At 34.4% G+C, this 60948-nt stretch overlaps 1 pseudogene; it reads left to right on the top strand.

Moving 5' to 3' along the window:
- The first annotated feature begins 429 nt into the window (after positions 1-429).
- Positions 430-36018, top strand: LOC101699602 (U1 small nuclear ribonucleoprotein A pseudogene; annotated as a pseudogene).
- Positions 36019-60948: the final 24930 nt, after the last annotated feature.

Raw genomic sequence — 60948 nt, 5'->3', positions numbered from 1 at the left:
AGATGAAAACTTTCTGATATTTATACAGGGATTACATTTTATATTTACAATGTTGTCCATATCATATGCCATTTTATAAGATAATGCAAATATGATTTAAAAATTATAAATTTTTATGATAATTCACTATTAATGGCTATATTCATTTCTCATTAATACAACAGTAACTACCATGTTCGTATATTCTAATAATTATAGATTTTCTTGCTTTAGAAATTTTATCAGTATAAAGTTACTAAGTATCATCATGTTTTATAAAATGCATTTTATTATAAAAGTATAGCATAATGCAACAAAATATACAATTATGATTCTACGTCTCAGGCACCACACTAAATCCTAATTTGTTTCAAGAAATGTGGATGTGTTTAACTGATTAAAAGTGGGATATGCAAATATCTGGAAGAAAAAAAAATCTAAATTTGAAGCATGAAGACATCCTCAGGATACATCTTACAGCGAAGCACCATGTTGATGGGTCTCTCTGTGGATTTGGCAGTAAGCAAGCTTCTTTCCTCCCTTTCAGTACCTTTTCTGTTTCACTGAATGAGTTCATTTGACTACTCTCACATCCCACAAATAAAGACTTCCAAACTCTTTTTCCCTGTCTGAATTCTCTTTACTGAATTATGCTATCATTACTTTATTTTTTTCCTTAAATTTTTTTATTGGTACATTTTAGGTATACAGTACATTTACATTCATCCTTGGGATCTTGTACCTTTACATGATGTATCTTGGTTTTTATTTTTTCCCCCTTACCTTGCCCTCCCTTCACCCCCTCCACCCTGCCTTATTTACAAAGACTTTGTTTCCATTTTTTTCATTTCTCATAATTTTTTCTTTCCCTTCCTTCCTTTCCCCTACCCCTCCCACTTCCCCTAGCCCTTTGGACCTTTTCTTCCTATTTCAGATTATCAATTATTCATTCTAATCATTGCTGCATTTTAGGTATACAATAAAATGACATTCATCATTGGAAATTTGCACCTTTACATAGACTCTCTTGGTTCTTATTTTTCCCCCTTCCCCTGCCCTCCCTTCAACCCCTCCATCTCACATTCCACAAACAAAGACTTCAAAACTTTTTTCTCTTTTTTTCTGTCTGAATTCTCTTTACTGAATTATGCTATCATTACTTTAACTACAAGGTCATATATAAGGTGTCCATAGCTAGATTTCTAACCCTAGTTTTATCCTGAAAATCAACTTATTCATGATTATTTTACCATTTGAATTAACTACCCAGGTGTTTCTTGATATATTAACCTAAATCTTTTAGGAATTCATTATTTCTGTTTCCAAGTCCTATAATTTTACACTGTTCAGCATCACCTATTCTAAATCCTTGAAGTTTATGTTTGTTTTCTGCTTTCTCACAATTAACAGGTTATCAAGCCTTATGAAATTCATTTTTTAAATAAAAGAAAAATTAAACTACACACATATCATGTTACATAATTATGAAAATATACAACCATTGTTATTTTCCTGATCATCTGGTGATGTCTTCACTGGCGCATAGTTCCTACTTTCTTCCTTTGTTTTAAGAGAAATATTTATTATGTAACCTCCCCATATCCCTAACTCCTGTGCATTCTCAGGTTTGCCAGACTTAACATTCATGAAGCCTCCTTATTCTCAGCCCTAAAACACAAGACTCCGTTTGTCTTAATTGCATAATTAAAACCCCAGGAAACCTCCAAATTTACATAATCCATTTCATAGACTTCTTGACAATTTCTTTAGAAAGTCCTTCATTTAGCTTCATTTGATAACTCAGTGTCAATAGCTAACATTTAAAAAATTCTACTCCTTGTGTAAATTTTGCTTAAAATTACCTATTAAAATAAAATTTAGTGAGTTTTGAGCACATACAGTTTTGTTACAACTAACAGTATCAATTTATAGATTATTTGTATCACTGCAAGATTCCACATAGAAATTCCTAATAAGTCCCTTCTTCTCTGCCACCCTAACCCACCATTGTGAACACAAGTCTGTTGTATGGTACTATTACACTGCCTTTTTGGGTTTGCATAAAATAAAATCATACCGTATATGATTTTGTATCTGATTTTCTTCACTCAAAATAATTTATTTAAAATTCATACATAATATTGCCTGTCAATTTTTCTCTATATTTATTTCAATTATTTTCTATAATTAACAAGCATTCAATTATTTCTATATGCATTCACTTTTGCTGGACATTTGGATTATTTCAAGTATTTGGCTGCTGAGAATAAAGTTGTGATGAACATTCTTGTATAAGTCTTCCACTAGTCAAGGTAGTGTCTGCTGAGTTTCTCTAGTGGAGCTTTAGTATTTTTCTTTTTCTAATTGAAAAGAAATCTTATGGAAGATACATTGAGCCTGCTCATATTTCATTTCTCTCCAATCTTCAGCCACTGATTTTTACCAAACTGCTAAAATTACTATTGTATGCTTAATTACATGTTGTACAATGTATTCCTTCTTCATTTATCAATAAAAATATTTCTATGAGAAAATCTATCCTTTGTATACTTATAAATTCAATGAGGTGTTAATTTGAATTTTAGCTTGCGGATATTAATTTTATATAATCATGAAATATTATAACTAATTTTTGCACAAATATTTTTGTTTCACCATTGGCAAGTCTTCACTTTGGTTCCCATGTCCTCTTAAAATCCCCATAAAATTTTCAAGAACCTTATTTTTCTGGCACTCTACTGTACTCTAGATTTTATTTTACTCAATCCTAGAAATCAGCTATTTGTCTAAAGAAAGTCCTTATGTTTGAGAGTAGAATTATCCAGTCTTCTATTGCAGAAACCAAAGATTACATTCATTGCTACTGAAGTGTCACTGCTTCCTGGCCCCGTCACCAGACAGAGCTATGTTATATATGTGTAGATGTGTGTGTGTGTGTGTGTGTGTGTGTGTATAAGATGTATGTTTTAGCTAGGGTTCATTAGAGGAATAGAGTGTGTACATTATATATGTTACTTATCATGTATGAAGGGTTTAATATAGACACATTAGTTGTCTGAGGACTAAGGGATGGTGGAATACAAAATGGCCTTTTGTACACTAGAGGGTCAGAGGTTCCAGTCAAAGTCAAAGTCAAAGGCCTGGAGCTCACTGCAGAGTCCAGTGGAAGTTCATGTCAGAAAGTTGAAGGGTCTATTTTGGAAGGATGAAGAGTTTGCACTGGAAGCCTGAAGGAACTGGAGATGAATATCCGAAGGTGATGGTGCAGATTGGAGCTCCTCCAAAGAAGCAAAGGGGAGTATTTCCTTGTTCTTTCCCTTTTTGCTCTATCCAAGCTACAAGCTTACTTGTTGGTGCCACCCACATCCAGAGTGGGCCTTCCCTGCTCAGTTTGCAGCCTACTTTCAGTCTTCCACAGACTCACCCAGAATTGTTCTCTACTAATCTGCTAGGTGGCTCATAATCCATTCAAGCTGACATCACAATTAAGTGTCACAATCCATCTCTTGTCAACTTTAAAATTAGACACATTTCCTTAAACCATACTTAGTCTCCAAATGCAATAGCAAGCACATAATTATGCTTAACATAACACAAGTATCCTGTGTACAGGTGGAAATGCACTAATCTCTCCCCAGAATAGAAGACAAAGTTTTTCTTTGTGTGAGAATTACACTTTTCCTTACATTTCAAAAATTAAACATAATATAGATTTAACAATACTTGAGAACTGATATTTGGTCTCTTTCCTGGAAATCAGCAGTTTCTCCTTTTGGTTGAGAATAGCAATTTCCAGTATTTCATTACAGAAATCAAGATTTAATTATATTCATTGCCACTGAAGTGTCATTGCTTGGAACTAGACAGTGTTACATGTGTATACATAAATGTGTGTATAAAATATATGTATGTATATGTAACTCATGAATGCTCATAAGATTGTGCTTATTTTTGTCTATCTGCCTCCCTTAATAGAAAAACTACAATTTCACACTGATTTTATAATTCTAATAATACCATAGGTTCATTGTATTTTTTCCCCTGTTCTTGATTGTAACACTTTCTTTGGTAGTATGGAACTTTACACTCAGTACCTACAATATATTTTCTTATTCTGTAAACTTAATAGATATAGTAACAGGATTGTTTTCTTATGTTCCTGTGAGAAAAAGATTTATTACATTCCATAAAATTCTCATCTTTATTCACATTATATTTAGACAAAATACTATTTTCTGAAGTTACATAGGTCAGTTCTTTTGTTCCTCATCTCCTCGAGTATGGTTGTTTATTTATTTATGATTCAGTTGCCTTCACTTGTTATTGTGTGTATTCCTTTTGGTTTCATTCACATCCTGGTGATTTTCATTACTTATGGTTCACTCAATCCAAGCTATGAAAAAGTTATGTCCAAAGAAACATTGATATTTTTCCTTTCCTTAACATTTCCAACTTTTGTTTATCCATTTCACATCTACTTCCTTATAGGTAACTATCAAATTATATAGGTTGTTGTTATATTTTTTTGTAGGTGCATTTTACTCTCTTATGTGAATGTAGCATATGTTCTTTGAGATTCTCCTACTTACAAGCATTTTGGTTGTTTCCAGTATTTTAGTTATCAACTATGTTAAAATGAATAAACTGATGCACATGTTCTTATGCATTCCCTTAGGTATGCTTTTCAAGTAGTGTTAGTAGTGAAACTGTACAGTCAAAAATAGGCACGTTTAGAGTTTATTGTGTGTATTGATAAATTCTTCACAGTGGTTGCAGTGTGTTTCCACATGCTTTGTATCAGAGGGATTATTTTCCTCCCAATTTTGCCAACACAATTTGCTGTCATGCTTTTTATTTTTTCTTGTCTGGTAGATGAAAAATGATATTTCAATATTGTTTTAATTTATATCTAATAGTGAGTTTGAATATTTTTATGTGCTTCATGTACACATAAATGTGTAGAGAAAAATTAATTTCTGTTCTTCACCTTTCATTAGGTTCATGACTGGGATCCCTATAATAAAAGATAGATTAACAAAAGAAAATGTATATGATTTTACTTAATATGTCTTATGTGACTTAGGAGACTTCAGATATGAAGACCCAAAGAAACAATGAAATCTGCATATATTTATGGACAATTATATGGAAATATGATTAGAGGACAAAATAGTGTGATCTAATTGCAATGTGATGGGGGGTGGAAATTAGCAGGCTTGTTTCTTTTGATTCTTCTTGCTGTCTCTATGTGACTTTCTTCACTCCAAGGACAGAGCAACACATCTGTCACATGAAAGGCTGCAGGAAAGAGGGCAGGGAGACAGCCTACTTTCCCTAAAGTACTTTAGGGAAGAAGAGTAAGGAATGAGAGTGGCCTTCTTAATTCTGCTGTTTCCTCAGTTCTGAAAGTGCTATAATCTGAGATAGCATTTCGTGTACCCCATCAATAGTTCATTCATATTTTTTGCTGTTCTAATAGAAGATGGTAGCAATTTGAGGGAAAATACAAAAACAGTTCTATATATTGCACTCTACACACCAATAAATTGCAAATTGGTTGAGGACCTAAATATAAAAATATGAGACCATACAGATGCCAGAAGAAAGTAAATTTCTTGGTTGCCTCAGAACAGAGGTAGGCTTCCTAATTATGATTTTAAATTCAGAGGAAATAATCAAACAATTGAAAAATTTGCTTTGTAAGAATATAGACACAGAGCATAGCAGATAGCACTGTGAAAAAGTCAAAAGATAACTGATAAACTGAGAGAAGGATTTACAAAATATATTATATACTTTTGTGGGGTTTCTGTTTGTTCTGAAGGTGGGGAGGCTTGCAAGTCCAATTTTATGGATCACTTTTGCCTTAAAGGAAATGAAAAGTTTCCTTTTATGTTTACTACCCACTTGCCATACACTTTTCTGCCTTTGTGTCCATTCCCCTGGAAGCTATATATTTTAAACATTGCTTATTTACATGCTGCCTGTTGCTTTAAATTATGCCTGTCCTTTTAAATTGTAGTCACTTCTTTAAGTCCTGCTGACTTATTTTTTAAGCCACCCATATTCTGTTAGTCCCTCTCAATAGTCTATGTCTGATCTTCCTGAAAATTTTTCCAGCAATTTTATGTGGGTGCTAGGGTTAATCTTTCAGGGTGGCATGCCAAATCACCTTCAACCCCTCCACTAGCTTTGACATTTTCTTTCTCACATATTCTCTTACTGTAGTTTGCTCTTTACATTTCTTGGGTATGGTCAACTCAGTAGTGTGAGAGATTTCATGCTGGAGTTGGTGATTTTTCTATTTTTACTCACAGTTTTTTTTTTTCTCCCTTAGATATTCTTACTTACAAGTATGTGACAGGCATGATTTTGTGAATTTACTTCTCCTTTCTTTTCTCATTTTTGGAGAGAAAATTGAAGAATATAAATACCAACACTGCTGTCTTTGTCCTCAGCTACATCTATACCTCATGATTTGTTATTGTTTTCCAAACATTATTAATTTTACATTACTAAATGTGAGATGTCATTATAGTCCTTTAAATCATGGGGAATTTTGTTCTTTTACAGTTATTTGAGATATGTTTTTCCTTTGTAAATTTGGTTTTCTGCTGGGTTTGAATCAGTGCTGAGCAGTTATCAGTCTAAGGTTCATTTATCATCTCAGCAAGATGAGACTCTCTGAGACTTTCACAGGATGCAGGTGTATAACAAGGTCTTTTCATCCTCTGTCAACTCAGATCTCTGACTTCTTAACCGTGAGACTGAGTTTCTATCACTCTTGGGAAGTAATACATCCAATTTACATCCAGGAAGTAAAAATGGCAAATTCACTGTTCACTTTGCTTGTTACCATCTTCTGGGATCAAAGCTCTATGCTGTCTGTTGCCTCATATTAAAAAGAGCTGTTATGTTATGTTGTCTAGCTATTTTATGATGTGGTGATAATTTTTATACAATCAAAAGTTCAGTAACTTCTTGATTCTTACCATAATGTTTATTTTGATGATATACTTTATTATTTGAAGTTTATGACAATGGTAAACATTACTGTGAAAAAATATAAAAGAAAGTCATACATCTCTAATTCATAACTGTGTTTTGTATTCTGTCCAAGTGGGGTAATTACAATATATCCAGTTCTTTTCCAAATTGTGCAAGATAATATTTATTCAAGAAAGTTGCCTAAACTTTGTTCTATATTATTTTACAAAACAAATAATTTTTCTTCCCTTGCCTTAATTTGAAAATGGGTAAGTATACACTTAAAAATTGATCAAAAGTTGTTATAACATTTTTACATTCAAAATATTAAGTATGTAAAATAATCCAAGAAACACTGAAGCAGATGTTTTTCTTTTGGTCAATAATTGATTTAATAATTATATCTGAACAATATGGTATTAGGATATACTAAATATTCAAAATATAGAATATAAAGCACATATATTTTAGAATATACAAAATAAAGCATACCTTACCTGCCCAAAAAAGATCACAATATGAAATAGCATGTTCATGACGACAGATGCAACATCTAGGTTGCATAATTTAAAATATACAAAGTAAAAGCAGGGTAACATTTTGACAAAATTATTAAGTTAGTTTCATTTCTTTTTTTATTAAATTCTTTTATTGGTACATTGTAGGTATACAACACAATTACATTTAGCATTGGGAATTGTACCTTTACATAATGCATCTTGGTTCTTATTTTTTCCCCATTCCTAGCCCTCCCTTCATGCCCTCCACCCTTCCCTATTTACAAAGACTTTATTACCATTTTTTCCATTTCTCATGATTTTTTCCTTTCCCTTCTTTCCTTTCCCCTGCCCCTCCCACTACCCCTACCCCTTTGGACCATTTCTTCCTATTTTACATTATCGATTATTCATTCGAATAATTGGTACATTTTAGGTATACAACATAATGAAATTCATCATTGGAAATTTGCACCTTTACATAGTGTCTCTTGGTTCTTATTTTTCACCCTTGCCCAACACTCCCTTCAACTCCTCCAGTCGTCCCTATTTATGAAGATTTTGTTCCTATTTTTCCATTTTCTCATATTAATCCCATTCCCTTCTATCCTTTCCCCTAGCCCTCCCACTTCCTTCCCCTTTGCCCCTTTTCTTCCTATTTCACATGACCTATTATACATTTAGTCCTTATTTACACTTTCAGTTTCTCACACCAGAGAAACTATTCGGTATTTACACGTGTGCCCTATTTATTTCACTTATGAGTATTCCCCCAATGGGCATCCACTTAGCTATAAATGTCTTTAATTTCTCACTTTTTATGGCTGAGTAGAACTCCATTTTATAAAAAAAACACATTTTCTTTATCCAGTCTCCAGTTGATGGGCATTTGGGCTGTTTCTAAGTTTTAGCTATTACAAACTGTGCTGCTATGAACATGGGTGCACATATATCACTGTGGTATGATTCTTTTAATTCTTTGGGAAACATCCCCACCAGTGGAATAGCGGGGTCAAATGGGACTTCCAGTCCTAGCTCTTTGAGGTATCTCCATACTGATTTCCACAGTGCTTCCACCAGTCTACACTCCCACCAGCAGTGGAGCAGGGTTCCTCTTTCCCCACAGCCCTGCCAGCATTTGTTATTGGTTGATTTCATGATAGCAGCCATTCTTTCTGGAGTGGAGTGGAATCTCAGTGTTGTTTTCATTTGCATCTCTTGAATGACAAGTGATGTTGAGCATTTTTTCATGTAGTTATTTGCTATTTCTACTTCTTTGTCTGAGAAATGTCTGTTCATTTCAGATGCCCATTTTCGGATTGGGTCTTTATATTTGGGAGGCCTGATCTTTTTAAGTTCTTTATAGATTCGAGATAGTAGACCTTTGTCTGAGGAAGAGCAGGTGAAGATTTTTTCCCACATTGTGGGTTGTCTCTTCACACTGCTGGTGGTTTCTCTTGCTGTGCAGAAGCTTTTTAATGAGAAGAGATCTCATTTGTTGATTGTTCATGCTAGTACATGGGCAACTGAGGTTTTGTTCATAAAATCTTTTCCTACACCGATGTCTTCAAGGGTACTACCTAACCTCTGTTCCAACTGGTTCAGAGTTTCTATTTTCATATTTAGATCTTTAATCCATTTTGATTTTAGTTTAGTGCATGGTGAGAGATACAGGTGTAGTTTTAATCTTTGGCAAGTTGAAGCCCAATTTTTCCAGCACCATTTGTTAAAGAGGCTATCTTTCCTCCAGGGAGGGTGTTTGGCTCCTTTGTCGAAGATGAGATGGCTGAGTGTGTCTGGAGTTGTTTCTGCATCTTCTAATCTGTTCCACTGGCCCTCAAGTCTGTTTCTTTGCCAGTACCATGCTGTTTTTGTCACAGTAGCTTTGTAGTATAGTTGCAGGTTGGGGATTGTGATACCTCCTGCCATGTCTCTGTAACCTAGAATTGCTTTTGCTATTCTGGGTCTCTTCTTGCTCCAAATGCATTTTTGGATTGTTTTCTCGAGGTCTATGAAATATGCTGCTCGGATCTCAACTGGAATTGCATTAAATCTATATAGCAGTTTTGGAAGTATGGCCATTTTCACTATATTAATCCTTCCTACCTAGAAGCAGGGGATGTCTGCCCATTTTCTGATATCATCTTCAATCTCTCTTTTCAGAGTGCCATAGTTTTCAGAGAAGAGGTCTTTGATTTCTTTCATTAGGATGATTCCTAGGTATTTCCGTCTTTTGGATGCTATTGTGAAAGGAATTATTTGCCCTATTTCTCTCTCAGTGAGTCTGTCATTGGTGTAGAGGAAAGTTATTGATTTTTGTGTGTTGACCTTGTAACCAGCTACTTGACTGAATTTGGTTATTAAGTATAGAAGACTATTGGTGTAGTTCTTGGGGTCTTCTATATAGAGTATCATATCATCTGCAAATAATGACAATTTGACTTCTTCATTTCCTATCTTTATACCTTTTATTTCTTTCTCTTGTCTAATTGCAATGGCTAATGTTTCCAGAACTATATTGAACAATAGTGGTGATAGTGGACATCCTTGTCTTGTTCCTGATTTGAGTGTGAAGGATTTCAGTTTTTGACCATTTAGTATGATATTGGCTGTTGGGTTTTCATAGATGGCTTCTATCAGTTTGAGGTAGAGACCATCTATTCCAATTTTTTGTAGGGTTTTTATCATAAATGCATGTTGGATTTTGTCAAATGCTTTTTCTGCATCTATGGAGATAATCATATGGATTTTGTCCTTGGCTCTATTGATATAGTGTATTCCATTGATTGATTTGAGGATATTGAACCATCCCTGCATCCCTGGGATGAATCCCACTTGATCAGGGTGTATGATCTTCTTGATGATCTTCTGCATTCTGTTTGCCAGTATCTTCTTAAGGATTTTTGCATGTATGTTGATTAGTGAGATTGGCCTATAGTTCTCTTTTTCAGTTGGGTCTTTCTCTGCTTTGAGGATCAAGATGATGCTTGCTTCTAGGAATGAATTTGGGAGTATTGCTTGCCTTTCAATTTCATTGAAGAGTTTAAACAGTAGTGGGAGCAGTTCCTCTCTAAATGTCTTGTAGAACTCAGCAGTGAAGCCATCAGGGCCCAGGCTTTTCTTAGGTGATAAGTTTTTAATTACATTTTCAATTTCATTGTTGATATTGGGTTGTTCAGAATTTTTAGGTCTTCTTTGTTCAACTTTGGTAATTCATATGTATCTAGGAATCTGTCCATTTCTTCTGTGTTGTCCATCTTATTGGCATATAGGTTCTGGAAGCAGGTATTGATGATCCTCTGGATTTCTGCTGGGTCTCTTGTCATTTCATCCTTTTCATTCCTAATTGCATGGATTTGGGCCTTTTCTTTCCTTTTTCTGACAAGGTTGGCTAAAGGTTTGTCAATTTTGTTGATTCTTTCAAAGAACCAACTCTTGGCTTCATTGATTTTTTTGTACCCTTCTCTTAGTTTCCATTGCATTGATTTCTCCTCTGATCTTTATAATTTCCTCCCTTGTATGAGCTTTGGGGTTGTCCTGCTCTTCTTTTTCTAGAAGCTTGAGGTTCAGCATCAGGTTGTTTAATTGGGCTTGTTCTGTTTTCCTAATATGCATATTCACTGCTATGAATTTCCCTCATAAGACTGCTTTCATTGTGTCCCATAGATTCCAATATGTTGTATTGTCATTGTCATTTAATTGAAGGAACTGTCTGATTTCTTCTTTAATTTCCTCTGTGACCCATTGGTTATTCAGAAGTGCATTGTTCAATTTCCATGTGTTTATGAAATGTTTTGAGTTTCTTTTGCTATGGATCTCCAGTTTCATCGCACTATGATCTGATAATATACAGGGGATAACTTCAATTCCTTTGCACTTACTTAAACATGTTCTATGTGTGAGTATGTGGTCTATTTTGGAGAATGACCCATTTGCAGCTGAGAAGAATGTGTATTCTGATTTTTTGGGGTGGAAGACTCTGTAAACATCTGTTAAGTTCATTTGTTCAAGAGTTTGATTGAGTTCTAGTATTTCATTACTTATTTTTAGTCTACTTTATTTATCTATTTGTGACAGTTGGGTGTTGAGGTCCCCACTACAATTGTATTAGTGCATATATGACTTTTCATGTCCGTTAGTATTTGTTTTATATTGTTGAGTGCACTAGTGTTTGGTGCATAGATATTTATGATTGTCATCTCTTCCTCTTGCATTCTTCCCTTTACAAGGATGTAGTGTTCTTCTTCATCTCTCTTAATCAGTGTTGGTTTGAAATCTACTTGATCTGCCAAGAGGATAGCTACTTCTGCTTTTTTTCAGGTTTCTGTCACATGCAGTATTGTTTTCCACCCTTTCACTTTCAGTCTATGAGTTTCCTTTTGAATGAAGTGTGTTTCTTGTATGCAGCATGTTGTTGGATTTTGCTTCTTGACCCATTCTGCCAGTCTATTTCTTTTGATTGGTGAATTGAGACCATTAACATTGATGGTTATAACTGAAACATATTGACTTGTCATTGCCATGACTTTTTCTTTTTGTTGGGTTCTCCCCCTTTACATTTAATTTTTTGTCATGCCAGATGGCTTCATTCTACTTTGCTTCCTGGGGTTGTGATCCTCAATGTCTGTTCCTAGTATATTGTGTAAAATTCTTTGGAGTGATGGTTTGGTATTCATGAAGGTCCTAAGGTGCACTTTTCCAGGAAAGTATCTTATTTCTCCATCCATTTTGACAGATAGTTTTGCAGGGTACATCAATCTGGGTTGGAGGCTGTTTTCTTTTAGGTCTTGGAATATGTCACTCCAAGCTCTTCTTGCCTTGATGGTTTGTGTTGAGAAGTCTGCTCTGATTCTGATGGGCTTTCCTTTGTATGTGATTTGTTTCTTTTCTCTGACTGCTTGGAGAACTTTGTTCTTCTGTTGTGTTTCTGGAATCTTAACAGTTATATGCCTATTTGTAGATTTTTTTTGATCAAGGCTATTTGGAGTCCTATATGCCTCACTTATCTGTATGTCAAGCTCTTTTCCCCTGCTTGGGAAGTTTTCTGCCATTATTTCTGTGAAGAGGTTTTTTATGTCATCTCCACTCTCTCCTGTTTCTTCTTTGAGCCCAATCAGTCTTATGTTATTCTTTTTTGCATCATCTAGCAGCTTCTGGATTGATTTCTCATGTTCCCTTAGAATTTTGAAGCAATTTTCTTTTCCTGCTCACTAATTGCAATCTCATCTTCTATATCTGAAATTCTGTCCTCACATTGGCTCATTCTGCTGTGTAGACTTTCAGTGGAGTTTTTCATGTCCTGGAAATCTATTTGCATCTGTTTTATGGATTCCATTTGTTTCTTCTGTTGGGATTCCATCATGTTCCTCAGCTCCTCTCTAGATTTATTAATCATGTCTTGCACTAGGGGCACAATTTCTCCTGTTATCTGCAAAATTATTTCTGATTTCATTTTTTCCAGATCCCCTTTTGTTGCCAGTTCAGTCGGTCCAGGTGGTTGAGTATCAGAGTGTTCCATCCCATTTCCGTTTGGGGTTGCTGTAGGTGATCTGGAAGTCTGGTTTTGAGACTTATTTACATGTTTTTTCATTTCAACTGGGGCGGTTGGCTGTTATAGCCTGCACGGATTACCTCCTGTGAGCTGGGTGAGGTGGGATAGGGCCACGAGCAGCGGTAGGGATGGTGACCCAAAAGCCCTTTCCTGTGGGCTGGGAGCAGCCGGAGGTATTGTCACTGGGTAACCCCTTCCTCTGGACCAGGAGCCGTGGGACAGTGGCTCAGAAGGCCCTTCCTCTGGGCCAGGAGCAGTGGGATGACGGCTCAGAAGCCCCTACCTCTGGGCCGGGAACAGTGGGACTCAGTACCTTGGTCTGGTGGTCTGGTGTCCTCTGCGTCTTTGTAGTGTGGAACCAGGTGGCTGCCTGTCTGCAGCGGGGTTATTCGGTGTCTTCCGCTCAACTCAGGACCTCGTTAGGGCATGTACAGACCTGCCTGTCTGCAGTGGGCTGATTCGGCCTGTTCTGTGCGACTCAGGATCTTGGTAGGGCATGGGCAGACCTGCCTGTCTGCAGGGGGGTGATTAGGTGTCTTCTGCATGACTCAGGACCTTGGTAGGGCGTGCACAGACCTGCCTGTCTGCAGCGGGCTGATTCAGCGTGTGTTCTGACTGGGGACCTCGGTAAGGTTTGGGCAGACCTCCCTGTCTGCAGCGGGATGATTAGGCGTCTTCCGCGGGACTCAGGACCTCGGTAGGGCGTGCACAGACCTGCCTGTCTCTATTAAGTTAGTTGCAAAAATGCATGTTTGATGAAATACCTGTGAATGTATCTCTAAGTTCTCTTTATCAATAATTTTAGTTTATTTTCTAATATGAACTAATTTACTATTAACTTTGAGGTCCTAGTTATCTAATTCCTCTACTAACCTAAAAATTAGTTCAGGAAAGTAAAGCTTGTAAAATAAGCATGATGATACTTAGGCTGTACACACACACACACACACACACACACACACACACGCACACAAATGACTTGTGATTCTAGCTCTAAATTCTTGACAAGTTTTCTTCTAACCAATAGTTATTACTTCTACAATGTCCACTAGGGATGTTTATGTGTATTCATACTCTGGGAAGCATATATGTTATCAGCTAGTGTTTATGATTGCTCAGCTATGGTCTACTTATGAAGTGAATAAGATGACTGCTTCTAATGTTTCTGAAGTTTCTGACCCTTTGGCATGTCTTTCAAATATTTCAAGATGAAGTAAATTCTATTCTGCAGGAATTTGCCCTCTAAGAAACACCCCTACTTCTATATCTACTATGCATTTATTAACCACCAAGTACATGAGGTTTCTTGACGTGATCGCAAAATATAAGGCAATGTTATTATTTTGGTCTTTTACACTTTATACAATCTCTTCCTAATGGTTGTAATGTCAGTTACCTTTATTTGTCTTTTCAATTTAGAAAAAACTTGATTAATAAAAATTTATATAAAATATTTTATAAAATTTCAAGTGCTATGATAATACAATAATTCATTAATACACATACATTTTAGCATCTATATCATACATATAAAAACCTAAGCTCCAAACTGAATATTTTCCAATAATCTGAAAAATCATTTACATACTTTTTCATTCTTTCTGTCTCTATAGAATTTCAAAGCAATATTTTTTTTTTGGTACTGGGGATCAAACTCAAGACCTTGTGCTTGCAAGGCAAGCACTGGAACAACTGAGCTAAATCCCCGGCCCCAAAAGCAATATTTATTATAATCACTAATAAAAAGTTATCTGGAAATTCTCTAAACATAATGATGTACTAAATAACGTACTTCTAAATACCTTAGAGGTAAAAAGGAAAAAAGAAAGAGGAATTATAAGGATTTTTATACAGAAAAAATGTTAAACAAATCATGTAAAATGGTAAATGATATGCCCAAAGCATTGAATAAAGAGAATTTGTAGATTCAATAAAGAGGATATCAAATCAATGATATCAGCATGCACATTATAGAAAATAAAGAGGGCATTGTAAGCAAACAAACATATAACACAGTAGACCACAGAGCAATTAAGCAGAACACAAACAAAATGCAACAGGGGGAAACCAATGGATCTGGAGGCTGTCTACATGAAAGAGTTGAAGAGATCAGTAAAACTATAGCAAAAGAATAAACATTTTTAAAAGAGATGACACAGCTTAGTAGTATGAAAAATTAGAAAAGAAATATCAGTGTGGATTTTATAAAAATTAATGGAATAACAAATATTATTAATAACTTCATGCCAATAAATGTGATGATCCTGACATAATTCAAAAATTATTTGAATGTCATAAACACCTAAAGATCATTCAAGAGGAAATGGGTAACCAGAATATTCTTATACCTGTTAAAGTAATTAAATTTATAATTAAAATCTTCCCCACATGAAAAGCTAAATTGATTCATGAAGGAATTATATGTAAGCAATAAAGGACATATATATAAAACTGAATTTGAAAGAGAAGAGGTAATTTTGCACATCAAGCCCAAAAGAATCATATTCTAGTAAATAGCTGAGATCCCAGGTAATTAAGCAATTAATACAAAATATAAGCATAACCATGTACAACTCTAAGTATCTTTTTATGATAAAGCGATCTAATATCCATATTTTATTTTGCAATTTCTAATAAGAATGGTTTGCTATGCCATAAGGAAAATTCTAAGGATATACTGCCCTATCATACTAAATTTATTTATTTATTTTGGTTATTTGAGACAGGGTAACATTATATAGTTTAGGGTGGTCTTGAACCCACTATGTAGCCCAGGTTGGCCTTGAACTCACAGCAGTTCTCCTGCCTCAGCCAGTGGAATGCTGGGATTACAAGTGTGCCATCATGCCCGGGTAATACTAACTTTAACAGCATTTAAAATGACTGTACATTCTCTTATTTTTATAATTTTTCCAAAATATATAAATTGAATACACTGAAAAAATGCATGATCTATACCTTGTAGATTTTTAATTTTCCACTTCATTACCAATTCTTTTTCAACATCATTTTCAACAGTATTTTATTTGCTGACCAATGAATTATCTTTAGATTTTAACGTTTGCCCACACATATACACATGCTCACCCAGACATGCTCTTTCTGATTCATATTAAAATGACCTGGAAAGAAAGAAGTTTTTTTTTTTGTTTTTTTGGTTTTTTTTCATTTTTAAAGCACTATTGCTACTGAATGATCCTGTTTTCTGCTAGGATATTTATTTATTTAAATGATTAGTATTCTGCTTGTGTTGGGAAAGAAGAGAGAAAGGAAGAAAGAAGAAAGATTTCACAAGAAAAATGCAAACATGAAAACCATTGGAAAAGTTAAATCTACACAGCAAAATTAAAAGTATAAATGAAAATATATTTTAAAATAGTGAAATGCAATTTTTGAAATAGAAATATACATTCAAAATTATTGATGAGATAGTGTGAAGCTATTGTTGAAGTAATAAAAGATCGATTGAAATTAACAAGAATGAAGCAGGAAAAATGAAAAATAAAGGAACATGAAGTGATATAAAATGAGCTAGCAAAGATATTATTGGAATCTTGAAACAGAAAAGCAAACATTATGCAGAAAGCTATAAAAATAATGGATGGAATTTTTTCCAAATTTAATTCAAATGAATAATCAATACATTGTGAGCTTGGAAAATCATACTTAAACACATGATAGTCAAATCATTGTGGTTTAGGGCAGCTTGATGGAATGATTCTAACACAAACCTATTGAAAATAGTCCACTGTGGGAAACAGGTATTACAATGCGGAGGGGAGCAGAGGGCACCAACCTCGTGAAGCGAGGGATCAGAGAGCTTGTCCTATAGGCATAAGCTGTTGCATATGGGTCCCAAATGTGAGGTTGGTTGCCCATGAGGTTCCCAGAATCCCTCAGGACTACACCCAGGTGCCTGTAGCTAAGGAGGTGTGGAAAGAACTCTGAGGTTCCACCACTCTTTCCCTGCCAAGAGAAGCATGCTAGTAGTCACAAGCAAAGCAGTGTGTCTGGCTGTAGCCATGCACCCTGGATATACACCCTTAAGAAGGTCCAGAGAGAAATTTTCCCTGGTGCTGGCTATATTCTGTGTTTTCTTTCTCCTACAAGCACCTTAGGTGAGAGGAGTTTCACCTGATAAAGCCACAACCTGTTTCCATTTGATATCTGGCAAGGAGGAATTGTGAGAAGAAAGTCCCTGGGCATTGCCCTGCACCTCGGGTACACAGCCTAAGGAGGCTGAAAAAGAAACTTTGCCCTATACCAGCTACATTCCCCCTCTTGCCCAATCCTGAGTACAAAATTAAAAAATGAATTTTGGCTATCTCCAGATGCAGTCTACACCAATTTGATCAAAGGCAGGCACGAAAAATGAAAGAATCTGAAGAAATCAGGAGTTCAGGAAGGTGAGTGGAAGGGGTATGAGAATAGAAGAAGGGAAGATGGACATAATCAATGCATGATGTATTTATGGAAATGTCACTGTAAATCTCATAAATATGTGCAATTAATGTGTATTAATAATAATAAATGCTACACATATTATATCACAAAAATTGTTGTATATCATAACAGCGTTTTTCATAACAGGAAAAATCTTAGATTCTATCCAGATATTCAGCAACAGAAGGTACAATTAGTTTTCAGCAATAAAATGGAATTAACATCAGAATAAAGAAAAAAAATGAAGTGTTTTAAAAGTAAAATAGATGGATAAAGAAAATGTGGTATATACACAAAATGGAGTATTATTCAGCCAGAAAAAGAATAAAATTTTATAACTTGAAGAATAATAGATGGACTGGAGATCATCATGTTGCGTTAAATAAGTCAGACTCAGAAAGACAAATATTGTAGGGTCCCTGTAACATGTGAAACCTAAAAAAGATGACAAGAAAGTAGAAGGAAGACTGTCATTAGTTAAGAGGAAGGGAAAGAGGGTATAAAGGTAGGTAATGGGGGTATGAATAGGAATAGGATCAAAACTGTACACATTGAAACCCTTCTCAAAAATATGCAACTAGAAGGGAAAGTGGGGCAAGGGAAGTGATGAGGAGAATCATTAATGTATGCTATGTACAAATCTGACAAAATGAAAGCCATTAATCTGAATAGCCAATATGCACTGATAAAAGTGTGGGAAAAGTAAATGTGGCTATACTCTTTAAAATAGAGTACTTCCTTTGTATATTAATTTGATAATTTAAAATGCATAGCAATCCTTTTTCTCTCCTTTTCTTCCAGACTGATTCATCATCATCTTCTTCCCACCTGGTGTCTAGGTTAAGAGGGGAGAGTACCACATTAAACAGTTTCAGGTGAAGACAACACTCTCTTTGATTATGTGAATATTATTTCAGCAAAAATAGAGAATATAGCTAAATTAAAATAGTACATTTTTATTTCAAGAGACAAAAAGATAAAAGAGTTTTGACATCACATTGATACATTTAATTTTATAAAATAATTTGGCATTTCTAATAATTTCTTTTTTAAAAAAAATTTGCACCAGGGATCGAACTCGGGTCCTTGTGCTTTCGAGACAGGCAGGGTAACCACTGAGCTAAATCCCTGGCCCTTAATTCTTTTAAAAATAATGGCTTTGAAATAACTTTAGCTCTGAATTTCTAATCAATTACTCTGAGTTTGTTAATTTTTAAGAATTTTCCTATCATATGTATGTACTTGTAACTCTCCCACCTCCCAATTTAAAATCATATATGTTTAAGCCAGTTTCTCAAAGCTACATGTGAATATGTACAAACCTCTCTTTAATATCTGCCTATCTATCTATTCACACTCACCACTCCCCACAGCCATGAAAACGAATGTGTGTGTGTGTGTGTGTGTATATATATATATATATATATATTCACCTTTACATAAATTTTGAAAATGCCAATTTAATGTTATCTGTTTAAAATAGATCAGGATTTGGTAGCTGAAGGAAAATATAAACTTGTGTGAGGCTAATTCTAGTAAAGAAAACCTGGATGAAACTTACAAACTATGTTAAATATAGACAAGACATTGGTAAGTAGAGGATTGTGAGTGAAACAGAGAGGAATGGTAGCACCAAGGGCACAGATTATTCATAAGGCATCAAGTATGCAGGATGTTCCAGAGGCACTGAAAAACGGGGTACATTAAATATACATGAGACACATGAAGCACTCATTATTCATGCGGTCTTAATTGTCACCCATTGTTGACATCCATTTAGCCCTGACAGTTCTTTGCCCACGAAACTCATATAAAATGTAAGCTTTGCAGCAAGAAAATTTGCAAGCTATAGCTATTGCCAGGCACACTTGTCTGTCTGTCTCACAGAGCAAGAATGTGTCCTTTGCCCAGGGCACTTCCTGCCAGGTGGCCCCTCTGCTTTATTTTCAACTCTTACTCCGGCACCCACATCATCATAGAAGGGCACAAACAGGATAAATGAACTTTGTGGACCATGAATTCAGATATTTTGTTCTTCCTGATGCATTTATACACTGTCACAAATGTGTTAACTTGACCCATTCTTTCCCTTTGCTTCATATTGCGTATATAACGTATATCATAAACCATGTGATTTGAATATTTTAATCTGTTCTATGTGTCTGTCTGTTCTGTGGCCACTGGGAAAGTTTTTTCTCTTTTTTCTTTTTTTGGAGTGTACTTGGAGTTTACCTTTTCATTGAAGTCCTTTCCCACACAGCAAGGGTACCAAGCCCTACTGGTCTGATTAAATACTGTGTTTTAAATTACTTCATTGACAGAGAACCAGTATTATCCATAAGTAAATATATACTCAGTTATTAGCTCTTTACCTTCAAAAATAATTACCTTTTTACCCAACTCTTTACTTTGTTTAATTATCAAATAAAAATAATTTGTTAGCATAGGTAAGCATTGATATACATATCTATAGTATGTAAGCAAAAATCAACTATGTTTGGGAGTTAAAGACATATACACACTACCTGAAAAACAATAGCTGGTACAGTTGGTCACCCTGTCAAGTAAGCGAATTATTTATTTATTTATTTATTTATTTATTTATTTGCTTGTTTGTTTTTTGAGACAGGTTCTCACTATTTAGTTTAGGCTGGCTTCAAATTCACTATGTGCCCAGGCTGTCCTTGAATTCATGGCAATCCTCCTGCCTCAGTCTCCCAAGTGCTGGGATTACAGGTGTTTGCTACCATGCCCAGAAAATAAGTGAATTTGTGAATATAGGAACTGATCATAGTTAAGACTCATTTCTTGATATGAATTAATTATGATTGTTTTCAAATAATCATTGGATGTTGAGGAAAATTTCAAGTGTTAGCATTGTTGAATTTGGAATAGAAAGACCTTCCTAACTCAGAACAACTCCATTCTGAGTCTTTTTCCCTATGTTGGATCAGTTCCTGCTGATACATCAGCATTTTTTTCTGAGGCCCAATTTTGAGAGACCATTGGGCTATTCGTTAGGAAGTCAGGTGTTTACAGGTTAAACCAACCAGCCAACATGTTAAATCTATCTTCAACAATACAAAAACACTGGTTATTGTAACTGTCTTTGAGAAGTTCAGATTAAACTAAAATTAAAGGTAGTTTCTAATTTATCAAAAATGCAAACATGTTTGAAATAATTGAAAAGCCCATTAAAAATGCTGTATGGTTTAAGCACGACTGTCATGAAATGTTGCTTTCAAACATGTTTTCGACCCTTTTTGTAACATGTATTTGTTACTGTTTTATGGTGTTGCTTGAATATTCCATACTGCCTGAGGCAAAATTATCTATTTCCACGTTTTCTTCAAAATTTTCTTTGAGTGGTAAAAAACATTTCCCACAGCTAACAAACTGAAAATAGTTGAGAATATAAAAATGTCATTAAACAGCTGAATAACAACTGTTACTTAGTGATGATTTTAAGAAACAGAGCAATATATTACTTACAGTAATAATTTAGTTTTGACTTAGACCATGTCTTAGTTATTTTCTCCTTTCTGGGAAAAAATAGCCAACACTCATAAGTTGAAAGAGGAAAGATTTAATTTAGTTCACAGTTTATACAGGTTTCGGTCCATAGTTGGCAGGGTAGCATGAATGGCATTGCAGAGGAGAAACAGTTTATGGTGTGGCAGGCAGAAGGTAGCAAGCCTTCCTTCTTTCCCTTTTTATTCCATCCAAGCTATAATTCTATATTTGTTGGTCCCACCCATGCCCAGGGTGGGGGTCTTCCCTCCTCAGTAAATTCATTAGCATCCCCAGAATTATGCTAACACAATCAATGACAAATAACTAATGATTAAACTAATCTAGTATCATATATCCATGACCCACCCACCTCCCTCGAGTGCATGAGGCTTTGGGGGAACATCTATATATAAGCCAGAACAGTGCACTAAAAGAAAATATTTTTTCCATCATATTTCATCCTTTTATATTTTGGAATCTATGGTAATCTTAAATTGTTTGTAACATTTCAAATTTATATGTATATGTGTATATAATGATGTCAGCCACAAATTAAAATAAACTCAATTCAAATAATTGAAGTATAGGGAATTTCACATAATCTACGTAAAGATTTATTGTTGAAGTAGTTTTCTATTTTTTATCTATACATAAAATTTTTAGGTATGATTTACATATAATTTGTCTTCACGATTCAATTGCAATGAACAATATCCATCCATGTAGCTGACTATCCACCCATTTATTCAGCCTTCTTCATACTGTACAGGCAGGAAAATGGTCCCCCTTTCATCTTCCTAAATTCTTTGATTGGATGGCAAATTAAATTGACATAAAACAGATTGATAGGAGAAAGATCATTGTAACTGCACACTCATTTCCATGGGAGTCCACAGAAACAATACTCAAGGAAGGGCAGGACAATAGATGCATACATAACTTTGAGTTACAGAAAAGTTCAGGAGATTTAGGCTTCTGTCTAGTAGAGCTAAATTATGGGAGCATTAGGAGAGGAGACATATGATAAATACAATATAACAAATTCTCATATAAGAAGTTGACTGAAAGCAGCTCACTTTCCGATACAGGTATCATTTACTAATGAAAATTTCCTTTATAGGAGTAAAATTTTATTTTACAAAAATGTAGATTTTCAGAGCTATTCCTCTGTCTTCAGTTTCTCAAATAACTTGCTCAGAATATGTCAAAGAAGGTTATTTTAGGGTGGAAGATTCTGATCTACTAAAATCGAATTTTGGAGTGGCACATTCTGATCCTTGTCCAGGACCAGAACAGGATGCCCTAAATTATGGTACTTTGGTGCTGAGTGTACCTGAGCTGAAGAAGAGTGGAAGGGACTTAGAAACTAGATCTCTCTCATTTTCTTCTCTCCTCCCATCTCCCACCCAATTTTCATTTCCCAAATTTGCCATAGAAACTAGAATTACTCTTCTCCAAGCTGAATCATAAAAACTGGAAACATTTTTCCCCAAAACAAGCCATAAAACCTAGAAATCTCATTCTCTCCCTTTTCCCCGGAAGACTCTCTTTGCACAGGTTTCCTCCCAAAATCTGCAGAAAAAATGCTACTCTAGGAAACGAGAAGAATGAGAGCAGACCTGCTTTGCTGTGTTTCCTTCCTCGCCTATTATGTTATACCCATTTATCCAGTAACATTTCTACATGGCTGCACATTCTTCATTGAACCCAACCATAAATACAGACTGTTTCCCCTGTGTCTTCATTTGTAAATGCTCCACATCATACGAAATTTGATTAAATAAATTTATTGGGTTTTTTTTGTTGTTGTTAGCCTGGCTTTTGTTATAGGACTGTCAACCTTGACCCTTGTGATGCTCTAGGAAAAGTATACTTTTTCCCCCAATAGTTCAATTCTAACTATTTCTTTAGTATAAAAATAATTTTGATCACAATTGGATATCCCAGCCAATTGATGACTAATACAATATTTCAATTACAGCCTCCCATTAAAATATATCATATAGAAATTACTCTAAATATTTGTGCAATACATAGTCACAACTTTTTCGTAAATTTAAGGCAAACAAAACCACATGCTACCCCCTTAAAATTGATATTTCCATAATTATCCATCAAAATTTTGCCGTTTTAGCTTCTTTTGTTAAAAATAAGTTTGAAAAGGTAATGAAAATTTGGATTCTGAGAGTTAGGTTTAATTTTAAAAGCTTTTGAACTTCATGTGTGTATACTTTTCAAAAATTTAAATTTCATTCTTTTGGCTCAATTGAAATGTAAATATATGGTGATAAAAATAATTATGGATACATCTGTACATTTAAATTTGATGTCTTTTGTTATCTTTTTTCTGAGTTCCATGTGACTCCTTAGAGCTATTATGTCTACAATGACCACAGTCTACAAGGAATTTACATTTTCCTATTCATCTCCAAATCCTCAGACAAGTGACCAAAGTAGAAAGATTGCCTTTATTTTTCAGATCTTGTTTGTGTTAAATATTGTAACTTGTTCTTTTACTTAGGGTAAGGGTGTTGCAGTGGTCCAGGCCATAGTCGATGGTAACTTTGATCAGGATCATGCTACAGGGAAGTGATCAGATCCTGGTTATATTTTGAAAGCACAGTCAACAGGATTTCTTGATGTGCTGGATACGATGCGTGGGAGAAGCACCAAGATACCTCCAAAGTCTTTGGTCTGAGCAAATGAAAAATTGGGTTGCCTATCAAACATCATATAAAAGGTTATACTTGCAGTATGTTTGGGATTTGAGAGGATCAAGAGGGCAGACTTGCATAAGTTGTGTATTGTTAGATATCTGAGTAGATTTCAGACAACTAAATTTTCAAGTGTGAAGTTAGAAACCTCTGTGGAAGAAATATAGATCTTGGATCATCCAGGTTTTAAATATATTAAAGCCAGGAGCCTGGATGAGAGCACCACATGAGTGAGTCTAAATAGACAAAATAATCATGGATTGAGACCTGGGGGACTTCAATATTGATAATTTAATTTTATTATCCAAATCCCAGTTATTTTTATTTCTTTAATATGTTCAAAATATGCAATCTAGTAATAAATATATTTAAAAATTATAGGCACAGTTTCATCAACTGTTTTTGATATCTAGATTAAATTTATGGATGGCTTTCAGCAGAAAGAAAACAAATTAATGCAATTATTCTCATAATATTTCCTATTTTTACAAAGGCCTTTGGCAATTTTTCCTCAGTAATATTTTCCTAACAAAATAAGGCTCTTAAATTATATTTCCAAAGGTCCAAACTGTATGATATGAATGGAAAAAGTGAGCACATTAAATTAAAGATACATAATTTTGTTTAGTAATGAGGCAGAGTAAATGCATTTTAGTCAAGTGAATTCTGTGTTGACTGATGCATTTAATATTCGTGTTAATTACTGACATTCTCATAATTGTCATTTTCAAGAAATTTTTAGTTGGATCAAATGTTAAGAGGGAAAAGAATCTATTGACATAAATACAGAGTCTGCTTAATATCATTTTTTCCTAGATAATATTTGTGACATTTTCCATTACATGTATGCTTTACAAAGCTTAATTGGAAATTTCTGGTTTTCATTTGTGTTTACATGAAATTTTATGATTATTTATGTGTGATTAGAATTCAACATCTAAGCAGTGGAATTTCATAATATATCTTTTACAACATTCTATGTTAGATTTAAGCTAATGATTTATGTCAATGTATTAAATATAAATTGTAAAGTTGGTTAAAGGTAAAATTTTTTGTTTCCAATATTCTATAGCACATGATTACATTTATCTTAATGATGTATACAGAAGTATGAATATATATATATATCCTTTCCCAGGTGCAACCTCTCCCCCATAGAGGTAACTGATATTTGATTTTTGTTTTTGTTTATTTCCTTGCTTTCCTGACTGCTTTTTTTAATTCCAATAAATATTTTTGAACTCTGTATTTGACTTTGTGTCAAAATTTGTACCAATTATCCATAAATGGAAAACAGGTCATGCCCATGTTCTGTTTGTTAAAAATCCTATTCTGTCATTTTTGTATAATCTGTTTTAGGTTTTTCAAGCCAGTCTTCTTTTTTTCTTTTTATGCAAATTAGTAAAATGCAAACCATTCAGCATTTGAAAAATCACAAGTTCTGCCAAGAGTTCAGTAAAAAGTCATTGCAATGTGGATAGAAAATATTTCTTCTTTCCTTGTAGCCCAGGGAAACTGGACAATTTTTGACATGTGTAAATCCATTTTTACAATACTAAATACAAATAAATCTTACAAATGTAGATCTGTAAAGGTAATCTACAACCTTTAAAAACTTTATAATTATTTTTAATGATAATATCAGTGATCATTATAATGTTTTGATTTATAAATCATACAGAGTCCTATTAAGGAATCCAGGAAAGCTTAAAGGAAATGTAAATTATAGCAAGATGTACCATTGAGACATGTATAAAACTTTTTGGCCGCCAACAGATGGAAGTTGATACCATCTGGGGCCTAAAAAAAGTAAGAGAGGGAGAGACATTGGAGGGGGTGCTGCTATAAGTGGAATATACAGTGATACCTTTGGTAGTGGAGTTCTGTCACAATCAACCTGAATCTTGAAGGGAAAGAAGCCATGGTATTAAATATACTAACTTCACTGTCCTCCCATCTTCCTATTATGTGTCAGTGCTTCTGAAGTTTGGAGCCTAATCCATGTCAGAGAATAATGTAGCCTATTCACATGAACCATGTAGTTGTTCAGTTTACCAGAGAAAGAGACAAAAGGAAAAAGAGACCATCTGAGAAATTTGATCATATTATTGACTAAAGACATAAATATTTGTTAATTTACCACATTAAATTATAATAATTTAGCCAAATTCACAAGTTCTTTAGGTACATCTCTACATTCTATGTTACCACAGGCAGTAGTTTTAACATTTTTTCTGTCACTATATAATATAGGTTGCCACATTTTCAGCTTGATATAGCAGTTTCTTTTGCACTTTTCCAAGCTTGAAAAACAGCTTCCTCACTGGTTTTCCAAACATCAACACCAAAAACCAAAATTAATATTATATTTTTTAGGATTTTGGTACAGCATCATCTATGAGTTGTAACACCTACAAGTGACAATTCACATGTCAGATTTTATTATAACATAAAAATCTAAAACAAAACATCTTATAAACTATTGCTTTAATAAACGTATTGCTTAAAAAAAAAGTTATTGTATTCACTTCATGATGCTTTTAGTAACTAGTAGTTCTCCATTCTTGTAATTGCTGGTAGGTCTCCAGATTTGAGGTAGTTGAAAAGATTTTTAATGGGTACATTCATATATCTATGGACACTTGGGAGATTAGCTAGGTCATGTAAGTAAGATGCCTTTCTTGACATTCCTGGAAGTTAGTAAATTGTGATAGACAGTGTCTTTGTTCTCTTCTACATGACCTCTCATGTTATAGTACAATATCATGGTTTAAATTGTAACAAGCAAAAGTGAGCTTTGATGTCCTAGTGTTTTCAAGTCTCTTCACATTTTCTGCCATCCTATTGTTACAATCAGGTCATAGAGTCTAGTCTAACTTAAAAGCATAGAGAAGTAAACTCCACTTCTGGGTGGCGCATAAGCCCCTTCCCACTTTGTACATGTCATTAGAACTAGAAATACATGTGTTATTTTAAGTCAATGAAATTTATCTCTTATTACTATAACATAAACTATCCTAGTCTATCCTATTTTATCCTATTCTATCCTGACTGGTAGGGATAGCTGTGCTGTCAGGGGAAGTCAGTTGGACATGACCAAAATCTAAAAGACAGTGCAGTGTTGGCCAATTAAAAAAACTGATGAAAACTGAGAAAGAAAACAGGCCTTTACAAATGGACTTTTGGGTGACTGTCATGCAAACCATAGTAGAAAGATAATGTTCCATGCCATGTAATAACAAAGCATTCAGTGAGATTCCAAGCAAATCTAACTTTGAAGAAAGATTTTATGATTCATTAACTTTCAGCCACTAGGGAAAATATAGGAGAAATAAATTGTAATCATGAGTATTGGTCATTATTGATTACATTTTACCAGGTATTACATAAAAATGATTAGCCTGAAAAATAATTAGACCATTTTCAGGCTGAAAGAAAATAGTTGTGAAGGAATTTGTACAAATTGGAATTTCAACTTGGAAGTCAACTGCTGTTGGATTTTTAAGTGGGATGTAAAATCTAAAACATGAGTTACAAAAGGTCTTTGAAACTTAAAGCAACCATTAGATATAGGGTGTGGCTAACTTTCTTATAAGTTTGCATGCTAACTGATTGTGCCACTGGAGCACCCATGGCTACTTTTCTTATTGCTAAAAGATTTTACCAGATTAAGATGATTGAAGAGAACAAAACAAAATAATGGTATATTAGTAATAATGGTGTACAAAAAGTTAGTGCATAAAATGTCTTAGAATCCAAATCAAAGATGTAGCTTTTTCAATGCTAAGAAAGAGGCACTTGAAAAAAATGCAAGAAGTAGTACATCTAGACTGTTTTTCAAAAACAACTGACACATGAAATTGATGAGATTAAAACAGATATAAATACAATTTATGATTCAGCTAAGCAAGCTGATATGACTCAGAAAAAATTTTGTAACTTTGAAAATATATGGTGCTTGGGCACCCAAAATACTGCAACTAGAAAGGGGATTGTTAAGATCTTCCCCAGCATAAAGAATATGAGACTAAAGAAAAGGCCTTTGTGTTTGCTGGGTTTGGCTGCCAGAACATAATGCATAACATTATAAATCAGGTGGCTTCAATCACAGAAATCCATTTTCCTTACAGTTTAGGAAAGTAGAAGTACCACATCAAAATAGTGCCAGCCAATATACCTTCTAATAAGACCTTACTCCTTGGCCAGCCTTTGCTATGTCCTCATCTGGTCTGCCTTTTGTACATGCCCAGAGAGAAAGAGAGAGAGAAAGAAAATGTTATCTCTGCTATCTCTCCTTACAAAGTGACTGATCTTATTAGAACAGGGCTCAGTTTTACAATCTTATTTAACTTCACTTCCTTAGAGTCCTACTATGGTTTCACTATGGTTTGTCCTCTCCAAAACTCATGTTGGTATTTAATCCTCATACTGTGATATTTAGAGGGTGGAAACTTAATCTGACTTTCGTGTTTTGAAATGGGGTCTTAGGGATATGAGTAGGATAAGGTCATCAGTTGTGGCCTCTATGATCAATTCCTGGTAGCTTAATAACAAAAGGAATCATGACCAGAGGACTAACACAGGTGCTCGTCATCTCTCACAATATGACACCTCTGGGCTACTAGTTGGAAGACATGATAGTTTGCTGTGATATCGAACTGAACAAGAAATGCTTAGTGGTTTTGTTTGGCACAGTTCTGAGTGTGTCTGGAGGACTGATTCACTGAAAAGGAAAGACCCATCATGGGTGTGGGTGGCCCAAACAAATAGGCTTATAGCCTTGAAGGAATAAAAAGGAAAAGAAGAAAGAAGCCTTGTTTCTGTTCCTTTGAAGGAGCTCTGGTCCACACCAGCACCCTTTGAGGTCAGTCTCTAGGCTTGCAGTGCAGAATCTTCAGCATTCCCATGCAGACCCTTTCACTTCCCTGTATGGACTCCCAGGAGACTGCACTAAGTGAAAATATATGAGTGAAAATAAATATAATATAAAATAAAGTAAATAAACATCTAGCAAAATATATAATCTGGTAATTTATATAAGAATATATATATATGAAAACATGATGTTCAATCTCAGGTGTAATCTGGTAAATTATATTTGAAAAAACAATATATTTTAAAATTTATGTTATTAGTGAGATTTGTCAAAATTAATGGTGGCAAGAGCATGAGCATCTTAACTGAGCCTACTATAATCTAACACTTTAGATGTAGTAGTCAAAAAAAACCCTCCACTCACAGTAAGTTAATGTCATTAGAATTGCATTTTGTAGTTTATTTTTTAAAGCTGACAAGTTTTTTAAAAGCTGAAAAGATGTAACACAAGGAAATGGGAAAGGAAGTAAAGTGGCAGAACATTCAGAAGTTACTGGCTTCCCAGGACACTGGAGCAAGCTCAGAAGGTCTTCTCATTGGCAAAGTTTTGATCTATTAGTTGCTGCTTATCTGGGTCTGTAGGTGGGTTGAGCTCATGGGGTGATGGGTAGGAAGGTTAGGGGTAAATGCTATTTATAATCATGGAATTATTTCCATGTTTTAGGAAGAAGTCTGATCATATCAGAGCATACTAGTTTTATTTTAGCTTAATATTTAACTTTGAAAAGAGCAATGATCTTTGTAACAGAAATAATGCAGTATGTGTGAAAGTTATATGTAACTCTGTTTATATCTTGAAATCACACACACACACACGCCACACACACAAACATCTGTCATATACAGTGTTTATTTTCATGTAACTTTATATAGCCAGGCATATGAACACACATAATTGTCTATGACGTTATATGTAACACTGATAATAGTAAATAAATCTATGCAGCAAGGGAATATGGAAGACACTTTTAATTTTAAGCTAATTCATCATTACAAGCCTTCTCATTTTATAAAGAGAATACAAACATTTTTGCATTGCATTTATTATTGAAAACAAAAATCTATGTTGCCTACATTCTAGCAAGCATGTTCTCTCTCACCCTGGGGCAAGGGATATTGATGAGGAAAATTCATAATTTAAATTGGAGCGAAGTGAATAAGTTTTACTTTTGTATTTTATTAATAGGACTAGTTACATGATTTCACAGGCTACATAAGGAAAGTAGAAATGGATGAACATAAATTTGATGCAAAATGACTGCTTTTGTCACTTGTCAATGTCACTTCATTCCTGTTTTTTTTGTTTTCAACACAGATAGTGGTTTGGTAGCTCATCAAACACAATGAACATCCGTTCTCTCAAGTGTGGAGAATCCTGTGGAGATTGAAGTCCACTTTGCTGACAAATATTTTGTGCACATTTTAGATATTGTCTTAGTATAACATATTTTTCAGGACATCTATGTCTAGTTTATATTTTTATCCTCTTGTATCATTAAGATTTAATAGTCCAGCATGCAATATATAAACAGAAATTAGAACAAGCAAACAGATATTGCAGCCTTATTAAGACAGATTGCTTTTGTGCTTGTGGCTATTATCATTATTATTTTCTAATTTATTTTAAGAGATTTGCTATATATAATATAATAATATATAATATTATATAATATATAACATACGTTTGAAATAAAAATATGAAATATTAATTTGTAAATAATGCATTAATTTTCAAATTGACCAATAATATAAGCTGTGGTATTCTTGAAGACACCTAAACTTTCTGTGCATTAAATTCCTTGCTTTCTTGTCCATAAAATGAAATCAAGTGTCAAGCAAGAAGGGAAAAATTTTTCTTGAGAACATCTAGGGTTTTATTGGAGAGGAAATTGAAGAACTTAGAGATCCCTTCTATACCTGAGGGAATGGAAGTTCTTACAGATGAGTTCTCATAATTTCACAAGGAGACCCAAAGACTGTGGAGAAGAACCCCTTCCCAGACTCTTGTCTGTAAATTGGTTTAATAACTTTCTCTTACAGAAATAAATTTAACTCTTGTTTGTCAAAATAGTGTTATGATAAAATAAAAATGTTATCATAAAATATGATAGTGTAAACAGTGTTCAATAAATATTTCAGATCATTTCTTCTAGATACAGGATTATTACCTCACTGCCTCTGAAGTTAGCTGTGCTTCCATGAATAAACATGACTGAAAATGTGTTATTTGAACATTTTCTTCTCATACTATTGAGCCCAAGGACAGAAATATAAATTCCTTCCCACCTCAGCAAATATGGAAGCCCAAAGACAGAGCTAAGTTAGCCTGAAAGAGTGGAGGCCTCAGCAGACCCATGCAAAAACTCTACACTCAGTAATATATTAATGTCCAGTTGAAAGCTACTGAAGATATAAAGTTGTTTTGACATACCATAGTCTCTCTTGCCTGAAACAGGTTTGCTTTCTTTGTGTTTCTTGCCTTAGAAAATGAAGGATTGCATATACAATATTAGGCATAGCGCATATCAAGCATGGAGTAAAATCAGAGTCATGTGTCACTTTAGGTAATTTGGATTAGTATGTAGGGATAGAGACCCATAGGCAGCTAGAGATGTGGGACCTTCCCACCCTCGAGCTCCCCCGCCCCCCTCCAGCCCGCTGTAGGAGTTCTGATAGCTGGCAGAATCAGCTTAACCACCCGTGAAAAGCTGACAGTATGGAGTTGCACCTCCTCTTCACGCTGTATCCCACAAAGCTTGGTTTGCTTAGATCAAAAGAAAAAAGAACCTTGGCCCTAAGTTGTAAAAGTTCCCCAAAAAGACTCTTCCCTGTTGTCCCTAGTAACGAACTAAATTAATCATTAACCAATCAAGTAGGGGCGCCTTCAGCCCAGAGGCAGGATAGGCCTCAACTACTAGAAAACCAGCATCTTGAGCCCCCCTTCAATGGTGGCTCCGTTTTGGGCACCCCTGCCTATATCTCTGAGAGAAGGCAACTGTACTATTGCATGCTTGCTGAATAAAAGTACAACTTTTGCTTCTGTGCTTTCAGTCTCTGATTCTTCCACAATCTTGTGCGTCATTGGGAGAGTCAGGCCAGGACTGCGGGAAAGTTATAATGAATATTTTGTTCAAGTCTTAATGTGAATAAACTTTCATTTAACTAATTTTTAAGTGAAGCTTTTGATTAATATTTTGATTTTGATTTTGATATGATTTCCATCTGATCTCAGATTGAAATTCTTTAGCAGTAACCTATTTGTTCTAAGTAGAAGTATGTCTTAAAAACTACTGACTCCTTAGAGGTAACTTATCTACAAATTAAAATATCTAATCACATTTTAAAAAATATGGATGCATCATTTACTTCAGTTCTCAGTAAATCAACAATAAATCTCTAAGAATAGAAAATGGTTAGCAAAAGTGGATTGAGTTAGGAAAAATAAAAATAAATGATGAAAGTCTATTGTTTGTATTTAGAGATAATTTGTTTATTCATTAATATTATGTTTTTATTTTTCCTTTAAAATTTGATTATATAAGTTTAAGAAACTTAGAATGGAGAAAAAAAATCACAAAAAATTTTAGTAATAGACTAAATCCAGTAACAGTAGAATAACAGAATATTGTGGGAAATGGAAGGAATTTAATAATGAATAATAATAACCCCTATTTCTGAAGAAATATGGAAGCTTTTAATTTGCTCAATGATGTGATTCTCCAAGGAATTAAATTTAACCTTTTCCTGAAATGTAAACTCTGTTCTTATTTGTTTATCAATTTGTTCTACACATACATGAAATATGTAATGCATTATAAAACTTAGATTAGTTGCCCAATAGGTTCAACTATGTAATATTAGAATAATAAGACTATTTAGACTCAAAATATATAGCACTGAAGACCACTTGGATTTTCACACCATATGTAAAATATTTATTGAAAGTGCTAACTGGAAATATATACATTTTTAAAATTCTAGGAAAAGAAAGATGAGAAAGTCTAAAATCGTCTTTACTCCTCTATAACATATAAAATATTATAAACAGCTCATTCAAATAGGTTATAATATGTCCCCCCCCCCTCCTCTTTTTATGATATCAATACTTTTTCAATCTTGAAAATCAATGGAAGCTGCTTTTTTTTTGGGGGGGGGGGTACTGGGGATTGAACTTAAATCCTTGTGCTTGTGAGGCAGGTGGCGCTTGTGAGGCAGGTGGCGGAACCACTGAACTAAATCCCCAGCCCCTAATGGAAGCTGCTTTTACAGAAAAAGTTATTAGTACTTTTATAAAGTGTTCCACTCTAAAATATCCAACAAATCAACCACAACAAACTCCTTATTTGACTTGTATTCTTGTTACCATTCTTTATAAATGAATATAAAATTCAACTTATATCCCCTTCAAGAAAGCTTATAAAGTATTTATAAAGTTTTAATTTGAAATAACTTGATAAAATGCAAAATTATTGAAGACATATTTTTCTCTTTTTCAGTTTAAATAAAAATGTATATGTATTTTTGTAAGCCTGGTATCTCACCCTGATAATTTGATTTCAAAGCTTTAAGTGTACACTGATATTAGAAAAAAACTTTTATCATTTGTACATATAATTGGTCATTTGGAGTAGAATATTCTTTAAACTTAAATGAATCCAGACACTCAAGAATTGTTTGTGTGATTTAGAAAAGCCATGAAGCAAAAACTTAGATTTTTAAATTAATTTTATTGGTACGTTTAAGGTATACAATATAATGACACAGACTTTTAAAAGGGCTAAAATACTCATCATCCACGGCAGCTTTCCTCATCCTGAAATTATTTTGAAGCTATAGTTGCAAGTTAAGGAAGAAAGAAAGATCTGAAAATACTTGTAGTTTTTGGTAATATCTCATCTGATTTGGAGGACTGTGTTCATTTGCAAATAAGAACATTCATTCAAAAATCTCCATAAGAATTTCAATTATTTACTTAAATTATTTAAACACCAAGTGCTTAAATCCAATCCACACAAGTTTAAATTATTTAAATTAAAAATTATTATATATCTCTGAGGCAATTAATTAGTCACTTTTTGTCTCCTCACACCCCCAGGCTTACTCATTACATTGGTGACACTTGAATTTTTTTTCTGGGATATATTTCATCATGAATTTCATCTTTTTGTCTTCCTATACTGATGTGCTCTTAATCTGAAAATTCTATATTTGACAAGGTTTCTAAATATCCCTTTAAAATAGAATTTTGTTAGGTAAGAAGTTTTTATTCAGTCCAACACTCTATGACATTCTGGATTCTTTTGTCGATGTTGAGAAATTGTCAATCTAGCTGAGTCTCTCACTTTTGCTTCTCTGTTTCCAGATGGAGATGTCTTTCTATTCTTTCTGTGGACCTGTTTAACTTTAATGATTTTTTTCTTTTTGTCATTTTCTTTAAATTATGGGCCTCCCTCCAATAAAAAACAAATAAAAAATAGCCCAATGAAATAAAAATCCTTGACTTTTAATGACTAAATTAAATTAATGACCCATAATACTATGTTTTAAGACATAATTTAGTGGACTGGAAGATAAGTACAAAAGGAGAGTTGAAAATATTCCAAAAAAGCTTCAAGAACTGTGAAAATTTAAAATATGTCAAACAAACTGTAAGATACTGTGAAATATTTATTGAAACATGTTAGTGTGAAGGTTTTTATTATAAAAATGTGTGCATAAAGAAATAAGTTAAAAATAATTTTGTGTCTATCACCTGTCATTTCTTTTCTAAAACTTGAATGAAATTTATTTTAACTGATAGTCAAAAACATAAAAATTATACAAATCTATGGGGCATTGAGTGCTATTTCAATACATGTATACATTAGGATTAAGGATGTGAATGCTACCTGCCCTAAGTAGTATGAATAAGATAAAATGGGCAGGAAGATGCCTTTAAGGTTCTCTCTTGTTACCTTTGCTGCTTTGGGAGTGCTATGTTGTTTCTCTTCTGTAATCTTTGTTTGCTATCTCAGCCTCAGGGACAGCTGATTATGGACTGAAACCTCTATGAACTGTAAGCCAAGTAAACCCCTTCCACTCTAAATTTTGGTGCCTGGCATTTTGTCTCAGCAATGAGAGGAAAGTAACTAATACATTGAGACTATACTCGTAAGTGAAATAAGTTTGGCATATATGTGTAAATATTGCATTATTTCTCTGGCCTGAGAAACTGAAAGGTAAATAAGGACCAAAATGTATAATAGATAATGTAAAATAGGAAGAAATTGTTCAAAAGGAAGAGGGAACTATGGAGGGGGTAGAGGGAAAAGAAGGACGGGAAAAGAAAAAACTGAGAAAAGAAGGAAAAAATGGAAACAAAGCTTTCGTAAATAAAGAGAGGAAGAGGGATGAAAGGGAGGAGAGGGGAATGGGAAATAAAGAGGAAACAAGATATACTATGTACAGGTATAAATCTCCCATGATGAATGTGATCATTATACACATCTAAATTGTACCAATAAAATAAATTTTAAAAAAGAATTTGAAGATAAAGGTGGGGTTTGGAAAGGAAGCATTATGGTCTGGTTTGAAGGACTGCTGGAGCTACTCGCTGGATTTGCGGGCTTGCTGTCCTGCCGTGGCAGTTCCCGAGACCCGACTCAATCACACTATTTATATCAACAACCTCAATGAGAAGATCAAGATGACCTCAAGAATTCCTGTATGCCATCTTCTCCCAGTTTGGCCAGATCCTGGATATCCTGGTGTCACGGAGCCTGATGATGAGGAACCAGGCCTTTGTCAGCAATGCCACCAACGTCCTGTGCTCCATGCAAGAATTCCCCTTCTACGACAAGCCCATGTGCATCCAGTATGCCAAGACCAACTCAGATATTATCGTCAAGATGAAGGGTACTTTTGTGGAGTGGGACCATAAGTGGGAGAAGAGGAAGCCCAAGAACCAAGAGAAGCTGTTACCAAGAAGACTGTGGAGGGTAGGGTGGCTGACACTGTGGTGGGATCTGTCCAGGGCTTTGTCCCGGGTATGCCACAAATGACTCAGGCATCCGGCATCACGCACCACATACTGGCCCAGCTGCCCTACATGCTGCCTCCTGGCATGATCCCACCTCCAGGCCTCACACCAGGCCAGATTCCCCCTGGGGCCATGCCCTCACAGCAGCTTATGCCAGGGCAGATGGCACCTGCCCAGCCTCTCTGGGATAATCCACCAAATCACATCTTGTTCCTCACCAAACAGCCTGAGGAGACCAATGAGCTCATGTCCTCTCTGCTTTTCAACCAGTTCCCTGGCTTCAAGAAGGTCTGCCTGAAGCCTGGGCGGGATAACATCACCTTATACATCACCTTTGTGGAGTTTAACAACGAGGTTCAGGCAGGAGCATCTCCAGACACCCTGCAGGGCTTTAAGATCACTCAGAACAACGCCATGAAGATTTTCCTTTCTAAGAAGTAACACCTTGTCTTCCTTCTCTTTATTTCTTTCTCAAGCAATATAGCTCTGGCTAGGGCTTCCAGTACTATGTTGGAAAAAAGTGATAAAAATGCATCCTTGTGCTGTTGAAGAACATTGAGAAAAGCACTCAACTTTTCTCTGTTCAGCATGATGTCAGCTATTGGCTTGTTATATTTGTACAGCCTTCATTTTGCTGAAGTACATTCTTTTATACATTATTTGTTCCCTTTTGTTTAGTGAGGATTGTTATCAAGTGCTCTTTCTACATGTTGAGATTATTTTTTGGCCTTCATTATATTGAAATAGTTTAATGTGTAACTTTCTTTGTTGTACGCTTGTCTAGTTTTGTTTTCAGAATAGTGCTGCAATAAACAGTATGTGACAAAATTCCTTCCTCTGATTTTTTTTTAATAATTTAAGAGAAATTAATATTAGTTCTTGTTTAAATATTTGGAAGAATTCAGAAATCTGTCTGGTCTTGGTCTTTTCTTTGACAGGGGAATTTGTATTACTGCTTCAGTCTTAGTCATTATTGGTTTGTTCCAGTTTTCTATTTCTTCATAATGTAGTTGCAGTCAGTGAATGTTACCTGATACCAGAGCTGGTATAACTCTCCATCTGTGAATATGGGGTAGCTATGCTGCCAGATTTGAGTGAAATGTGGTAGAGACAGTACCTAGGATAAAAAGGTTAATGCTAAACTGAGTCCACAACAAGGCTGGTAATGATGTAGTTCAAAACTCGTTTGTTCTGCTAGTTCAGAGATATCTGACTAGATACTAGGAAAAGTCTGGAGGCTTTGTATGAAAACTGTGGCTTTGGTATTGGTCTCTTTATTTTTGGCTTGGTGATGGGTTTAGCTGTGGAAGGGGTTTACTTGGCTTACAGTTCATAGAGGTTTCAGTCCATAATCAGCTGGCTCTGAGGCTGAGATAGCAAACAAGGATCACAGAAGAGAAACAACATAGCACTCCCAAAGCAGCAAAGGTAACAAGAGAGAACCTTAAAGGCATCTTCCTGTCCGTTTTATCTTATTCATACTACTTAGGGCAGGTAGCATTCACATCCTTAATCCTAATGTATACATGTATTGAAATAGCACTTGATGCCCCATAGATTTGTATCATTTTTATGCTTTTGACTATCAGTTAAAATAAATTTCATTCAAGTTTTAGAAAAGAAATGACAGGTGATAGACACAAAATTATTTTTAACTTATTTCTTTATGCACACATTTTATAATAAAAACCTTCACACTAACATGTTTCAATAAATATTTCACAGTATCTTACAGTTTGTTTGAAAGTCAAAATTAAAGTGAATGATTGAAATAAAAAGTTTCAAAATTTCAATGCAGTTAAGTTAGTGAATTGTATCCTTGTTATTCTTGGCTAGAGTAGAATTTTTATTATATATAAAAACAAGAGCTCTGCATGAAGAAACAGCATATTTTAGGGAGGAATGGGTCATTTGGGGGCTTAGAATGCAGACAAGTTGTACTAAGAAAAGGCCTTCTAATATTCATACCATAGAGTGTATAAGTATTCCCAACATATAGTAGTTTAAAGGAATAAAAGAACCTAGCCAAATAAATAAATCCTGACATTGTTCTTAGAATTTGGACTCAATTAGAATGAAATACACACTAGGTAAAATATGTTTTGTTTATGAAAGCAAAGTGAATGGTACCAAAGGAAATAAGTCATTGGCAGAAGTCAACATGAGAAGTCCAAGACTTAAAATGTAATATGTCTCCCAAGGGGTGTGGGAATCAGATAAAATACAAGTCTAAAACTGGAAAAGTGAATATGTAATAAATATTAATTGAAGCTTCTGTTTTGTATCTCAATTTCAAAATGATACATACCTTCTGTAGTGTGCCTTAAAATGACTATTTTATTTATTAGAAATAACCACTTATCTTTATGAAGCTTGGTTTATAGCAGGAGTAAAAACAATGCATAGTGATTCTCTGAAATAAAAGAAAAAGTGTGGTAGTCAAAGAAACTTTGCAAGATATTCCATGGGGAAAAATATAAAGTTATATTCTGTATTTTTTTTTATACACAAAGCTCAAAGTATAGAATCCAGAAAATGTGGTTAGATATATATTCAATCTTAAACAATTATCTTTCAACAAAAAATGCTTTTGGTATATATTGAATGTTTTAATATGCCAGATACAGTTCTAATATTTTCACATATATTATTTAATTTGAATTTCAAAAGCCTCAGTAATATAATTGTTTTTACTAATCTATTTCACAGATTAGAGAAATAAAACATGCATATAAGCCACTGGCTCAAATTCACAAAGTAAGTGACAAATCCAAAAAAAGACAATGTTTTCAAAGAAAAAGCAATTCAATCTTCAAGTTAAATTTGAAAGTAAAGTTTGTAAATAAAAGTTTTAAGCATAAAAATTAGTACTCCTGGTCTAAACAAACCAATCTTTGTAAATAAATATATGCAATGGTCATTTCTAACAAATAAAAGTTATTTTAAGGTATGGTGTGGAAGAAGATACAGCGAACTCAGTGAACTCTAGTACTGACTGGCCTAATATACAAACAATTTGAGTTAGGACCAGAATTCAGGTTTCAACTTAGGACCAAAGTCTTGAGTTATGACCTAAATGCCATTTGTGCTTGCAGATGGTCTCAGATACAGATTTAACCCTTAAAGGGCTATGGAAAGAATATTACAACATCTTTTCTTGTGTGGGGTTAATTGAGAAATCCTTGGGCAATGTCTCTATAAGGACAATGAAACCTGCCTATATAAAGGAGAAAAACTTTGAAGGATGTGTAGAGGAGCCTGAGCCTTCAATTGACTAGCCTCCAACTGACCCAAGGGCTGAAGTACAGCCAGCCCTCAGGAACGAATTGAATTTGAAAGTCAGGGGTCTACTATATGTCACTTTTAGCTATAGATAAAAAGTAGAGTCTTCAATTAATATTAAGAACATATTTGCTCAGTTTTAGACTTACAGCATTTATTTTTTAAAATAATAACTGCCTTCAGATATAGTTATGATAACAATGAGGGTTTTTCCACAGTTTTAGTACACCAGAAATTTGAGGAGCACTCATCTGAGTAGGACTGGCTTGAGTCTCTCAGGATATTTCAGTCAAAATGTTAGCCAGGTCTGTGTTTATCAGAAGATTTGTGTAACACTGGAGGTTCTACTTTCAAAGTTATTTACTTCCATTGCCTGCTGGTCCATGGGAGGAGGCCTCCATACATTCCATGAAGTTATTTCCACAGGACTGTTGGAGTGTTCTCGTAATACAGTAACTGACTTTCTTCAGTGTGAATTATTTAAAGGTAAAAATGGCAGCCACAATACCTTCTATAGTATAGGGCTTAGTGATGGTGAACCTGTTAGAAATAAGTGCCCAAACTGCAACCCAAAACGTACTTATTTATCTCTAAGTGCCAACACTGCAATTGAACTTGAATACTGGGATTTTAGTTTAGAAAGAAAAACAAGTTATACATTCACAGTATGTGTGCCATAGGTTTGCTACCACTAGTATAGGCTCTGAAATTCTATACTATTATTACCTCAACAATATCCTACCAACCATACAAGTCTACTCTATTCTATGTGAGAGGAAATCACAAAAGATCATTATTGGATACAAACTTAGAAAGTAACTTCCATAAAGGTTATATTAAACAAGAAAATATCCTATACCAAGACATACATTTACCCTTATAGTAAAGTTTACTTTTACTTTATTTTATCTGTGTTATATTAGAAATAGTTGTTTCATTACCAAGTAGTTGTTAAAAAGTATTCTTGAAAAAGAAAAGTCAATGTGCATATTGAATACCTTCTCCCTAGTAAAAGGTTGATAGAGTACTTTATTTATTTTACTGAACCATGTTTTGAAATATTATTGAAACATACACATACTAAAAGCAATGAATTTTGCAATCAGTTATGCCAAAATTATGAGTCATGTCAACATGCGGTCTCACTTCCAAAATTTTTCAGGTGACAGCTTTACTGATATTTTGCTGTAATATACAGCATATGTCTTTGTAAGCTTTCTCATCTGCTCTCCTTTTATTTTTGTATCTGCTATGTGACTATTATGATAAGTTCCTACTTCCTCGTGCCATTTTTTTCTTTGTTAGAATATAAGCTAAGATGTTGTATAGCAATTTTGCTATATATCACTCCAAAATTCAGTAGCTTACATAACAAGTACTCCATTTAGTTTACTGTTCATAGTTCTTCCAATCTAGGCTGGCCCTTTCCATCCCAATTTGGGTTTTCTCATCCAGAAGTATTATTTTGGAAGTCTGTTAATTGCTAAATAATCTAGGTTATAGTTACTCACATGTATAGAACAGCAGATATTGTCCGCAACAACTCAGCTCCTCTCCACTTGACCACTTATTATTCCACAATTTGCCAAAGCCCAAGGCTTATTGTCACAATAATTTCTGATTTCAAGTATATGAGAGTAATTCCAAGAATTTCAGTTACTACTTACATTGTGCTTAATATTGTATTATTGGCTAAAACAAAATACAACGTCCACACCCATATTTAAAGGATGAAGAAATAATTCATTCAATTTCTTTTTAATATAGTTTTATTTTTTGATATATACTAACAATACTATTAATAGGGTACACTGTGACATTACAGTTCATGGGTACAGTGTATAATGATCAGATCAGGATAATAGGTATATATCAATTCAGACATTTATAATTTCTTTGTGTTCAGAACAATTAAAATCCTTTCTACTGTTTTGAAATATTCAGTTAGTTGTTTTCAATCATAGTTATCTTATTGTGCTGTAGAATATTAAAATTCATTCCTCCTATCCAACTCAAACCCTATGCTTATTAGTCATCTTCTCCCCTTCCATCATTGACACCTTTCCTGGACTCTAGAACTGCTATACTATTCTCTATTTCTGTGAGATCAAATTTTTTTAGCTTTCACTTATAAGTGAGAACATGGAAGTATTGCATCTGTGTTTTTGTGTCTCACTTATTTCGCTTAAAATAATGTCTTTCAGTACTATTTATGTTGTCACAAATGACAGGATTTCATTTCTTTTATGGCTAAATAATATTTCATCATGTATATATACCACGTTTTCCTCTCATCCATTAATGGACAGCTCAGTGCTTCTATTTCTCGACTATTGTGAATTGTGCTGCAATAAACATGAGTGTGGATGTCTTTTCAACATACTGTTTCAATTCCTATGGACTTATAACTAATAGTAGAATTGCTGCATCTTAGGGTAATACTATTGCTAATTTTTTAAACATCCATATAAGCTTCCACAGTGGTTGTAGTAACACCACCACCAACATAATACAAGTATAAGAGTTGCTTCCTGGTCTCACCCATATTTGTCACTTTTGTCTTTTTCATAGTGGCCATTATAACTGGGATAAGATAATATTTCTTAGTGGTATTGAAGTGAATTTCCCTCATAATTAGTGATGTTGAGAATTTTTTCCAATCCTGTTGGCCAATTGTATATCCTTTTTTGAGAAATGTCTGTATGGGTCATTTGTCTATTTAAATCAGATTGTTTTTATTTTGGATTTGAATCGTTCAAATTTCTTATATATTTTAGATATAATCTCTTCTTAGATGAATAGTTTGCAGATATTTTCTCCCATTTTGTGGCTTTTATCTCCACTTTGTAAACTGGTGTGTGGAAACTTCAAAGTTTGATAGAGTTCCATTTGCCAACTTTTTACTTATGCTGCTTATGTTTTTGTGCTGTACATAAAAAAGTGTCCAAAACTAAGTCATTAAGCATTTTTGCTATGTTTTCTTCTGGTAATTTCTTAGTTTGAATATTCTGTTTGTTTATATTTGTTTTTAATCCTTTTTGTATTTATTTTTACATAAGGTGAGAAAGAGAAGTCTGATTTCATTCTTCTTCATGGACTATCCAGATTCCCAACATCATTGATTGAAGAGACTGTTTCTTCAACATATTTTGATAGTTAATCTTGATTGTCATTTGGTATGGATTAAGAGATATCTAGGAAAGTAATAAAGCACACTTCTGGGTGTGTCTGAATGGATCATGAAGGTATGACCTTGAAAACCATATCTGATTTCCAAACTCTTCCTCTCTGGCTCTTTTCCTGTTTCTACTTCCTTCCCTCCAGCTTTCATTTGCTCTGCATCTGCACCATGAGACTGAAATTAGCTGTCCATGCACTGCAATCTCTGAAATTGTTGGCCAAATTAAATATGTTCTCCTATAAATTGTTTTTCTTGGGTATTTCATTACAGAGACAAAAACTTGATTACTACAGGAAAATTAGAAATGGGGTTATTGCTGTGACTGCACCTAACCACGTGGTTCAGAACCTTTTGGAACTGGTTAAAGATTAAAATGATTAAAATGAATAATTGATAATTTGAAATAGGAAAAGGTCCAAAGGTGTACAGGTGGTGGTAAGGGAAGAAGGGAAAGGATAAATTATGAGAAAAGAAAAAAAAAATGGTAAGGAGAGTCACGCGGAAGAGGCCAAATCACCCCGCTGCAGACAGGCAGGTCTGCCCATGCCCTACCTAGGTCCTGAGTCACACAGAAAACGCCAAATCAGCCCACTGCAGACAGGCAGGTCTGTGCATGCCCTACCAAGGTCCTGAGTCGAACGGAAGACACTTAATCACGCCGCTGCAGACGGGCAAGTCTGTGGACACCCTGCCGAGGTCCTGAGTCACGCGGAAGACACCGAATCACCCCGCTGCAGACAGGCAGCCACCTGGTTCCACACTACAAAGACGCAGAGGACTCCAGACCACCAGACCAAGGAACTGAGTCCCACTGTTCCGGCCCAGAGGTAGGGGCTTCTGAGCTGTCATCCCACTGCTCCTGGTCCAGAGGAAGGGGCTTCCCGGTCACCATCCCTCCCCTTTCTCCCAGCCCAGAGGAAAGGGCTTTTGGGCCACCTTCTGTCCCGCCGCTCATGGCCCAGAGGAAGGGGCTTCTGAGCCACCATGCTACTGCTCCTGGTCAAGAGGAAGGGGTTTCCTGGCCACCATCCCTCCGGCTGCTCCCAGCCCATAGGAAAGGGCTTTTGGGTCACCATCCCTAGAGCTGCTCCCCGCCCCTGTCCCACTTCACCTAGCTCAGAGGAGTTAATCCGTGCAGGCTCTAACAGCCCCCTGCCCCAGTCGAAATGAGAAAACACGTAAATAAGTCTCAAAACCAGACTTCCAGATCACCTACAGCAACCCCAAACGGAAATGGGATGGAACACTCTGATACTCAACCACCTGGACCGACTGAACTGGCAACAAAAGGGGATCTGCAAAAAATGAAATCAGAAATAATTTTGCAGATAACAGGATAAATTGTGCCCCTAGTGCAAGACTTGATTAATAAATCTAGAGAGGAGCTAAGGAACATGATGGAATCCCAACATAAGAAACAAATGGAATCCATAAAACAGATGCAAATAGATTTCCAGGACATGAAAAACTCCATTGAAAGTCGACACAGCAGAATGAGCCAATGTGAGGACAGAATTTCAGATATAGAAGATAAGATTGCAATTAGTGAGCAGGAAAAGAAAAATTGCTTCAAAATTCTAAGGGAACATGAGAAATCAATCCAGAAGCTGCTAGATGTTGCAAAGAAGAATAACATAAGACTGATTGGGCTCAGTGAAGAAACAGGAGAGAGTGGAGATAACATAAAAAAATCTCTTCACAGAAATAATGGCAAAAAACTTCCCAAGCAGGGGAAAAGAGCTTGACATACAGATAAGGGAGGCATATAGGACTCCAAATAGCCTTGATCAAAAAAAAATCTACACATAGGCATATAATTGTTAAGATTCCAGAAACACAACAGAAGAAGAAAGTTCTCCAAGCAGTCAGAGAAAAAAAACAAATCACATACAAAGGAAAGCCCATCAGAATCAGGGCAGGCTTCTCAACACAAACCATCAAGGCAAGAAGAGCTTGGAGTGACATATTCCAAGCCCTAAAAGAAAACAGCCTCCAACCCAGATTGATGTACCCTGCAAAACTATCTTTCAAAATGCATGGAGAAATAAGATACTTTCATGACAAAGAGCACCTTAGGAACTTCGTGAATACCAAACCATCACTCCAAAGAATTTTACACAATATCCTAGGAACAGATATTGAGGATCACAACCCCAGGAAGCAAAGTAGAATGAAGCCATCTGGCACGACAAAAAATTAAATGTAAAGGGGGAGAACCCAACAAAAAGAAAAAGTCATGGCAATGACAAGTCAATATATTTCAGTTATAACCATCAATGTTAATGTTCTCAATTTACCAATCAAAAGAAATAGACTGGCAGAATGGGTCAAAAAGCAAAATCCAACAATATTCTGCATACAAGAAACACACTTAATTCAAAAGGAAACTCATAGACTGAAAGTGAAAGGGTGGAAAACAATACTCCATGTGACAGGAACCTGAAAAAAAGCAGAAGTAGCTATCCTCTTTGCAGATCAAGTAGATTTCAAACCAACAGTGGTTAAGAGAGACAAAGAAGGACACTACATCCTTGTAAAGAGAAGAATCCCAGAGGAAGAGATGACAATCATAAATATCTATGCACCAAACACTAGTGCACCCAACTATATAAAACAAATACTAATGGACATGAAAAGCCATATATGCACTAATACAATTGTAGTGGGGGACCTCAACATCCCACTGTCACAAATAGATAGATCAACGAGACTAAAAATAAGTAATGAAATACTAGAACTCAATCGAACTCTTGAACAAATGAACTTAACAGATGTTTACAGAGTCTTCCACCCCACACAATCAGAATACACATTCTTCTCAGCTGCACATGGGTCATTCTCCAAAATAGACCACATACTCACACATAGAACATATTTAAGTAAGTGCAAAGGAATTGAAGTTATCCCCTGTATATTATCAGACCATAGTGCAATGAAATTGGAGATCCATAGCAAAAGAAACTCAAAAAATTTCATAAACATGTGGAAATTGAACAACGCACTTCTGAATAACCAGTGGGTCACAGAGGAAATTAACGAAGAAATCAGACAGTTCCTTCAATTAAATGACAATGACAATACAACATATCAGAATCTATGGGACACGATGAAAGTAGTCTTATGAGGGAAATTCATAGCAGTGAATATGCATATTAGGAAAACAGAAGAAGCCCAATTAAACAACCTGATGCTGAACCTCAAGCTTCTTGAGAAAAAGAAGAGCAGGACAACCCCAAAGCTCATACAAGGGAGGAAATTATAAAGATCAGAGGAGAAATCAATGCAATGGAAACTAAGAGAACGATACAAAAAATCAATGAAACCAAGAGTTGGTTCTTTGAAAGAATCAACAAAATTGGCAAACCTTTAGCCAACCTTGTCAGAAAAAGGAAAGAAAAGGCCCAAATCCATGCAATTAGGAATGAAAAGGGTGAAATGACAAGAGACTCAGCAGAAATCCAGAGGATCATCAGTACCTGTTTCCAGAAGCTATACGCCAATAAGATGGATAACACAAAAGAAATGGACAGATTCCTAGATACATATGAATTACCAAAGTTGAACGAAGAAGACCTAAAAATTCTGAACAACCTAATATCAACCAATGAAATTGAAAATGTAATTAAAAACTTATCAACTAAGAAAAGCCCAGGCCCTGATGGCTTCACTGCTGAATTCTACAAGACATTTAGAAAGGAACTGCTGCCACTACTGTTTCAACTCTTCAATGAAATTGAAAGGGAAGCAATACTCCCAAATTCATTCCTGGAAGCAAGCATCACCTTGATCCCCAAAGCAGAGAAAGACCCAACTGAAAAAGAGAACTATAGGCCAATCTCACTAATCAACATACATGCAAAAATCCTTAAGAAGATACTGGCAAACAGAATGCAGAAGATCAGCAAGAAGTTCATACACCCTGGTCAAATGGGATTCATCCCAGGGATGCAGGGATGGTTCAATATATGAAAATCAATCAACGTAATACACTGTATCAATAGAGCCAAGGTCAAAAACCATATGATTATCTCCATAGATGCAGGAAAAGCATTTGACAAAACCCAACATGCATTTATGATAAAAACCCTACAAAAAATTGGAATAGATGGTCTCTACCTCAAACTGATAGAAGCCATCTATGAAAAACCAACAATATCATACTAAATGGTCAAAAACTGAAATCCTTCACACTCAAATCAGGAACAAGACAAGGATGTCCACTATCACCACTCTTGTTCAATATAGTTCTGGAAACATTAGCCATGGCAATTAGACAAGAGGAAGAAATAAAAGGAATAAAGATAGGTAATGAAGAAGTCAAATTGTCATTCTTTACAGATGACATGATACTCTATATTGAAGACCCCAAGAACTCCACCAAAAGTCTTCTAGACTTAATAACCAAATTCATTCAAGTATCTGGTTACAAGGTCAACACCCAAAAATCAATAGCTTTCCTCTACACCAATGACAGACTCACTGAGAGAGAAATAGGGCAAATAATTCCTTTCACAATAGCATCCAAAAAACTGAACTACCTAGGAATCATCCTAATGAAAGAAATCAAAGACCTCTTCTCTGAAAACTATGGCACTCTGAAAAGAGAGATTGAAGATGATATCAGAGAATGGACAGACATCCCTTGCTCCTGGGTAGGAAGGATTAATATAGTGAAAATGGCCATCCTTCCAAAACTGCTATATAGATTTAATGCAATTCCAGTTGAGATCCGAGCAGCATACTTCATAGACCTTGAGAAAACAATCCAAAAATTCATTTGGAACAAGAAGAGACCCAGAACAGCAAAAGCATTTCTAGGTAACAGAGACATGGCAGAGGGTATCACAATCCCCAACCTGCAACTATATTACAAAGCTACTGTGATAAAAACAGCATGGTACTGGGAAAGAAACAGACTTGAGGACCAGTGGAACAGATTAGAAAACGCAGAAACAAGGCCAGACACACTCAGCCATCTCATCTTTGACAAAGGAGCCAAACACCCTCCCTGGAGGAAAGATAACCTCTTTAATAAATGGTGCTGGAAATATCGGACTTCAACTTGCCCAAGATTAAAACTAGACCTATATCTCTCACCATGCACTAAACTAAAATCAAAATGGATTAAAGATATAAATATTAAAATAGAAACTCTGAACCAGTTGGAACTGAGGTTAGGTAGAACCCTTGAAGACATTGGTGTAGGAAAAGATTTTATGAACAAAACCTCAGTTGCCTGTGAACTAGCACAAACAATCAACAAATGGGATCTCTTTTTATTAAAAGGCTTCTGCACAGCAAGAGAAACCACCAGCAGTGTGAAGAGACAACCCACAATGTGGGAAAAAATCTTCACCTGCTCTTCCTCAGACAAAGGTCTACTATCTTGAATCTATAAAGAAATTGAAAAGATCAGACCTCCCAAATTTAAAGACCGAATTGAAAAATGGGCATCTGAAATGAACAGACATTTCTCAGACAAAGAAGTAGAAATAGCAAATAAATACATGAAAAAATGTTCAACATCACTGGTCATTCGAAAGATGCAAATGAAAACAATGCTGAGATTCCACTTTGCTCCAGAAAGAATGGCTGATATCATGAAATCCACCAGTCACAAATGCTGGCGGGGCTGTGGGGAAAGAGGAACCCTGCTCCACTGCTGGTGGGAGTGTAGACTGGTGCAAGCACTGTGGAAATCAGTATGGAGATACCTCAAAGAACTAGGACTGGAAGTCCAATTTGACCCTGCTATTCCCCTGCTGGGTATCTTCCCCAAAGAATTAAAAGAATCATACCACAGTGATATATGTGGATCCATGTTCATAGCAGCACAGTTTGTAATAGCTAAAACTTGGAAACAGCCCAAATGCCCATCAACTGGAGACTGGATAAAGAAAATGTGGGGTTCTTTTTATAAAATGGAGTACTACTCAGCCATAAAAAATGAGAAATTAGAGACATTTATAGCTAAGTGGATGCACATTGAGGCAATACTCTTAAGTGAAATAAATAGGACACAGATGTGTAAATACCGAATAGTTTCTCTGGTGTGAGAAACTGAAAGTGTAAATAAGGACTAAATGTATAATAGGTAATGTGAAATAGGAAGAAAAGGGGCAAAGGGAAAGGAAGTGGGAGGTCTAGGGGAAAGGATAGAAGGGAATGGGATTAATATGAGAAAATGGAAAAATAGGAACAAAATCTTTGTAAATAGGGAGGAATGGAGGAGTTGAAGGGAGGGCTGGGCAAGGGTGAAAAATAAGAACCAAGAGAGACTATGTAAAGGTGCAAATTTCCAACGATGAATGTCATTATATTGTATACCTAAAATGTATCAATGATTAGAATGAATAATAGATAATGTAAAATAGGAAGAAAAGGTCCAAAGGGGTAGGTGTAGTGGGAGGGGCAGTGGAAAGGAAAGAAGGGAAAGGAAAAAATCATGAGAAATGGAAAAAATGGAAATAAAGTCTTTGTAAATAGAGAAGGTTGGAGGACGTGAATGGAGGGCTAGGAATGTGGAAAAAATAAGAACCAAGATGCATGATATAAAGGTACAATTCCCAATGAGAAATGTAAAAAAAAACAACAAAAAAAACAAAAATGGTAATGAAATGTATGTAAACAGGGAAGGGTGGAGGGGGTGAAGGCCGGACAGGTAATGGGGAAAAAAATAAGAACTAAAATGCATCATGTACCCAATGATAAATGTAAATATATTGTATACCTAAAATGTACCAATAAAAGAATTTTTTAAAAAATAAAAAATAAATAAAATAAAAAAGCATAAAAGGCTATAAGTAGAGCTTAATGGGTACTCTTATTGGGACTCAGAAAAGCAGAATGCTAAATAGAATGCAACCAAGACTATATTCATGAGGTTTCTGATGGGAATGAAGAAGCTATTGGGATTTGAACTAAAGGTAATTCATGTTACATTCTGGCAACGAATCTGTCTATGTTGCATACATGTCCTAAGACATTGTGTGACACTGAATTTCAAGGTACTGAACTAATTAACCTGGTGGAGGATATTTCAATGCAGTACAACATTCAAGCTGTGGTTTAGGTAATGCTGACTCATTTTAGCCACATTTACAATGAGAATTGGAAGTGAAAGACTGAGCAGAAAGATTTGCAAAGACTTGTAAACTGATCAAAAAAAGGACCATGTGGGAAGTTGTAGCAAAGGAACTTTTGATTGCTGAAGAGATTGAAGCCACTGAACAGAAACCAAGTGCTTTGCACTCGAGCAACAGGAAAAATGCCTTGAAAAGATCTCAGGAGTTTGCCAGACACCACCCAATATAGGCTCAAAGTTGTAGAAATGTAAACTCCTTTTAAAGACTTTGTTTTAAGAAAGAGCCGCAAGTTCCATGCTCACTTACTCCTCATATTGAGCTATCTGACACTCAGAAGCTACTGTAGCCATGGTCCAAAGAGGCCCAGTTACTGCTTGCACTGGAGGCAGGCCTTGGCATCCTCCATGAGATCCCAGTTTTACAGACATGCAGAATCACAAAGGCTCTGACCCAGATTCAAAGGAAGGCCTAGGAGGCCAATGTGTAACAGAACGGAAGTCCCTGCCAGGTACTTCTGACAATGTGATGCCTGAAACTGAGGAAGTGAACTCTAATCTGCAATAGAGTACTCAGGAAGCTGGAGATACGAGGCTGACTGCTGAGGAAAGCCACCGATAGTGAGTGGAGACAAACCAGGGAGGCAGTCATGCGGGCTACAAGCAGCAAGATCATATGGGTGGGGGCATGCAGTCCCTATGGAACTCATCTTACTAACCAGTGCCCTGGAAGTCAGATATGGAGCTACATGTTATAATGTTTGATCTGCGGGTTTTTGGCTTCATTTAGGTCAAATTCCTTTGTCTTCTTTTAATTTAATCCTGGGCATTGTATTTTGGGGAAATTTAACTTGCTTTTTGAATTTTATAAGGGTACATAGCTAACAGTTTTCTTTGAATCTCAGTGGATTCTGTGTAGTTGAACTTTTGATCAGTATTGAGACTGTTGATGTTTTGTGGAAGAAGGGTTTTTACTGTACACAGGATAGTTACATCATGACAGAATTATGACTTTGTTATTGTATCCATTTAGAGATTAAGTGTGGTTTAAAGAGATTAGTTTGGATGTCAAATTGACAAGGGATGGGCTTGGTGTGGCAAGGGGTTGGCTTGTGATATTAATCTTGATTAAAAATTTGGCTGGCTAGAAAAATGCTGAAGGGATTATTGAAGCACACATCTGAGTGTCTTTCAGTACGTCATGGAGGTGAGATCTTTGGTACTACATTTGATCCCTAGCCCCTTCCTCTGGCTTTTTCTCTGTCTCTCTGTTTCCTGGATGGCATAAAGTAAGCAGCTTTCTTCCATTAGTCTTCCACCAGGATATTTTTACCTCAGAGCCAGTCTACTGTGGACTGAAACTTCTAAAGCTCTGAGCCAAAAAAAATTTCCTCCTTTGATTTGATTTTCTTAGATATTTGTTCACAATGACAAAAAGCTGACTGTATGTATATTTTTGGTACATTCAGCAAAATTCATTTGCAAATATGTTAATTGATTTCTCTATTCCTTTTTTGTCAATGTGTTTGTTTTTATGACAATACTGTGCTGTTTTGGTTACTATATATTGTAGTGTGTTTTAAAGTCAGATATTTTAATGTTTTCAGTACCCTCTCCCCCAGAATTGCTTTGGCTATTTATGTTCTCTGTTGGTTTAGTTCTTTCTTTTCTTTTCTTTTTTGTATTTCTGTAAAAATGTCATTGGGGTGTTTTTAGACATTAAATTTCATTGGTAGATAGCTTTGGGTAATATTGTTCCTATTCATAAACATGATAAACAATTCATTTGTGTGTTCTTTTATATTACTTTTATCAGTGATTTGTAATTTTAATTATAAAGTAACTTACTATTTTGGTTAAATTCATTCCAATATATATTTTTGGGACAAGATTGGAGGAGATAGAAAAAAGGCATTTAAAAAAGAATTAGTTATATTTATATTTTTGCTGCTTTTTTTTTTTTAAAGACAAGGTCTAGCTACATACTTCAGGCTAGGGTTGAACTCACTATGTAGCCTAGGCTGGACTTGAACTCCCAATGATCTTCCTGCCTCAGCCTCCTGAGTGCTGAGATTACAGGGGTGCACCACCAAACCTGGCTTGCCGCTATTGTAATGGAATTTGTTTTGTGACTTCTTTTTGAGCAATTTCATTATTGATATATAATAAACATTGATGTTTGTATGTTGATTTTGTTTTCTGCAACATTACTGATAGTATTTATCATTGCTACTCTGGTAGTTACTTTGCCGAAGTATTTAGGTTTTCTGAACATAAGATGATATCACCTAAAATGGATAATTTAACCCCTCTGTTCTTTTTTTTTTTTTTTTTTGATACTGGGGATCAAACTTGAGACTTTGCGGTTGCAAGGTGGGCGCCAGAACCACTGAGTTAAATCCCTGGCCCAACCCCTCTGTTCTTATTGACAAAGTTGTTCTTTTCACTTGCTTTATGGCTCTGGATAAGACTATATTATTGGTGACAAAAGAGTGGACATCTTCATTTTGTACCTTATACTAGATTAAATGATTAAAGCTTTTCCCCATCCAGTATGAATTTAGATGTGGATTTGTCATATATTGTGTTTATTAGATTGAGGCACATATTTTCAATAATTCCTTTTTGAGAATTTTTGTCAAAAAGGGAAGCAGAATTTTGCCAAATAATTTTCTGCATCCATTAAGATAATCATGTTTTATTCCCTCGTTTTGTTGATATAATGTAATATATTTACTTATTTGCATATGTGATATGTTTATATTTTTTGAAAATTTCTATATCTATTTTTATCAGGAGTATTGGTTTGTAATTTTGCTTTTTGTTATGCTTTCTCTGTTTTTGGAATTGGAGTAATTTATAATTTTAGCGATTTAATTTAGAATTATTCTTTCTTCTTCAAGATTTTGGAATTGTTTAAGAAGAAATGCCATTAGTTTACTCTATACATGTTTTATGTAATTCAGCAGTGAAACCATCTGTTCTAGCTTTTTCTTTGTTGGTACACTTTTTATCATTAATTCAGTCTTGGTAACTGAGACTAGTCTATTCAGATTTTACACATCCTCGGGTTTTAACTTTGGTAGATTGTATATGTCCAGAAGTTTGTCAATTTCTCCCAGGTTTTCCAATTTGTGGCTGTATGGTTGTTCATAATAATCCCCAATACTCTTTTACATTTTTGTGATATCACCTGGAATGTCTCTTTTATCATCTATAATTTCATTTGAGTCATTTCATTTTTTTTTAACTTAGCTGAAAGTTTGTTAATTTTACTTTTTACAAAAACAAAATCTTTGTTTCATTTATTATAAATGGTTAAGCCTCTGTTTAATCTATTTCTACTATGATCTTTGTTATGTTCTTCCCTCCACTAATTTAGGTGGTTATTGGTGTAAATCTTCCTCTTAGAACAGCTTTTGCAGTATTCCAGTTAAATGAAAGTCTCAATTTGATTTTTTCATTGGTTCATTGGTAATTCAAAATATTTTGCTGAATTTTCACTTATTTGTATAATTTTTCAAGTTCTGTTGATTTCTGGTCTTATTCCATGATGGCAAGAGAAGATATGTCATGATATTAATTTTTTTAAAAGTTTGTTGGAATTTTGTATGTGTGTGTGTGTGTGTGTCTGTGTGTGTGTGTGTGTCTGTGTGTGTAACCTAACATATACTCTATCTTGCAGAACAATCCATGAGCAGCGGAGAAAAATGTACATTGTGCATCTATTGGACAAAATATTCTCTAAATGTGAGTTAGGTGCATTTGTTCTGTAGGTGAAGCCACATGTTTCTTTGTTGCTATTTTTTCTATCTAGATAATCTGTCTATTGATAAAACTGAGACCTTAGTTTCCTGAGCTGTTAATGTATTAATATCTATCTTTTTCCATCTGATAATGTTTGCTTTACATACTTGAGTGCTCCAAGTTCATGTGCATATATATTTACAATTTTTATTTCCTGCTGTTGGGTTTATCCCTTTAGCATTTTATGTATGAACTTCCTTTGCCTGTTTTTATTGGTTTTGAACTTAAAGTATATTTATCTAAGTATAGCTTTTGGTGCTCTCTTTTGTGGCTATTTTCCTGAGTAACTTTTTTTATCCCTTCACTTTCAGCCTGTGTCTTTTCACTCATTTAATGAATTTTTATAAACATCTCATAGGATATTCAATCCATTCATTCAAGTTATATCTTTTAATTGGGGGATTTAACCCATTTAAAATTAGGGTTATTATTGATAAGAAAAGAAATCTCATGTGTTAATTTTTTGGATTACTTTTTATATCTTTATTCTTGCCTTCCTCTCCTACTGTTCATCTGTGGCTTGGTGGCTTTCCCATTTGCCAAAGTTCATTCTCTTCTTTCTCTTTTGTGTATCTCCCCTAGTGGTAAGTTTTGTGCTTTCATATGTTTTCCCTTATGGCAATTATGAACCTTGTGCCCTTTGTTGTAGAATTCAAGCATTTCTTGTAAAGCCATTATAGTGGTAATAAACAATTTTTTGCTAGAATACATTTTCTATGATTTATTCCCTTTCCTTACCCCTATGGAATACCCATAATGTATAAGTTTAATCACTTAATGGTGTACTACAATGTATTCCTTTTTTGCCTGTTTGATTCTGCTTTGATCTTTACTAAACTGTATGTTTTATTTCATTTATTCAATTATTAAACAGTTTGATACTTTTTCATAATATTTCTCTTTGACAAATTTCTTATTCATGTCATGAGTTTTCCTCCAAGTTTCATCAAATTGTCCATTAATTTACTAATTTCTTGTTTGAGTTCTTTTGCTGGATAGATTTTATATTCCATTGCAGACATCCCATTACCTATTTACTTGTGATTCTTCTGCCATTACATTGATGTTTATGTATTTGGTGGATCAGTTTCCTGTACGAGTTTTATTATCTGGAAATTGTAGTAAAAGGCTTTCTTCAGTGATACGTCTTAGGGTGTTGGTTGCATAGGCTATGCTAGTTTTGGTTCTATGTGTGTGCATTAGTGTAGTGTCCACATAATTTGTTAAGCTTTAATCAATGTCAGTAATGTCTACTGATATCTTAATGGCCTCAGTGCAGGGATTACAGAATTGCACCACTAGTTGTTTCAATTGCAAATGCAGCTTTGTTAAATGGGACAGATTCACATGCAGCTTTGGGCATGGTGTGCAGGCTGTGGGATTGGAGCATCTGTCACTTTCTGTGTGTCATGTTAGTGTGAGGCCACTCTAGTAGACCCATGATAAAGTGTGATTAGTATAACAGCAGAGGAAGAGTTCCAATCAGTTTTCATGGAACTCTCCATGGGGTGGAGCTCTCCATGTGGATGAAGCATATTTAATAGTGAGGGAGCAACCATCAAAGTGTAGGTCTTCTAATGGGCCAGGGTGCACCCTTGGCTCAGGTGTTGTGCCTCTCAGTGTTTAAGGGTTTAGCAGATGATTTTGTGGTACCTCTATAGGCTGAATTGCTCAGAGTTGGCTGTTTACCTTCTTCCTGGATTTAGAGTCATATTTTAGGGCCCCAATGGTCTCGTCTTCTGATAACAGGATGCCTGGTTGCATCTTGAAGCTGCCAGAGGATTGGCAGGAGCAAGTAGCCAAGAAACTATTGCTAATTTTACAGGACTTATACCTGGGAGACTCTGGCATTTGGAAGTAAGACCAAGGAAAGAGAACAAAAAAGGGTATCTCATCTGACTGAATGAGTGGCTATGCGATTTGATGTAATAGCAAGCAGCACTAAAACATTATTTTGATGATATATATATATTTCAGAAAAACAGTAATCATTGGATTTTGCAAAGTGAAACATCTTGGCCATTTTTATGAAAACATTTTAAATATAGTGTTACAGCAGGAAACCAAATTGGAATTTTTGAAGAGTGAATGGGAATGGAAAGAAAGAAGCAGGAAACAGTATGTAATCAAAGATTTCATTGAATGATAGTAATGGAATTGGTTTGGCATGAGAAGAGCACAAAGGTCACAGAAGACTTTTAAAATCATTTAAAAAAATCATTATGATGCAAAAACTAATTCAATACAGTGATCAATGATGTATTAGGGAGGTACTAGACAAATTATATTTTACAAAAATAATTGCAAAATTTATATAGGAAAGAATTTCCTGTAGAAAGCTAGACTTCTGAAAAGTCAAAATGGTGCACACAAGGGCTACTCTCTTCCAGGAGTGGCCCTATTGGCAACAAACCAAATTCATTCTGTTTATTACTCCCCATTTCCTTGGCATTGGATTTTTTTAACCCCTATGTTAGAACCCTGGTTTAATTGCAACTTACAGAAAGCAACATATTTTATATCACAGATAGGTACACACATGTAGATGAAACTTAAAGTGTATGTTAAAATTTTTAAATTTTGGTCCAAGAATCCTAAAAGCATAATCTGTGACTTTTTGGAGATGACAAGATTAAATCACTTTTGTGCAAATATTGAATTACTGTTTAACTTTTTTACTCTCATTTTCTCATGAGATTACAATGAAGTTTTGTTTCTATTTTCCAGGTGCTACTTGTTGTGTAATGATATCAGTGTTCTTTTGAATAATGTAGTATATTTATGTATTTGTTTTTAGGAAATTCCTATAGGTTATAAATATGTGCATCTTCACATATTAGATCATACTCATGAGGCTTCTTCTATTTCATTCTTATTATGTATCTTCAGTTATTCATATTGTGATCTCAGCATTTTCACTTTTATTGCATAAATATTAGAATTCAGTATTAATTTACTATAAAATAAAATTTAGTTGTTATTTATTTCCTAAAATGTCAAAGTGGATTAAGGGATCCAAATTAGGGAAATAAGAAGGCCTGTATTTTCAGTCCACTGTTCCAGAAAAAAAAAATATATATATAGTAATATATCTAGCACACAGTAATATATATATAAAGTGATATAAGTTAGTAATAGAAATCAAGACTACTTTTTCCACAGTGAACCTGAGAAATTAAAAATTTAGTTATAAGTGTGCAAATGGAAACAATGTCTTATCTGAAGAATTGCACCTATTGTTTTAAGGAAGAATATATAGATAATGGGTAGGCTTGCATTTTGGGATTTGTTGTTGCACACTAGTACCACCTAATCATCAAACCTCAGTTGCCTTAGTAACTCAAGTCAGTTACACTGGTCTATACAAATAGTCATGTTCCTTTTCCAACCACACATTCACAGGGAGGAAAAACTTTTACTAAAGATTATCAGTCAGGAAAGAAGTAGCAATTTTATGAAAGTTTGACTGGAAGTATATCCCAAAGTGTAAATGGATGTTTGGCAAATATTTTCTTGAACATGAATGAACTATTCATTTTTTGCCAATGATAAAATTTGAGCTTTCAACAAATATTAAAACTTTGGAAAACTTGCATCTTCTGTCACAAAGTTGATAGCTACTAAGTAAGTATTCCAAGGCTTTTCTGATAAGACTTATGAAGACATTAATGATATCTGGGTATTTTGGTGATGCATAAAACTTATTAGTATTTGGAAGAATATGATGCTAAAATTTGAAAGTCATTCAAATCAAATTTTCTTTTGACATAATGGAAGATAGCTTTTAAATAGTTACATTGTGTGTCTGGAAAACTTGTTAACTAAAAATGCAATTTCAGATATCTAAGTAACTGAGAAGAAATAAATTGCAGGTAGTTAAAACAAGTTAAGCAAGTGTAAAATTTTGAATAAAAATTATAGGAATAAGGACTAAATGGAATCTACTGCACAGATTTTCATTACTCAAGTATATAAAATATATTTGATCTTTTAAAATTGGTTAGAAATTTCTAAATCACTATATTTGAAATCCTTTACTATTAAATAATACATAGTTGGATCATTACATTGAATGTCTTTTCAAGAATTACTCACATTAGATAAGTATTTGCTTCAAATTAACAATCATAGAAGACAGTTTTTGTCATTTTCTTTTGAGAAATTATATTGCTGATTATTTTCTCAATCAACCACCTGTTAATTTTTTGATGCCTGATTTATGCTTTTTTAAGCATCTCAACTATTAGAGCATAATTAAGAGACCTTTTTCAGAGTGAAAGAGAATTTGATACACACTGTCAAGTTTATTTTTATGCAGGCTTATAATGGGTTCTTGTTAAAACAACAAAAAATGCATCGATGACTGCCCATTTGGATACTATCAAAAAGTTTTAAAATAATCTGCTGGTCATTTTCAAAAATAGCAGTTTGTACAAATAAACCAAATATAGGCCCAGACTGATTATCATAGCCAATCACTTTCTTGCTAGAATACTGATATCTCTAATTTGGATTGTATAGGACGTTACACATTGATGACATAATGGCAATTATTATCCTCTACTATAGTTAGAGATTTGAATAACTGGGACTACCAGACAGTTTTCTTCTCATTTTCATTAAAATGCAACTAGGGTAGGGAATTATCAAATTAAAAATGGTTTTAAGGTGTATTTAAAAATGCTACAAAGTCACCACATATTTGTCCTAATTTGGGTCCCACTTTGGGCTCTTCCATTGGATATATGTTTAATTTGAAAAATTATCCATATTTTTCTTATCTCCAGTTTCCTTATAACATGGGATTCACTAATATAGTGGATTAAAATATTGCTCTGTATTAATATTTATGCATCCATTCCATGAATGTTGTATATGATCAGTTTTTAACTGAGTCAATGAATGCGTATACTTTAAATGGAAATTCACAGTGAAATGATTAAAAGCATATAGAAGGGTTTGAGTAAACAAGAAAGATTGTTTCACCTAATGTCTATTCAAATGATTAAACACAGAAACAATCATGAATATGTGTATATGTGTGCGTAGTTTGCATATATTGCCTAGCCCTATACATTGAGAAAACCTAGAATAAATAATATCTCAGGAATAATACTGTATTTTCTGAATACTTACATCCAAAAAAGAGCAACGAATGTTTTTTGGAGAAATTACTGACTTTAGCCCCAGGTAAGGGAAAAATAAGATAAGTCTCCTGGAGAATATTGTGTAACAAAGTATGGAAATGCTCAAAAAACTTTTGGATGGAAGGTTAGGAAAGGACACAAATTGAAGGAGCACCTCTACATTGCCAAAGCCAAAAAACATTAGCAACATAATAAATAAAGTGGCATTGGTTTGTAACACAAAATGTGCAAAAATATCCATTCAGTCTATACAGATAAAATTAAAGAAACACAAATAAATTAGGGAAAATAAATGAATTTTCCTTACAAATTATTGGTCAAGTACTGTATCGTCATTGCTAGAATTTCCTCATTTTTATTATCAAACTTCATGGTATGTTTTGGTGCACAAAAAACTCAAAAGTTTAGAACTTCTGGAGAATTAGTAAGTTAAAATTTAAACAGGTATAATGACTGATGAACATTCTAGGTCTTAAAACAAAAATCATCCTGCACTAAGACCCCATAGACACCTTCGAAAGTTTATTTTGAGAAAATATTATTCCTTTGCCAAAGGAGACAACAATATTTATCATCCAATATTTAACTGTGGAAAAATAAATATCAATAATCAAAATGATAAAGTATATTGCTCATAAAAAAAATTTACAATATTCCTAAAACAGGATTTAACCCTCACTAACAATAATAGCATTGTAAGGCATTGATTTATTTTTTTACTTTTTAACTTTTAACAGTTATTAACATTAAATAATAAGGAAAAATTTTCTTACAATAAAGGAAAAACAAGCAATATTTAAAAACAGAATTTAAAATTTCAAAATTTTAATGTGTTCTTTAGTCAAGAATGCAGAAATATATTTAAAAGAAAAATAAGGCCGTACAAGTTTATTTTTTGATATTAGTTGTTAAAATAAAATATGGAAAGTACGTTTTATTGTTTGGCTTCACTCTTAACAGGTTTTAGAACCATAAGTAAAATTGGCTTATAATTATTTCAGTCCTAAGAGGAGCTGGCCTTGGTTGGAGACAGGCAGTACTATGACTATACAAATCTAGGGTGTATAATAAGAGTAAAGCAGGAATATATGAAAGATGATAGCTTATCACAGGTGACATAGTCCCACTGAATTGATAGTCAACATCTTCCAGTACTCTTTTCTAGCTATAGATTTTATATTGTTTTTTAAATTAAGTACTTGTTTACTATTATTTCTTGAATGTGTTTGTATACAGATATAAAGCAAAGATCAAATTGTGATCATAAAGTAGTGGAGAAAGGGACACATGGTTGAAATAAGAGTGTAAATGTATAATCTCAATTACACATACATGCATAATTCTTAAAGAAGAAAAGATAACCACATTTTGGAAGCTAAATATTGTTTATTTTGTAAACATTTTTATTTATGAAATTTCACTACCTAAAAACATGGCTATGACTTTTAAATGCTAACAGCACATACATAGCAAACAAAAAGTCCTAAACATAACAGGAAACATATAATGCATTCTACCATATTGCTTAATTTTATTCTGAGTTAAATGTATTCAGAATTCAAAAGTAAAACTGAATACTGTAGATAACTAATAATTAAACTGTTACCTAAACTCATTATATTAAGACTTCCATGCTAGCATAAACAGTTACTCTCAGTTTCATTCTTCCATTAAGCACAGATCTATACGAAAATACAGTTCCAGTCTATAGAAAATAGTTCATATTTGATGAATTAAAAAAGGAATAGTTTTGAAACTTTTTCAATTGAACATTTTAATGAGTTATAGTATTTCATTAATTCTATATTCACATGGAATCAAATGTATTTTCATTAGTATATTATGTTAAGAAAATATTATGATAGTATCTTATTTAAGATAAGCAAAACAAGAAAAGAAACCAGCAAATGACTTAAGTTAATAAGTCAATACTTTTTTCATGTTCATAAATTTTAAGTATACCTTACTTAATACGTTCATCACCATTTCCTCAAGCATTTCAAAGATAATCATATTGTCTTGCCTTTTTACTCAAAAGGCATCAAATTTTATTCACATACTCCCTTTTTTCTAGGCATTTATAATTCAGACTAATTTATAAAACCCTCTTGCTAAATCAGGAGTCTTTGAACTCCTGATTTTTGTTGATTAAACTTTAAGATGAAAACTAAAACTTGATGGATTGAATTTCTTTTATCATTCCTTTACTGCTTAAAGTATTTGTTATTATGCACGAAATGTTTATATCTGCTGGATGTACCTTTGTATTTTGAATTAAACAAAGAATTAAAGCAAATTCTATGGGAATAACTTTATACCAAGGTAATATATTTCATGGGACACATACTGAGTAGAGATTTAAAGAACTTATCAGAAAAACAATCAATGAATTCACTTTTGAATTAATTATGAAGATTTCAATAATTCATTGTCTTCTCATTTTTAATACTTTTCACTTGCAATTGAGTAGGGGGCAAAGTACTCTCCTTGCACAATCCAAAGTTCAGGTGATATCTCGAAGCTTTAAGAATGGATATACATTTTGAAATATCTTTTTTTTTTGTTGTTAAATTACACAGTTATTCTAAATTCTCTGTAGACACTTGAAAGTCCCCTTTAAATCCCTCTAAACCATGTGTCTCAGTGATTTCCCACATGGCTATAAGCTCTGAGGATTTATTATACATTACTCATTTATATACTCTATTTCCTTTTAGGAGTTTTAAATTTCGTATAAGTCCTTAGCATTATATTTCCCTTTGCTGTTGCATTATGGACATGTATGAAGAGATATGATCAGTGGTGTTTTAATGACCTATTCATTATTCATCATGCTGAAATGCAGCATTTGCTATCTCATATCTCTTAAGTTC

Source organism: Heterocephalus glaber, unplaced genomic scaffold (assembly GCF_053883595.1).
Source record: "Heterocephalus glaber isolate CG9 unplaced genomic scaffold, H.glaber_assembly_v1.0 deba00001504, whole genome shotgun sequence".
NCBI lineage: Eukaryota > Metazoa > Chordata > Mammalia > Rodentia > Bathyergidae > Heterocephalus > Heterocephalus glaber.
Note: the sequence above shows the minus strand (reverse complement) of the source record. Positions and strands in the feature narration are given on the sequence as shown.